The sequence below is a fragment of the Salmo salar genome, chromosome ssa20, assembly GCF_905237065.1.
Source record: "Salmo salar chromosome ssa20, Ssal_v3.1, whole genome shotgun sequence".
Lineage (NCBI taxonomy): Eukaryota > Metazoa > Chordata > Actinopteri > Salmoniformes > Salmonidae > Salmo > Salmo salar.
Window position 1 is genome coordinate 29890773 of NC_059461.1, and position 71725 is coordinate 29962497.

Below are 71725 nucleotides of genomic sequence, written 5' to 3' on the forward strand. Positions count from 1 at the left end.
AGTCTAGTGTGTGTGCTGATGTGCCTACCATCTCCAGGTGACCTCCAGCTGACCTCCAAGTGACCCCTCCCCAGGTCAGTGATGACACACACCAGCAGTGTCCAGCCCACCCTCTCACCTGCCAGGTGCACTGGTGGGGCCAGGGAGGCCAACACATCACCATGTACTAGGACTGTGGTAGGATGGAGGGGGAGAAGGAGAGGAGAAAACTACTGTAAGTCACTGTGGGTATGGGCATGATAAAAAGAGAAGGATGAAGAGAGTGAGAGTGAGCTGTAACACAGTCTCTAATGGTCTCAGGCTCTACCAGTCCTTCCTTAATTTGTTACTCAATATATTTACATCATCATTTAAGCTATTGAGAACAAAAAACAGTAGTTGATTATGCATGAGGATACTAAAGATCACTCTTGAGAGCAGCAAAAGGTGTGCTGGCAAATGACCTAGTGGCCTTGTGGATGGAATATTATTTATATTTTTCAGAATTTCATAATTCTTTTTAAATGCCGAAAATCCAGTGTTTCTATGTCAAACAGTTTCTTTATATTTCAGTTTTCTGTGATGTATATAAAGTGTAATATTGGGATGAAAACTCAAAATGTAATACATTTCAACTCTCTATCTGACATGGTACAGGTGTCTTCTTTTTTAAAGCCCATAACCATGTGTGTGAGGTGTATACTTTTGTTTGAAAGTAGATTTGTTTAAGACTACCAAGAATCACTCTGTGTGACCCTGATTTAGCCCAGTGCAGTAAAAGGTTAAAGACTATTAGTTAGTTAGGTAGTCAGGCAGTTTTTACTCACCAATCCAAAGGTAGAGAATAGTGAGGCAGAGGAGAATCCTATGTCGTTCTTTCATGTCTGTGGTAGGTCTATGTTACGGATGAGCATCCTCCTCTATGGAGCCGTTATGCATGCATGTGAAAGTGTGTGAGAGAGAACATGAGTTGGGAGAGTGTTTGAGTGAGTGAGTGTGAGTTCTTTTGTTTGTCAGTAGCGTTCTACAGGGTGGAGACATTTCACAGCAGTGCATGAGGGGGATTATCAGCCCATAGTCATGTGATCTCACCCGCCACGGAATCTCCCCAGAGATTGAGAGGGAGATTGAGAGAAAGACAACGAGAGACGGACAGCGAGCGAGACCATTTCACCTCTGCTCTTTCACAGTGTCATTTTAACTGTATCAAGTCGTGTGTCTTGATAAAGTGTCTATAGTTCAGAAGTCCATAGGATCTTAATGTAGTGTACAACAGGGAGTTCTCTGATTGAGTCTTCTACTGTGTGAGTAGGCCAGTAGTCTACCAGTAGTAGATCAGTAGTAAACAGGTAACCACAGAAGACACCTGGAGCTCTGGGCTGTTAGATCTGAGGTAAGAGTCTGATCATATCAATCATCCCCAGAGTACACCTGCACATATAACCGCAAGCACACACACACACACAAACACATCTCATGCTCTACAGAAGCCTGGTGTTCTGGAACAAAAGAGCATCACTTCATGAACCCCATGGTACTGTCAGGAGGCTAGTTTAGCACTGTGGATGAGATACATGGAAAGTATGTTGTCTTGCAGCGTGTGTATACAGGAGAGATGGTGGGGTTGGATATAGTACGTTAGTCTCCAGTATGTAGTGTGAGTTCTTGTGGAGGTCATGTGGATTAACCACCTGTTTTCCCCTGCTGACAGGCTAAATACGGGCACAGGTACAGTATATATATATGTGATATATATATATATATATATATATATATATACACTGCTCAAAAAAACTGCTCAAAAAAATAAAGGGAACACTTAAACAACACATCCTAGATCTGAATGAAAGAAATAATCTTATTAAATACTTTTTTCTTTACATAGTTGAATGTGCTGACAACAAAATCACACAAAAATAATCAATGGAAATCCAATTTATCAACCCATGGAGGTCTGGATTTGGAGTCACACTCAAAATTAAAGTGGAAAACCACACTACAGGCTGATCCAACTTTAATGTAATGTCCTTAAAACAAGTCAAAATGAGGCTCAGTAGTGTGTGTGGCCTCCACGTGCCTGTATGACCTCCCTACAACGCCTGGGCATGCTCCTGATGAGGTGGCGGATGGTCTCCTGAGGGATCTCCTCCCAGACCTGGACTAAAGCATCCGCCAACTCCTGGACAGTCTGTGCTGCAACGTGGCGTTGGTGGATGGAGCGAGACATGATGTCCCAGATGTGCTCAATTGGATTCAGGTCTGGGGAATGGGCGGGCCAGTCCATAGCATCAATGCCTTCCTCTTGCAGGAACTGCTGACACACTCCAGCCACATGAGGTCTAGCATTGTCTTGCATTAGGAGGAACCCAGGGCCAACCGCACCAGCATATGGTCTCAGAAGGGGTCTGAGGATCTCATCTCGGTAACTAATGGCAGTCAGGCTACCTCTGGCGAGCACATGGAGGGCTGTACGGCCCCCCAAAGAAATGCCACCCCACACCATGACTGACCCACCGCCAAACCGGTCATGCTGGAGGATGTTGCAGGCAGCAGAACGTTCTCCACGGCGTCTCCAGACTCTGTCACGTCTGTCACAGGTGCTCAGTGTGAACCTGCTTTCATCTGTGAAGAGCACAGGGCGCCAGTGGCGAATTTGCCAATCTTGGTGTTCTCTGGCAAATGCCAAACGTCCTGCACGGTGTTGGGCTGTAAGCACAACCCCCACCTGTGGACGTCGGGCCCTCATACCACCCTCATGGAGTCTGTTTCTGACCGTTTAAGCAGACACATGCACATTTGTGGCCTGCTGGAGGTCATTTTGCAGGGCTCTGGCAGTGCTCCTCCTGCTCCTCCTTGCACAAAGGCGGAGGTAGCGGTCCTGCTGCTGGGTTGTTGCCCTCCTACGGCCTCCTCCACGTCTCCTGATGTACTGGCCTGTCTCCTGGTAGCGCCTCCATGCTCTGGACACTACGCTGACAGACACAGCAAACCTTCTTGCCACAGCTCGCATTGATGTGCCATCCTGGATGAGCTGCACTACCTGAGCCACTTGTGTGGGTTGTAGACTCCGTCTCATGCTACCACTAGAGTGAAAGCACCGCCAGCATTCAAAAGTGACCAAAACATCAGCCAGGAAGCATAGGAACTGAGAAGTGGTCTATGGTCTCCACCTGCAGAACCACTCCTTTATTGGGGGTGTCTTGCTTATTGCCTATAATTTCCACCTGTTGTCTATTCCATTTGCACAACAGCATGTGAAATTTATTGTCAATCAGTGTTGCTTCCTAAGTGGACAGTTTTATTTCACAGAAGTGTGATTGACTTGGAGTTACATTGTGTTGTTTAAGTGTTCCCTTTAGTTTTTTGAGCAGTGTATATATATATATATATATATATATATATATATATATATATATATATATATATACTGCTAAAAAAAAATATATATATATATATATATACAGTACCAGTCAAAAGTTTGGACACACCTACTCATTCAAGGGTTTTTTCTTTATTTTTACTACATTGTAGAATAATAGTGAAGACATCAAAACTGTGAAATAACACATATGGAATCATGTAGTAACCCAAAAAGTGCTAAACAAATCAAATTATATTTATATTTGAGATTCTTCAAAGTAGCCACCCTTTGCCTTGATGACAGCTTTGCGCACTCATGGCATTCTCTCAACCAGCTTCATGAGGTAGTCACCTGGAATGCATTTGTTGTTAATTTGTGAAATTTCTTTCCTTCTTAATGTGTTTGAGCCAATCAGTTGTGTTGTGACAAGATAGGGTTGGTATACAGAAGAAAGCCCTATTTGGTAAAAGACGCTAATCAGTTGTGTTGTGACAAGGTAGGGTTGGTATACAGAAGATAGCACTATTTGGTAAAAGACCAAGTCCATATTATGGCAAGAACAGCTCAAATAAGAAAAGAGAAACGATATTCCATCATTACTTTAAGACATGACAAGCTGTAAAGAAACCACTACTAAAGGACACCAATAAGAAGAAGAGACTTGCTTGGGCCAAGAAACATGAGCAATGGACATTAGACCAGTGGAAATCTGTCCTTTGGCATGATGAGTCCAAATTTGAGATTTTTGGTTCCAACCGCCGTGTCTTTGTGAGACGCAGAGTAGGTGAAAGGATGATCAGCTACAATAGTCATTTACAACATTTACAATGTCTACACTGTATTTCTGATCAATTTGATGTTATTTTAATGGACTTCCATCAAAAACAAGGACATTTCTAAGTGACCCCAAACTTTTGAACGGTAATGTGTGTAAAGTCCGTAAATTCCGGACTATAAGCCGCAACTTTTTTCCCGAGCTTTGAACTTCGCGGCTTAAACAATGACGCGGCTAATATATGGATTTTTCCCGCTTTCAAATTTGTGGGTCCTGACAGCGTGGAGCATTGTCAAAAAATCCACTATCATCAACGGGTTTCAAAAGGCTGGACTGCTGCGTGTTGAAGAGGGCTCAGCGGGGGATTTGCCTCCGGATGAAAGTGACGAGAGCAACAATGAAAACGATCCAATATCGGATGAAGCAATTCTGAGGCTATTCAACTCCGACACATTTATTTTTGTTACAAGCCGTGTTTCGTTAAAGCCTATTTATTTTTGTTACAAGCCGTGTTTCGTTAAAGCCTATTTATTTTTGTTACAAGCCGTGTTTCGTTAAAGCCTATTTATTTTTGTTACAAGCCGTGTTTCGTTAAAGCCTGTGTAAAGTTCATTTGTTTCAATGTACCGGTAGGCACCTGCGGCTTATAGACATGTGCGGCTTATTTATGTTCAAAAAATAAAATAAATTTTAATTCAGTGGGTGCGGCTTATATTCAGGTGCGCTTAATAGTCCAGAAATTACGGTATATATATATAGTCCTAACATCAGCCTGAAAATTACGAAGAAATACACATACAAGTTTGTTTTACTATCCTTGCTGGGATCAAACAATTGATTCCCATTCAAAATCCTATTTCCCTAACTCTAACCCAACCCTAATCCTAACTCCTTAACCTAAACATAATCCCTAACCTTAATTGTAACCCTAAACCTAAAATAGCCTTTTTCCTTGCGGGGATCGTCAAAATGTCCCCGCTTGTCCAAATGTTCCTTGCTTTACTATCCTTGTGAGGACTTCTGGTCCCCACAAGGATAGTAAAACCACACACACACACACTCACACTCACACACTCACTCACTCACTCACTCACTCACTCACTCACTCACTCACACACACCTTCTGTACTCGCGATAGAATATGGGGGCGGGAGCATGAAAGAGAAAATGAAAGCAGAGTCAAAGAGCAAGGGAAGGATGATGAAGCTAACATGAGGTAAACGAATACAAACATGGAATTAACCTCCATTCTAGACCTCCCCCAACTCAGGAAACAACTGGGGTGCTAAGGCAACATGATTACTGCTCTATTGTGATAGTGCTGAACTTACTAATGTTAAAACAAAGTTATTTTGCTGTTTTGCAGGGCATGATTCTGTGTGTGGAGTGAGTTTGCGCAGAGATGGGCAGTATTTCTGTTACATGTATTTGAAATATGTATTTCAATTACTTTTAAGAATTTTGTAATTTGTATTACACTGGGCTGAACTACACTCCAATGTATTTTGTTAAAAGATACTTTCAAGAGCTGTATTTTGTATTTTCAAAATGCCATTTTTGTTCACCATTTGGTGGCCCCCTTTCACCCTACATTGGTATCAGAAGTCTGATGGCACTATGGTGTGATGAGAGCGTCCGCTAAATGAACTAACTATAAATGTACATATATTTAAAAATGAACAATTGCAAAGCATGCTGAGTATTATTCTACTGAGCTCCGCCCCGAACAAAGCCAATAATTAATACCTAGTGTATTTTGCAGTTCATTTTGGTTTGTTCATTTTCACATATACACTTACATTTTGGCCATTTAGCAGACACTCTTATCCAGAGTGACTTACTATTTACAGTCAGTGCATTTAACTAAGGTAGATAAACAACAACATATCACAGTCATAGCAAGAATACCTTTCTGTAACCTTTACTGAGAATGTTGTTGCTGTTTGGGCCGGCTACTTGCAAATGTATTTCTGTATTTTAAAATAGAAAATACATGTATTTGAATTAAATACATTAAAAATACTTGTATTTTGTAGTTTATTTTGATACATTCATCTTTATGGTATTTTGTGCTTTAATTTTGTAATTGTATTTGGTCATTTTTGCCCATCGGTGAGTGTGCATTTGTGTGTGTCTATCCCAGTTTGAACTCAGTAGCCGTACCAGATTACAATGAAAGCCCTGGACAGCTATAGTGTAACTCTTCAACCAACTATCTCTTCCACTCACCATGTTATTTGTTGACATGTAACACACTGGGCTTGCTGTCTGGGCTGTAAGCGTGTGTATCATAGCATAGAATAGATAGTAACCTTTAACGACCTGACCAAAATGTGAGTTGTTCAGCTTCTTGGATTTATAAAATCAGACAGAATCAATACAACATATTAACACCTCACTGTGTGAGATCCTAGATGAGATTCACTGTTGCTGTTTTTAAATAACAATAACATAGCTTCTTCTTCTGTCTTCAGGTTCGAGAAAGAGCTGCTGAATATTTCAAGTCAATTCTCCTGGCCTGTTGCTGTAAGCTTAGACTACACTCCTCCTGAAGTCTAATGATTAACAGATATCTACGTTCTGAAAACAAACGGAATGCCAGTACACCATTTGCTGCCCTTGAGTGATCTTTAGTATCCTTATCTTTACAGTAGTCAGCCAACAACTTTTCCACCATAATGTTCTGGGTCAGGTTCTTGTTTCTGGCCCTCCTGTCTCTGGCTGGTGTGACCCAGACCTCCTCTAGCCCAACCCAGGCCTCTGAGCCCCCTAACCCTACTGAGGAGCAGCCTCCCTTGAATACGGGAAGCCTCTCATTCCCTTGGAGCCACCTCCGTCTTCCGGAGTACATTGTTCCGCTCCACTATCACCTCCTGCTCCACCCTAACCTCACCATACTCAGCTACATCGGTACAGTCAGAATAGAGCTCCAGGTTCAGAACAATACCAACTGGGTGGTGCTGCACAGCAAGGGGCTTCGTATCACTACAGCAACTGTGCTGGACCAGAACCTGGCTCACCTGTCAGACCAGGTAAGCTACTCCCTTAGCACTAAACTATCATGCCCAGTTTCTAACAACGTTCCCACTTCTGCCTTCTCTGACAACTCTGTCTAATGACTACCATGTGTGTGTTCCTGTTCGTGTGTGTGTTCCTGTTCGTGTGTGTGTTCCTGTTCGTGTGTGTGTTCCTGTTCGTGTGTGTGTTCCTGTTCGTGTGTGTGTTCCTGTTCGTGTGTGTGTTCCTGTTCGTGTGTGTGTTCCTGTTCGTGTGTGTGTTCCTGTTCGTGTGTGTGTTCCTGTTCGTGTGTGTCCTCAGGTTCTCCCTGTTCTCCACAACCCTACCCATGAGCAGGTTGCCATATTCTCTCCCAGAGCGCTCACTGGTGGGCAGAAGTACTTCCTGTTTCTGGAGTTTGGGGCAGATCTAGGAGAGGGCTTCTATGGCTTCTACAGGAGCACCTACAGAACCAGCACCGGAGAGACACGGTACGGAATGTGTGTACTTGTTTGCGTGTGTGTATATATGTGTGTGTAAGGTATACTAAATGTACACGGGCTCTGTGTAGGCTACCTCACTCTCCATCTCCATGTGGGGGAGAAAGGCTGACACTCCTCATATAAACACAGAAACTACTTGTGGAGAGACATCACATGAAACTCCTTGTATTTTCTCTTTCTCTCCCGCCATTCCACCATCCCTCCTATCTCCCCTACCTCTATCTCTCCAGGACCCTGGCCTCCACTCATTTTGAGCCCACCAGTGCTCGGATGGCGTTTCCCTGTTTTGATGAGCCTAGTATCAAGGCTAATTACTCTATCAGTATCAGGAGGAGCCCAGCACACACCGCTCTGTCCAACATGCCTGTAGTGAGTAAACACACACACACACCATGGTGGAGATGTAAGACAACATGGTGGCAGGCAGATCATAGTGTGTTAGTGTACAGTGCCTTCAGAAAATATTCACACCACTTGACTTTTCCCACATTTTGTGTTACAGCCTGAATTTAAAATAGATTAAATTGAGTTTTTTTTAATTGGCCTACACACAATACCCCAAAATGTCAAAGTGGAATTATGTATTTCGACATTTTTACAAATGTACTACAAATGAAAAGCTGAAACGTTTGAGTCAATAGGTATTCAACCCTTTTTTTATGGCAAGCCTAAATAAGTTCAGGTGTAAAAATGTGCTTAACAAGTCCCATAATAATTTACATGGACTCTGTGTTCAATAATACTGTTTAATATTATTTTTTAATGACTACCTCACCTATAATTATCTGTAAGGTCCCTCAGTTGAGCAGTGTATTTCAAACATAGATTCAACCACAAAGACCAAGAAGGTTTTCCAATGCCTCACGAAGAAGGGCACCTATTGATATATGGGTCAGATATTGAATATCCCTTTGAGCATGGTGAAGTTATTCATTATACTTTGGATGGTGTATCAATACACACAGTCACTACACAGATACAGGTGTCCTTCCTAACTCAGTTGCTGGAGAGGAAGGAAACCGCTCAGGGATTTCATCATGAGGCCATTGGTGACTTTAAAACAGTTACAGAGTTTAATGGCTGTGATAGGAGAAAACTGAGGATGGATCATTATCATTGTAGTTACTTCACAATACTAACCTAAATTACAGAGTGAAAAGAAGGAAGTATGCACAATATAAATGTATTCCAAAACATGCATCCTGTTTGCAACAAGACACTAATGACTTAAATGTAAATGTAAATGTAAAGTAATACTGCAAAAAATGTGGCAAAGCAATTCACTTTTTATCCTGAATTCCAAGTGTTATGTTTGGGGCAAATCCAATACTACACATTACTGAGTACCACTCTCCATATTTTCAAGCATAATGGTGGCTGCATCATGTTATGAGTATGCTTGTAATCATTAAGGACTGCAGAGTTTTTCAAGACAAAAAATAAATGGAATGGAGCTAAGCACAGGCAAAATCCTAGAGGAAAACCTGGTTCAGTCTGCTTTCCACCAGACACTGGGAGATTCATTTACCTTTCAGCAGGACAATAACCTAAAACACAAGGCCAAATCTACACTGGAGTTGCTTACAAGAAGACAGATAATGTTCCAGAGAGGCCAGGTTACAGTTTTAACATAAATCAGCTTGAAAATCAATGGCAAGACTTGAAAATGGTTGTCTATAAATGATCAACAACCAATTTGACAGAGCTTGAAGAATTTTTTAAAGAATAATGGGCAAATATTGTACAATCCAGGTGAGCAAAGCTCTTAGAGACTTACCCAGAAAGACTCACAGCTGTAATCACTGCCAAAGGTGATTCTAACATGTATTAACTCAGCGGTGTGAATACTTATGTAAATGAGATATTTCTGTATTTCATTTGAAATAAATTAGCAAACATTTCTAAAAACATGTTTTCACTTTATGGGGTATTGTGTGTAGACGGGTGAGAAAGAAATTCATTAATCAATTTTGAATTCAGGCTGTATCACAACAAAATGTGGAATAAGTTAAGGGGTATGAATACTTTCTGAAGGCACTGAACATTACAATGTGTGTGTGTTTTCCCTCTAGGAGCAGACAGAGGTCCTGGATGATGGACTAATGGAGGATCGTTTTGCTGTGAGTGTGAGGATGAGCTCCTATCTGGTGGCCTTCATCGTGTGTGACTTCAGATCTGTCAGCGCAACAACTGCCTCAGGGGTCAAGGTAGGTATGACTGGGGGCAGGGGTCAAGGTAGGTATGACTGGGGGCAGGGGTCAAGGTAGGTATGACTGGGGGCAGGGGTCAAGGTAGGTAGGACTGGGGGCAGGGGTCAAGGTAGGTAGGACTGGGGGCAGGGGTCAAGGTAGGTAGGACTGGGGGCAGGGGTCAAGGTAGGTATGACTGGGGGCAGGGGTCAAGGTAGGTTTGACTGGGGGCAGGGGTCAAGGTAGGTATGACTGGGGGCAGGGGTCAAGGTAGGTATGACTGGGGGCAGGGGTCAAGGTAGGTAGACTATCGGCAGGGGTCAAGGTAGGTATGACTGGGGGCAGGGGTGTGTATGTGGGTGTGTGTACATGTATGTACGTGCAGTGTGTGTGTGTGTGTGTGTGTGTGTGTGTGTGTGTGTGTGTGTGTGTGTGTGTGTGTGTGTGTGTGTGTGTATGTGTATGTGTGTGATTTCAGAACATGATGTTAATAATGTTTCAGGTTTCTGTCTATGCTGCTCCAGAAAAATGGCAGCAGACCCATTACGCTCTGAAGGCTGCAGTCAAACTACTGGAGTTCTACGAGAAATACTTCAACATCAGCTACCCACTACCTAAACAAGGTAACTAAATATATCAACATCAACTACCCACTACCTAAACAAGGTACTGAAATATATCAATATCAACTGCCCACTACCTAAACAAGGTACTGAAATATATCAATATCAACTGCCCACTACCTAAACAAGGTACTGAAATATATCAATATCGACTACCCACTACCTAAACAAGGTACTGAGATATATCAATATCAACTACCCACTACCTAAACAAGGTACTGAAATATATCAATATCAACTACCCACTACCTAAACAAGGTACTGAAATATATCAATATCAACTACCCACTACCTAAACAAGGTACTGAAATATATCAATATCAACTACCCACTACCTAAACAAGGCAACTATACTGAACAAAAATATAAACGCAAAATGTAAAGTGTTGGTCCGATGTTTCATGAGCTGAAATAAAATATCCTATAAATGTTCCATATGCACAAAAAAATTTCATGGCAAGTATATTCATTTGAACCAGTTTGCTGCAGCAGGAAAATAATTGTACAGCAACAGGAAATGGGAATTATTATGTGGATTATAATTAATGTACAATTTGGTAGGGGTTGATACATTTTTCGTAAGGGAAAATCAAGTCAGACATTTTTAAACTGCAAATACTACAAGTTCTCCTGCAACAGGGTGATCAAATTAAGATCCTACATCTGTATCTATTATTTTGAATGCTAGACAGTGAATAAAATTATTTAATATATTATATAGATCAATAAAAACAAAGAAGGCTATTATTTTTACTAGTATAATGTGTGTTTCTCAGTTTTATGTCATTGGTGTTATCACATTGAACGTAACTGATTACAAAGATATCAAGTTCCACATTTCAAGTTTTATTAATCGTATGTAAGGCGAACACATGGTTTACACCGTCCAACAACATGCTTACTTGCAGGTTCCTTGTCTACAATGCAACAACAATAAGAAATAATAAAATATAAGAATATGAACATAAAGTAAATGGCTCAGTAGAATATATAAATATTTCAGCATCACTATAATACAGGAAGGCAGTATTTAGCAATCTAATAAGAGTATGGTAGCAGTTGTGATGTGTATCATGAATGAGTGTGTGTGTGTGTGTGTGTGTGTGTGTGTGTGTGTGTGTGTGTGTGTGTGTGTGTGTGTGTGTGTGTGTGTGTGTGTGTGTGTGTGTGTGTGTGTGTGTGTGTGTGTGTGTGTGGATGAGTGTGTGTGTGTGGATGAGTGTGTGTGTGTGGATGAGTGTGTGTGTGTGGATGAGTGTGTGGATGAGTGTATATCTGGATGAGTGTATGCGTGAATAAGTGCAAATATACAAGGGCTTTGAGCATTTTCTCCAGTGGCAAACAGTTATTGGGGGAGGGATATTAAAAAAATGGATTAGCTAATCACACCCTTTTAGTATATCATCAATTTGAGACTTCCATCCCTCTGATAAGTTAGTGTGTGTAAATCTGAAGTGTCACTTGGTATTAGTCAATTGAAATGAAGTGGAAATAACATTGTAAGCAAAATGATTAATCACATCACTTTAGTAAATGTCTTTTAAAGGTTTGATGACCTTAGATTTGAGCATTTAAGGCCTGCATTTCAGAAAATCCTAATTTATCTAAAATGTCTCATTGGTGTTACCATCATTGATCTTACAACTCCTACTGGTGTCACAATGTTATCATAATGGTACACATTATTTAAAGTCATTAAGCTATCATATTGGTTATTTTAGAATGGGAAGATGTACCCAAATACATTTAAATACAAATCTAGAAAAATGAAGTAACATTTTTCCAAAATGCCTTGCCCAAAGGCCACCGTAATTCAAGAACAACACAGTTGCTTAAACAAGACAATCATTCTTAAGTTACTGCCTGCCTCCCCCTCCAGACCTGGTTGCTATCCCAGACTTTCAGTCCGGAGCAATGGAGAACTGGGGTCTGATCACCTTCAGAGAGACCAGCCTGCTCTACGACCCCACCACCTCCTCAGCCTCTGATAGGCTCTGGGTTACCAAGGTGATCGCCCATGAGCTCGCCCACCAGGTAAGAGTCAGACAGGTTACGTTCACAGTGTAGAACAGGAAGTAGCCAGTCATGGCAATGATTTTGATTTTATATGATATGACTACAATGACATGAAGAGGGATTAACAGTGATGGCATGAACCTCTGGATTCTTCAGGAAGTTTACCTGCACTAGAAGACAAATGGAACTCCTCTCTTCTCTTGACATCTCTCATTGTCTGTCCTCGCCTGCCTGCCTGCCTGCCTGCCTGCCTGCCTGCCTGCCTGCCTGTCTGTCTGTCTGTCTGTCTGTCTGTCTGTCTGTCTGTCTGTCTGTCTGTCTGTCTGTCTGTCTGTCTGTCTGCCTGTCAGTGGTTTGGGAACCTGGTGACCATGGAGTGGTGGAACGACATCTGGCTGAATGAGGGCTTCGCCACGTACATGGAGTACATCTCAGTGGACACCACATACCCCAAACTCAGAGTGGTATGATCCTGTTACTCACTTGTTGTACACATCCCTAGCCCGAGTTCACAATATGAATGTTTCAAATGATCTAGACATGTCCCTGAGGGAAATTCCTGTTGAAACTGTGCCTTTTTTAATCTCTTAGGAGGACTATCTTCTGGACACCTGCTTTGTTGCGATTGGTCGAGACTCTCTAAACTCCTCCCGCCCCATCTCCAGTGTAGCTGAAAGCCCTACACAGATTAAAGAGATGTTCGACACAGTATCCTACAATAAGGTAGAAAATCACGCATACACACAAGCACACGTTTTCCATTTCATAGCTTTCATCAACCCTGTCTTTACTTCAAGTGAGGGAGTAAGGATTCATGTCTAAAGTATTTGATCAGGCCCCCAGTGTTGATGTACTTTGTTGTTTGTTCCACCAGGGGGCATGTGTCCTGCACATGCTAAGACACTACCTGACTGACCAAGTGTTCCAGAGTGGAATCATGCGTTACCTTCGCAGGTACAGCTACAGCAACGCTCGCAACCAGGACCTGTGGGACAGCCTGGCAAACGTTCGTAGATCAATCAAATGATACATCATTTTTTGATCCCTGCAGGTTGCTTTAGTGTGAAAATGTGAACTGCTGTGTTGTTGTTCTCAGACATGTCCAGAAGAGGAGTTCACCTCTGGAGGACACTGCTACAGCAACAGCCAGGCAGCTAAGAACGCAGTAAACACACCTCTCTTTACATAACAGTACATTACATTACAAGACCAACAGTCTGACCATTACAAACAGGTACTCTGTAAACGTCTCACCACTGATTTAACTGTGTGATGTTTACCTGTGGGTGTGGTTTTGATGTGTGTGTGTCAGTACCTGTACGCTGGGGAGCACCTGGACCTGACGACCATGATGAACACCTGGACGCTGCAGACAGGTGTGCCCTTGGTAACGGTTGCTAGACAGGGGTCTCGTCTGGTGCTGAAACAGGAGAGGTTCCTGAGGACCACACATCCGTCTGATCCAGCATGGCCCAGCCTGCAGCAGGGGTAAACATACACACACACACTCTCACTCTGATGGTCAGGTGTTGTGAGGTCATATTCCTGCACCTCATCCCTCCCCTCTCTGATCTCTGTGTGTTAGGTACCTGTGGCACATCCCTCTGACATACAGGACTGACACCTCAACTAGCATTCACAGACACCTCATGACTACACTCACAGGTAAGACACCTACTGAGCACACTCACAGGTAGGACACCTACTGACCACACTCACAGGTAGGACACCTACTGACCACACTCACAAGTAGGACACCTACTGACCACACTCACAGTTCGGACACCTACTGACCACACTCACAGTTCGGACACCTACTGACCACACTCACAGGTAGGACACCTACTGACCACACTCACAGGTAGGACACCTACTGACCACACTCACAGTTAGGACACCTACTGACCACACTCACAGGTAGGACACCTACTGACCACACTCACAGGTAGGACACCTACTGACCACACTCACAGGTAGGACACCTACTGACCACACTCACAGGTAGGACACCTACTGACCACACTCACAGGTAGGACACCTACTGACCACACTCACAGGTAGGACACCTACTGACCACACTCACAGTTAGGACACCTACTGACCACACTCACAGGTAGGACACCTACTGACCACACTCACAGGTAGGACACCTACTGACCACACTCACAGGTAGGACACCTACTGACCACACTCACAGGGAAGATAATTGCTTTCTCTCTCCTCAGTGTGGAGCTTGCTGTGGAGTTGATTGACTGGTTGTTTCACTAAATGATTGATTGCTGTGTCTCTTCTCTCCTCAGACAGTGTGGAGGTGGGGGAGGAGGTGGGCTGGGTGAAGGTGAATGTGGACATGGCTGGTTATTACCTGGTCCACTACGATGGTTCAGGCTGGGACGACTTGATACAACTACTGAAGAACAACCACACAGCTCTCAGCTTCATGGACAGAACACACCTCATACACAATGCCTTCCAACTCACCACGTAAGAGACCTGTGTGTGTGTGTGTGTGTGTGTGTGTGTGTGTGTGTGTGTGTGTGTGTGTGTGTGTGTGTGTGTGTGTGTGTGTGTGTGTGTGTGTGTGTGTGTGTCCATGCGATTATGTGAATAGACAACACAAACACTCTTTTGTTTCTGACATCATCTCTCTATAATATTTCTATAGAGCAGGTCGGCTGTCACTCGATAAAGCCTTGGACCTTATTGGCTACCTGCGATCAGAGAGTCACACTGTGCCCCTCCTCCAAGGGTTGGCCTACCTGGAAGCCTTCTACAGGATGGTGGAGAGGATGGACATACCTGACGTCACACAAAACCTCAGTGTAGGCCACATACACAAACACATAGAACAGTAAATACATCTCAAACATTCTGCTTCAATTACATGAAGTTTCAGTTGGGTATGTGTGTGTGTGGTCTGATGTCTTCTCTGTGTGTGGTCTGATGTCCTCTCTGTGTGTGGTCTGATGTCCTCTCTGTGTGTGGTCTGATGTCCTCTCTGTGTGTGGTCTGATGTCCTCTCTATGTGTGGTCTGATGTCCTCTCTGTGTGTGGTCTGATGTCCTCTCTGTGTGTGGTCTGATGTCCTCTCTGTGTGTGGTCTGATGTCCTCTCTGTGTGTGGTCTGATGTCCTCTCTGTGTGTGGTCTGATGTCCTCTCTGTGTGTGGTCTGATGTCCTCTCTGTGTGTGGCCTGATGTCCTCTCTGTGTCGGGTCTGATGTCCTCTCTGTGTGTGGTCTGATGTCCTCTGTGTGTGGCCTGATGTCCTCTCTGTGTGTGGTCTGATGTCCTCTCTGTGTGTGGTCTGATGTCCTCTCTGTGTGTGGTCTGATGTCCTCTCTGTGTGTGGTCTGATGTCCTCTCTGTGTGTGGTCTGATGTCCTCTCTGTGTGTGGTCTGATGTCCTCTCTGTGTGTGGCCTGATGTCCTCTCTGTGTCGGGTCTGATGTCCTCTCTGTGTGTGGTCTGATGTCCTCTCTGTGTGTGGTCTGATGTCCTCTGTGTGTGGCCTGATGTCCTCTCTGTGTGGGGTCTGATGTCCTCTCTGTGTGTGGTCTGATGTCCTCTCTGTGTGTGGTCTGATGTCCTCTCTGTGTGTGGTCTGATGTCCTCTTTGTGTGTGGTCTGATGTCCTCTCTGTGTGTGGTCTGATGTCCTCTCTGTGTGTGGCCTGATGTCCTCTCTGTGTGTGGTCTGATGTCCTCTCTGTGTGTGGTCTGATATCCTCTCTGTGTGTGGTCTGATGTCCTCTCTGTGTGTGGTCTTATGTCCTCTCTGTGTGTGGTCTTATGTCCTCTCTGTGTGTGGTCTGATGTCCTCTCTGTGTGTGGTCTGATGTCCTCTCTGTGTGTGGTCTGATGTCCTCTCTGTGTGTGGTCTGATGTCCTCTCTGTGTGTGGTCTGATGTCCTCTCTGTGTGTGGTCTGATGTCCTCTCTGTGTGTGGTCTGATGTCCTCTCTGTGTGTGGTCTGATGTCCTCTCTGTGTGTGGTCTGATGTCCTCTCTGTGTGTGGTCTGATGTCCTCTCTGTGTGTGGCCTGATGTCCTCTCTGTGTCGGGTCTGATGTCCTCTCTGTGTGTGGTCTGATGTCCTCTCTGTGTGTGGTCTGATGTCCTCTGTGTGTGGCCTGATGTCCTCTCTGTGTGTGGTCTGATGTCCTCTCTGTGTGTGGTCTGATGTCCTCTCTGTGTGTGGTCTGATGTCCTCTCTGTGTGTGGTCTGATGTCCTCTCTGTGTGTGGTCTGATGTCCTCTCTGTGTGTGGTCTGATGTCCTCTCTGTGTGTGGCCTGATGTCCTCTCTGTGTCGGGTCTGATGTCCTCTCTGTGTGTGGTCTGATGTCCTCTCTGTGTGTGGTCTGATGTCCTCTGTGTGTGGCCTGATGTCCTCTCTGTGTGGGGTCTGATGTCCTCTCTGTGTGTGGTCTGATGTCCTCTCTGTGTGTGGTCTGATGTCCTCTCTGTGTGTGGTCTGATGTCCTCTCTGTGTGTGGTCTGATGTCCTCTCTGTGTGTGGTCTGATGTCCTCTCTGTGTGTGGCCTGATGTCCTCTCTGTGTGTGGTCTGATGTCCTCTCTGTGTGTGGTCTGATATCCTCTCTGTGTGTGGTCTGATGTCCTCTCTGTGTGTGGTCTTATGTCCTCTCTGTGTGTGGTCTTATGTCCTCTCTGTGTGTGGTCTGATGTCCTCTCTGTGTGTGGTCTGATGTCCTCTCTGTGTGTGGTCTGATATCCTCTCTGTGTGTGGTCTGATGTCCTCTCTGTGTGTGGTCTTATGTCCTCTGTGTGTGGTCTGATGTCCTCTGTGTGTGGTCTGATGTCCTCTCTGTGTGTGGTCTGATGTCCTCTGTGTGTGGTCTGATGTCCTCTGTGTGTGGTCTGATGTCCTCTCTGTGTGTGGTCTGATGTCCTCTGTGTGTGGTCTGATGTCCTCTGTGTGTGGTCTGATGTCCTCTGTGTGTGGTCTGATGTCCTCTCTGTGTGTGGTCTGATGTCCTCTCTGTGTGTGGTCTGATGTCCTCTCTGTGTGTGGTCTGATGTCCTCTCTGTGTGTGGTCTTATGTCCTCTCTGTGTGTGGTCTGATGTCCTCTCTATGTGTGTTTTCTGCAGACGTACATCCTGTGGTATTTCCGTGGTGTGATTGACCGTCAGACGTGGAGCGACAAGGGCTCTGTGTCTGAGAGGCGGCTGAGGTCGGAGCTCCTCTCTCTGGCCTGCCATCTAGGAGACCTCCCCTGTCTGGAGCAGGCCCAGCGCAGCTTCACACACTGGCTGGACTCCAACAGCACACTCAGGTCTGTCTTGTTTACTGTCTGTCAGCTATCTGAGAGAGTAGTTACATCCCATGGACAGCAACATACAGTACTTTGTTCAATCCCTGACCCAATCAAAGGTGCAAACTTTTCCTGACTGCAGAAGTAAACCATGTCCTGTCTGTGCCTCTCCCTCCACCAGCCTGCCTGCAGATGTAACAGAGACAGTGTTTTCAGTAGGGGCCCAGGAGGACAGTGGCTGGGCGTCTCTCCTCCACATATACACTCTCTCCCTCTCAGAGACACACAAACACAAGATCCTCTCTGCCCTGGCCAGCAGCAGAGACACAAACAAACTACACAGGTACGTATAGTCTTCTATACTCTGTCAATTCAATTCAATATATGACCTTACATTCTGTGTGTGTGTGTGTGTGTGTGTGTGTGTGTGTGTGTGTGTGTGTGTGTGTGTGTGTGTGTGTGTGTGTGTGTGTGTGTGTGTGTACCCCAGGTTGTTGGAGCTGGGTCTAGAGGGGGAGGTGATCCGTACCCAGGACCTGGACTCCCTCATCGTCATGGTAGCCAGGAACCCCAGGGGACATCATCTGGCCTGGAGCTACGTCCAGAAATACTGGAGCACCCTGGTGGACAAGTAGGTGGTAGAGAGGGAGAGGGAGGGGGCTGGGAGAGAGGGGATGGAAGAGACAGGCACAGGGAGAGGGAGAGGGAGAGAGAAACTAACACTCAGGAGGAGAGATAGGTGGAGTCTATCCCTGTGGTAGAGAATGAGAGAGGGAAAGGGAGAAAGATGAACTGATAAACTGGCACTGGTGAAAAAGTAGGTATTAGTCGACCAGCAGTCCCATAGCCTGGGTGCTTTAGCCAACCTGTGATGTTTCCTCTTGTTTCTACCCTGCAGGTTCCAGTTGGGATCGTTCTCTATTAGAAACATCATCATCGGCACCACAGGCCAGTTCTTCTCAACAGAGGAACTCACTGAGGTGAGATTATTGATCTGTTAGTGGCAATATCATTCTCAACAACTAGACCCTGACCCTGGAAATGTATTGTATCAGTAGCAATGTACGAGCGAGGGTGTGTGTGTCCCAAAGCCCACGGCCATGCTTACCAAGAATGTGTGTGTTCCCTAGGTGCGTGTATTCTTTGAGTCGATCCATGAGCAGGCGTCTCAGCTGAGAGTCACTCAGGTTGCCATGGACAACATCCAGAAGAACATCCTTTGGATGCAAAGAAACCTGGGAACTCTGAGGAGCTGGCTGAACCAACACATAGACTGAAGAGAGAAAGGGGGGGGGGAGAGGGGTGGGGAGAGAGAGAGAGAGAGAGCAATAGAAAATGAGCTTGGAGTTTTTTAAAGCTTAATTAGAGCTTTGATTTTTAATTATGAATATTTGGGGGATAATTGAGTGTATATACTTTGGTCATGTTTTTCAGTTTACATCAGGGATTTGGAAATGTTTTTGTTGAATTTGGTTAAGATGTTTGATAATAAAATGTTGTGAAAGTATTATTTGAAGAGCAGTAAGTAGGCCAGGATCATGTTGAATTACACAGAGTAAGAGCAAATTAAATACAAACAAAAAAAACATTTTTAGCTGTGACTGTAGGAGTGGTCTGAAAATGCTAAAACATCACAGGACAGAATGAAGCTTGGCCTCTGCATGGCCTCACACACACTACAACTTCACAGCCACTAGTGGGAACAGATGATAATTTAGTGTGAAACAGATGTGTGTAAACATATTGCGACGTACACATACAGATCTGCTATCTTAATTTGATCACTGTTATCAGCAGAACATTTTAATGTGCAGCAGAAAATGCAAATTGTAGTGTATTCAAGGTTTAAAAAGGCTTCTAAAGTTAGCAATTTCCACTTTAAAACGTCAGACTTGATTTCCCCTATCAAAACATTTATCAACCCCTACAAAAATGTCCATTAATTATAATCCACATATTAATTCACATTTCGTGTTGCTGCATGATTATTGTCCTGCTGTCAGAAGCAGGGTAAAACTAAGATCTGTATCTATGTTGAGAGTAGGTTTAGTTGGTTTCCAGAAGACAGACATATCTTTCACCTATAGTGTTTGCAAGTTGGTTGAATCATATCAAATAAAATGTTATTCGTCACATGCTTTGGAAACAACAGGTGTATACTAAATGCTTACTTACGGGCCCTTCCCAAACATTGTAAGAGAGAGAGAAAATAGAGAAATATTAGAAAAGTAATAACACGTAATAATAAAAGTAACAATAAATACACAATGAGTAACGATAACATGGCTATATACACGGGGTACCAGTACTGAGTGTATCTGTAGGCGGACAAGGTAATTGAGGTAGATATGTACAGTCATGGCCAAAAGTTTTGAGAATGACACAAATATTAATTTTCACAAAGTCTGCTGCCTCAGTTTGTATGATGGCAATTTGCATATACTCCAGAATGTTATGAAGAGTGATCAGATGAATTGCAATTAATTGCAAAGTCCCTCTTTGTCATGCAAATGAACTGAATCCCCCAAAAACATTTCCACTGCATTTAAGCCCTGCCACAAAAGGACCAGCTGACATCAAGTCAGTGATTCTCTCGTTAACACAGGTGTGAGTGTTGATGAGGACAAGGCTGGAGATCACTCTGTCATGCTGATTGAGTTCGAATAACAGACTGGAAGCTTCAAAAGGAGGGTGGTGCATGGAATCATTGTTCTTCCTCTGTCAACCATGGTTACCTGCAAGGAAACATGTGCTGTCATCATTGCTTTGCATAAAAAAGGCTTCACAGGCAAGGATATTGCTGCCAGGAAGATTGCACCTAAATCAACCGTTTATCGGATCATCAAGAACTTCAAGGAGAGCGGTTCAATTGTTGTGAAGAAGGCTTCAGGGCGCCCAAGAAAGTCCAGCAAGCGCCAGGACCGTCTCCTAAAGTTGATTCAGCTGCGGGATCGGGGCACCACCAGTACAGAGCTTGTTTAGGAATGGCAGGAGGCAGGTGTGAGTGCATCTGCACGCACAGTGAGGCGAAGACTTGTGGAGGATGGCCTGGTGTCAAGAAGGGCAGCAAAGAAGCCACTTCTCTCCAGGAAAAACATCAGGGACAGACTGATATTCTGCAAAAGGTACAGGGATTGGACTGCTGAGGACTGGGGTAAAGTCATTTTCTCTGATGAATCCCCTTTGCGATTGTTTGGGGCATCCGGAAAAAAGCTTGTCCGGAGAAGACAAGGTGAGCGCTACCATCAGTCCTGTGTCATGCCAACAGTAAAGCATCCTGAGACCATTCATGTGTAGGGTTGCTTCTCAGCCAAAGGAGTGGGCTCACTCACAATTTTGCCTAAGAACACAGCCATGAATAAAGAATGGTACCAACACGTCCTCCGAAAGCAACTTCTCCCAACCATCCAGGAACAGTTTGGTGATGAACAAAGCCTTTTCCAGCATGATTGAGCACCTTGCCATAAGGCAAAAGTGATAACTAAGTGGCTCGGGGAACAAAACATTAATATTTTGGGTCCATGGCCAGGAAACTCCCCAGACCTTAATCCCATTGAGAACTTGTGGTCAATCCTCAAGAGGCGGGTGGAAACCCACAAATTCTGACAAACTCCAAGCATTGATTATACAAGAATGTGCTGCCATCAGTCAGGATGTGGCCCAGAAGTTAATTGATATCATGCCAGGGCGGATTGCAGAGGTCTTGAAAAAGAAGGGTCAACACTGCAAATATTGACTTTGCACCAACTTCATGTAATTGTCAATAAAAGCCTTTCACACTTATGAAATGCTTGTAATTATACTTCAGTATTCCATAGTAACATCTGACAAAAATATCTGAAGACAATGAAGCAGAAAACTTTGTGAAAATTAATATTTGTAACATTCTCAAAACTTTTGGCCATGACTGTACTTATAACTAGGAATAAAGTGATTAGAAAACAGGATAGATGATAAACAGTAGCAGCAGCATATGTGATGAGTCAAGAAAGTTGCAATAAGGGTCAATGCAGATAGTCCAGGCAGTTATTTGGTTAATTATTTAACTAACAATCTTATGGCTTGGGTGTAGAATATGTTCAGGGTCCTGTTGGTTCCAGACGTGCATCGGTACTGCTTGCCGTGACGTAGCAGAGAGAACAGTCTATGACTTGGGTGGCTGGAGTCTTTGACAATTTTTAGGGCATTCCACTGACGCCGCCTGGTATAGAGTTCCAGGTTGACAGAGAGCTCGACCCCAGTGAAGTACTGGGCCATACACACTAACCTCTGTAGCGCCTTGCAGTCGGATGCTGAGCAGTTGCCATACCAAGTTGTGATGCAGCTAGTCAAAATGCTCTCAATGGTGCTTCTGTAGAACTTTTTGAGGATCTGAGGGACCATGCCAAATCTTTTCAGTCTCCTGAGGGGGAAGAGGTATTGTTGTGCCATCTTTACGACTGTGTTGGTGTGTGTGGACCATGATAGATCCTTAGTGATGTAGACACTGAGGAATTTGACGCTCTCGACCTGCTCCACTACAGCCCCGTTGATGTGAATGGATGCGTGCCTGGCACTCTGTTTCCTGTAGTCCACGATCAGCTCCTTTGTCATGCTGACGTTAAGGGAGAGGTTGTTGTTCTGGCACCACACTGCCAGGTCTCTGACCTCCTCCCTGTTGGCTGTCTCATCGTTGTCACTGATCAGGTCTACCACCATTGTGTCATCAGCAAACTTAATGATAGTGTTGGAGTCATGCATGGCCACACAGTCGTGTGTGATCAGGGAGTACAGTATGGGACTAAGCACGCATCCTTGAGGGGCCCACGTCTTGAGGGTCAGCCTGGTGGATCTGTTGTTGCCTTCCCTCACCGCCTGGGGGCGGCCTGTCAGGAAGTCCACGATCCAGTTGCAGAGGGAGGTGTTCAGTCCCAGTGTCCTTAGCTTAGTGATGAGCTTGGAGGGCACTATGGTGTTGAACCCTGAGCTGTAGTCAATGAACAGCATTCTCACATAGGTCTTCCTCTTGTCCAGGTGGGAGAGGGCAGTGTAGAGTGCAATAAATATTGCGTCATCTGTGGATCTGGATCTGTTGGGGCGGTATATGAATTGGAGTGGGTACAGTGTGCCTGGGATGATGCTGTTGATGTGAGCCATTACCAGCCTTCACAAGCATTTTAAGGCTAAAGATGTGAGTGCTACAGAGCGATAGTCATTTAGACAGGTTACCTTTGTGTTCTTGGGCAGAATGGGTCAGGGAGAGGTTGAAAATGTCAGTGAAGACACTTGCCAGCTGGTCCGCGCCTGCTCTGAGTCCGCATCCTGGTAATCCGTCTGGCCCTGCGGCCTTGTGAATGTTAACCTGTTTAAAGGTCTTACTCACATTGGCTACGGAGAGCATGATGACACAGTCATCAGGGATCAGGGATGGAGGATGGAGGGACAGGCGATGAGAACCTCATAATCTCTTCTGTGTTGTCGTGGCAATAGCCAGGAAACCAGTGGATGGGCCTGAAAAATATGAAAAAGCTGTTGGAGCAGTACAGCCAAAGATTGTGGATAAATGAAGATGTCCCACTCAGACCGTTTACTATTGAATAAAAAGCAGTTCCAGTCTGCTTAATGGGGTGGCTCTCCCATAGGCACCAATGCATTAGCAGCTGGGTCTGGTCTGCTTAGTGGATGTCTCACTTTCTCTTCCGTCTCTGGTCGCAGCTTTCTCACGCTGCTAAAACAACTTCCTGAAATCAGACACACAGTTGCAGGGCAGGAGCACTACCTACAGTGCTCTAGCAATTCAAATATCTTGGCTACACTGACCAATAATGAACTTCCAAGCAAATGCACATTTGCAGATGCATACATATGTAATGTTTCTGAAGTGCTGTGACACGCTAAACTGTGTGTGGTGACTGACTGTTAGCAATCTCTTGTTATAAAACTGATTGTTAGGATCCTCGATGCTGATTGGACAAGCAGCGTTCTTAGCCGTGCTGTATTGGCCTTTATAGGCACACTATGCCTGCTAACAGTTCCATCTCATAAATTATCACTGCGTCTCATTTTGCTGTCCAAATCATCTCTTTTATTTATCTCAAGTCACACATTATTTTCATTAAGGACAGGGAAGTAGCCAAAGCTCAGTCACATGCTGGCTTTGGGCCATGGGGACATCGTCTTACTGCATGTGACTCCTGACCTCCTGTACTGTGTGTGTGTGTGTGTGAATGTGTGAGTGAGTGAGAGAGAGAGGAGAGAGAGAGAGAAGAGAGAGAGAGAGAGAGAGAGAGAGAGAGAGAGAGAGAGAGAGAGAGAGAGAGAGAGAGAGAGAGAGAGAGAGAGAGAGAGAGAGAGAGAGAGAGAGAGACAGCCCCCCCCCCGACACATGCAACTCAGAATGCTGAGTGTATGGATTCCTCTCCTAATGGACTAGTAGCCACAGAGACGGTCAGGGTCCTACACAGAGGTCGAACTGTCTTTCAATGCTTATATGAGTATATTACTGACCCGTCTGTCTGTATCACTATTGGTTTGAGACATCACAATCAAGTTTTTTCCCCTGAGATTTGTGAAAGAATCTTCCCATTTGACACGTACACGAATAGATGTTTGCATGTAGAATAGAGTTTTTTTGTTATTCATAAAATACAGCAAGGGTTCTGACTTTTCCTTACGAGCCTCCGCTATGCACTATGGAAAAAGAAGGAACAGCATGTCAGAAATCAGCTCAATGTAATTGAAGAATCCATAGACTCTAACCACTTCTAGGAAAATTGGAAAACACTAAACAAACAACAACACGAAGACTTATCTATCCAAAACGCACATGTATGGATAAACCACTTCTCCAATCTTTTTTGACCCTATATCAAAGAACAAACAGCAAAAACATATACATGATCAAATTCAAATCTTAGAATCAACTATGAAAGACTACCAGAACCCACTGGATTCTCCAATTACATTGAATCCTCTGGGTATTTATACCTGTGTTTTCTGTCTGTGTGGGTCAGTTCTCCTTGCTTGTCAAGTTTAACAGCGTTTGTCCTGTCAGCTCCTGTTTTTTCCCGGCCTCTTTTTCTCACCCTCCTGGTTTTTGACCCTTGCCTGTCCTGACCCCACCCGCCTGACCACTCTGCCTGTCCCTGAGCCTGCCTGCCGTCCTGTACCTTTACTCCACCTCTGGATTACTGAACTCTGCCTGCCCCTGAGCCTGCCTGCCGTCCTGTACCTTTACTCCACCTCTGGATTATCGACCCCTGCCTGACCCTGAGCCTGCCTGCCATCCTGTACCTTTACTCCACCTCTGGATTACTGAACTCTGCCTGTCCCTGAGCCTGCCTGCCGTCCTGTACCTTTACTCCACCTCTGGATTACTGAACTCTGCCTGCCCCTGAGCCTGCCTGCCATCCTGTACCTTTACTCCACCTCTGGATTACTGAACTCTGCCTGCCCCTGAGCCTGCCTGCCATCCTGTACCTTTACTCCACCTCTGGATTACTGAACTCTGCCTGTCCCTGAGCCTGCCTGCCATCCTGTACCTTTACTCCACCTCTGGATTACTGAACTCTGCCTGTCCCTGAGCCTGCCTGCCATCCTGTACCTTTACTCCACCTCTGGATTACTGAACTCTGCCTGACCCTGAGCCTGCCTGCCATCCTGTACCTTTACTCCACCTCTGGATTACTGAACTCTGCCTGTCCCTGAGCCTGCCTGCCGTCCTGTACCTTTACTCCACCTCTGGATTACTGAACTCTGCCTGTCCCTGAGCCTGCCTGCCGTCCTGTACCTTTACTCCACCTCTGGATTACTGAACTCTGCCTGTCCCTGAGCCTGCCTGCCGTCCTGTACCTTTACTCCACCTCTGGATTACTGACCTCTGCCTGCCATCCTGTACCTTTACTCCACCTCTGGATTACTGAACTCTGCCTGCCCCTGAGCCTGCCTGCCATCCTGTACCTTTACTCCACCTCTGGATTACTGAACTCTGCCTGACCCTGAGCCTGCCTGCCATCCTGTACCTTTACTCCACCTCTGGATTACTGAACTCTGCCTGCCCCTGAGCCTGCCTGCCATCCTGTACCTTTACTCCACCTCTGGATTACTGAACTCTGCCTGACCCTGAGCCTGCCTGCCATCCTGTACCTTTACTCCACCTCTGGATTACTGAACTCTGCCTGACCCTGAGCCTGCCTGCCATCCTGTACCTTTACTCCACCTCTGGATTATCGAACCCTGCCTGACCCTGAGCCTGCCTGCCATCCTGTACCTTTACTCCACCTCTGGATTACTGAACTCTGCCTGACCCTGAGCCTGCCTGCCGTCCTGTACCTTTACTCCACCTCTGGATTACTGAACTCTGCCTGACCCTGAGCCTGCCTGCCATCCTGTACCTTTACTCCACCTCTGGATTACTGAACTCTGCCTGACCCTGAGCCTGCCTGCCATCCTGTACCTTTACTCCACCTCTGGATTACTGAACTCTGCCTGTCCCTGAGCCTGCCTGCCGTCCTGTACCTTTACTCCACCTCTGGATTACTGAACACTGCCTGACCCTGAGCCTGCCTGCCATCCTGTACCTTAGCTCCACCTCTGGATTATCGACCCCTGCCTGCCTTGACCTGTCATTTGCCTGCCCCTGTTGTTACAATACACATTGTTGCTTCACACAGTCTGCACTTGGGTCTTACCTTGATTCCTGATAATGGCCTGTGGAAAGAAATGTGTGTGTTTTTTGCCAATTTTAACTGCACACATGTTGTTTGTGTACATGGATTTTATGTAGTTTGTTTTTCCCCCAACACCACTTTCCACCAATTTGTATAGCAGACCCTCATGCCAAATTGAGTCGAAGGCTTTTTGAAATCTATAAAGCATGAGAATAATTTGCTTTTGTTTTGGTTTGTTTGTCAATTAGTGTCTACAGGGTGAATATGTGGTCTGTCATACAGTAATTTGGTAAAAAGCAAAGAATTCACAAAATTCCCAAAAAGGTTCAGTTGCCAGGACCACAAATACAAATTCCATCTAGACACCGTTGCCCTAGAGCACACGAGAACTATACATACCTCATCCTAAACATCAGCACCAGAGGTAACTTCCACAAAGCTGTGAACAATCTGAGAGAAAAGGCAAGAAGGGTGTTCTATGCCATCGAAAGGAACATAAAATTCTAAATATCAATTAGGATCTTGCTAAAAATACTTGAGTCAGTTATAGACCCCATTGCCCTTTATGGTTGTGAGGTCTGGGGTCCGCTCACCAACGAAGAATTCACAAAACACCAAATTGAGACTCTGTATGCAGAATTCTGCAAAAATATCCTCCGTGTAGAACGTAAAACACCAAATTATGCATGCAGAGCAGAACTAGGCCGATACCCGCTAATGATCAAAATCCAGAAAAGAGCAGTTCAATTCTACAACCACCTAAAGGAAAGCGATTCCCAAACATTCCATAACAAAGCCATCACCTACAGAGAGAGGAGCCTGGAGAAGAGTCCCCTAAGCAAGCTGGTCCTGGGGCTCTGTTCATAAACACAAACAGACCCCACAGAGCCCCAGGACAGCAACACAATTAGACCCAACCAAATCATGAGAAAACAAAAAGATAATTACTTGACACATTGGAAAGAATTAACAAAAAAGCAGAGCAAACTAGAATGCTATTTGGCCCTAAACAGAGAGCACATAGTGGCAGATTACCTTACCATTGTGACTGACCCAAACTTAAGGAAAGCTTTGACTATGTACAGACTCAGTGAGCATAGCCTTGCTATTGAGAAAGGCCTCCGTAGGCAGACCTGTCTCTCAAGAGAAGACAGGAAATGCGCATGATCAAAACATATTGATACAACAGTAGCTAAGATGGGGAGAAGTCTGTTCATAATAAAACCCAGCTCTACCTTCTTACCAGCACTATCAACAAAAACAGGCTCTAGTTTTGTCACACCTGGACCACTGTTCAGTTGTGTGGTCAGGTGCCACAAAGTTTTGGGCTCAGAACAGGGCAACACGGCTGGCCCTTGGATGTACACAGAGCACAAACATTAATAATATGCATGTCAATCTCTCCTGGCTCAAAGTGGAGGAGAGATTGACTTCATCACTACTTGTATTTACGAGAGATATTGATATGTTTAAAGCACCGAGCTGTCTGTTTAAACGACTAGCACACAGCTCAGACACCCATACATACCCCACAAGACATGCCACCAGAGGTCTCTTCACAGTCCCCAAGTCCAGAACACACTATGGGAGACGCACAGTACTACATAGAGTCATGACTAAATGGAACTATATTCCACATCAGGTAACTGATGCAGTAGAATCAGATTTAAAAAACAGATAAAAATACACCTTATGGAACAGCGGGGACTGTGAAGCAACGCAAACATAGGCACAGACACATGCATACACACACATGATAACATACGCACTATACACACACGTACACATTAATTTGGTGTTGAAGATATGTGGTAGTGGAGTTTGGGCCTGATGGCACACACTTAGTGCATTGTGAAATGTTCTATGAATGTATTGTAATGTTTTTAAAATTGTATAACTGCATAAATTTTGCCGGACCCCAGGAAGAGTAGTTGCTGCCTTGGGGATCCATAATAAACACAAATACACTGCCCACAAAATGAGGTGGAAACTGAGCTGCACTTCCTAACCTCCTGCCAAATGTATGACCATAATAGAGACACATATTTCCCTCAGATTACACAGACCCACAAAGAATTCCAAAACAAATTAAATGTTGATAAACTCCCATTTCTTTTGGGTGAAATACAACAGTGTGCCATCACAGCAGCAAGATTTGTGACCTGTTGCCACAAGAAAAGGGCAACCACTGAAGAACAGACACCATTGTAAATACAACCCATATTTATGTTTATTTATTTTCCCTTTTTTACTTTAACTATTTGCACTTCGTTACAACACTGTACATAGACTTAATATGACATTTGAAATGTCTTTATTTGTTTGGAACTTTTCTGAGTGTAATGTTTACTGTAATTTTTTTACATTTAGTTTTTACTTTTGTTTCACTTGCTTTGGCAATGTGAACATGTTTCCCATGCCAATAAAGCCCCTTAAATTGAAATTGAGAGAGAAAGATAGCAATTATAGATGTACTTTCCTCATGCCATGAATTATTATACATTTTTATTTAACTAGGCAAGTCAGTTAGGAAACAAACTTTTATTTACAATGACGGCCTAACCCGGCCAAAGCTGGGTCAATAATGCACCGACCTATTGGACTCCCAATAACGGCCAGATATAATACAGCCTGTATTTGAACCAGGGACTGTAGTGACACCTCGTGCACTGAGATGCATTGCCTTAGACCACCGCGCCACTCAGGAGCCCTAGAATATGCCTTGCCATCTCCAGACAACTCCGATATAAAGTGTTTTTGCTCAAAGCTGTCAGTACACTCGTAAGAACTTAAGCATTACGAGACTTATATTCGATCAAATAAACCTCACGTATGAAATAAGTCAATGTTTTCTTGTTGACCAAATTCGACACTCTCATTGACCTCCATACAAAACTCCCTTGCTTGGTGGGCGAAACAACGCTACCTGCTGGAGGGAGACAGATTTCCCGTCGAGTTGGGCCTCTCTTCCCTACAGTCATTGTCGGGCGGAGACGAAGGAAGGAAGGAAGTAAGCAGTTATTTAAATGCATGGCGAATAGTTTGGTGACAGAATATCGTTTGGATGATTGATCATATTTAATTCATTTGATCGCACACGCTAATAACAAACCGTGTGTGTGGCAGCTAGCTAGCCAAGTTAGCCCACAGACTGCAGCTACACAGTGGACTGATCCGGGCTGACCTGCGGCGTGCTGTTATTATCAGTGAAGTGAGGACAGCTCGGCTCTTTCAGATATCTTGTCATGGAGGACCCATTTGACAGTGGTAAGGAATAATGATGACGCTACCTAGCTGCTCCCCATACTTTCCAGCCAGCCACAATTTCTGTAGTAACGTTAGTTAGTTAGTTAGCTAACTAGCATTTTAGCTTGCGGACGGTTACCTACATAACGTTCCAAGTCAACAAGTGTCAGGCTCTTGATAGCCAGGCAGCAGTTTTGGTACGAACTAATCAGCATTCATACACTTGTAATGATGGGTACGTTAGCTGATAGAAACATGGATAGCTACGCCTGGCCTTGGAATACAGCTAAATTAAAATAGCCAGTGTATCTCTGACAGAGTTTGCCTGAGTAGACTGTGATCTGTAGCTTTAGTTCTCAGTGTGACATTCACTTGGGGACATTCCCCAGTCGGGCTGAGGTCAGGGTAACTTTTGACTCTTTTCAGCCGTGGGCCTATTTTATTTAACCCATTAAAGCAGTGTTACTCACTATTTTTTGTAAGGGGGCTACTTGGGGTTGAGACAATCATTCAGAGGGCTGCATACGTCTTTAATTTGTTGTACTTCTAATTCCAATATTATCAATTGAGAGCAATAGAGCACATGTACATATATACATACACACACCAAATGGGCAACATCACATGTATAAGACCCATATGTTGGATGACTGAAAATGTCCCTTCTGCTCCTTGACTGAATTCATTCTAAATGTATAGTCTGTTGCCATCCTTGTGAGGCAAACCAGGTGTGCATTGGCCAGTCTGTTTTTCTGTTTTTATTTCACAATATTCATTGTTGAAAATGTTGCTTCACATGAATAAGTGCTGACAAAAATGGTCACCCTTTGCACACACTGCTTCAGAAGTGGATACTATGAGTCTGACACAAGGCTCCAGAAACATCTGATCTTAGTTCACCTTGCTTTGTCATTTGCCTGCAGCTCCACTATCTCACTCTCTAGTCCAGCACGGTCAGGACAGAGGGCTGTGATGACACTATCTCACTCTCTAGTCCAGCACGGTCAGGACAGAGGGCTGTGATGACTGGGGTCAGAGATGACACTATCTCACTCTCTAGTCCAGCACGGTCAGGACAGAGGGCTGTGATGACTGGGTCAGAGATGACACTATCTCACTCTCTAGTCCAGCACGGTCAGGACAGAGGGCTGTGATGACTGGGTCAGAGATGACACTATCTCACTCTCTAGTCCAGCACGGTCAGGACAGAGGGCTGTGATGACACTATCTCACTCTCTAGTCCAGCACGGTCAGGACAGAGGGCTGTGATGACTGGGTCAGAGATGACACTATCTCACTCTCTAGTCCAGCACGGTCAGGACAGAGGGCTGTGATGACTGGGGTCAGAGATGACACTATCTCACTCTCTAGTCCAGCACAGTCAGGACAGAGGGCTGTGATGACACTATCTCACTCTCTAGTCCAGCACAGTCAGGACAGAGAGCTGTGATGACACTATCTCACTCTCTAGTCCAGCACGGTCAGGACAGAGGGCTGTGATGACTGGGGTCAGAGATGACACTATCTCACTCTCTAGTCCAGCACGGTCAGGACAGAGGGCTGAGATGACACTATCTCACTCTCTAGTCCAGCACGGTCAGGACAGAGGGCTGTGATGACTGGGTCAGAGATGACACTGGCACACGAAAGGGGTTCTCAATGAAGTTATCCTTGAATCTTGACTCCAACTCTTCCAACACATGCACCAATGCATCATAGCTAAAATGTTTTAGTATGTCTGGGTTGGATGTGGTGACTGGGAAATTAAGAAATAGTCTTGTCAGGTATGAACCGTGTGGTGATTTTATTTTGAAATGCTGTGACCACACGCAGCATTTTGCCTGGAGTTTTAGCTTTCCCTTGGAGTTGGGGATTCATTGTTCAGGTGAAGTCAGTTCAAAAAGCCAGCTTTAATATCCACTGTGGATCATCCAGCTCGGGCTCCTCTCTGCCCTTGCTTGCAACAAATTCACGGATTTGAGGAAAAATCTTTCCAAAACTCTGCCACCAGACAGCCATATCACCTCATTGTAAAATATCATGTCGCAGTAGTCTGTCTGGTTTTCCTCTAGCAACTGGCAGAAGTGCCGGTGATTCGGTGCCCTCGCAATAATAATGTTCACCACGCGCACGACTTGCTGCATCAAATTCTGTACGTCACAGTACGTCACACTTTGAGTTTAGCCACAAGTTCTTCCTGATGAATGAAACATAACAAATTCGGGAATATCCTCTCTCTTGCAGAGTTGCAGTCCCTTAATTTGCTTTAAAATAGCCTCCTTGTTTGTGAAATCAGCATACAATATTTAGGCTGAGGCCAAAAAACATTATTTTACATTGCCGTGTCTGTGAAGGCCGCCTTGTTTCTTGCGAGTATCCTAGCAATCTCATATGTTGCCTCTGTCATTTTCTCTGCAACAGTGTTAGATCTGTTTATTTGTTTTTGTCCTTTGAGTAGCGCTATTTTGTTGTTTCTGAGGTTGCTTTGTGGCAGATATGTTTTGTCGTGGTGTGACTGGAAATGTCGCTCTAAATTTGCTCGTTTAAAACAATTGACTGCCTTCTGGCAAATAAGACAAAGTGAGCTAGTCCCACCATGCTGTACAAAAAAAATTGTCTGTCCATTTCTCTTGGAACTTTCTGTGTTCTTGAATCGATCGTATCCTTCGTTTAGCCACCGGAGCCACATTAGCTAGCTACATTTCCTCGCCATCATCTTCCTGATTTTCCGGTGGTTGTTTGTTCAAAGCTGTCACGTTGTTCTTCAGCTCTTCCCCCTCATTTTCATTGTCAATAGATTTACATGTATTTTTTACAATCGATCCATGTCGACCAGAGTGCAAAATTAGCTAGTAACAAACTGATATGTCAGTCGCTGTAGCTGAGCAGTCGCGTCCATTTCAGCCTTTCTGCTAAACATCTCCGCTATAACGCCATCTATTTGCTGTCCAGGGAACAATAGATATATCTAATGAAGTGATTCAGTACTGCATTAAATAGTACCCGTCTCAACGTCAACAGTGAAGAGGCGGCTCTGGGATGCTGGCCTTCCAGTCCAATGTCTGTGTTCTTTTGCCCATCGTAATCTTTTCTTTTTATTGGCCAGTGTGAGATATCGCTTTTTCCTTGTAACTCTGCCTAGAAGGCCAGCATCCCGGAGTCGCCTCTTCACTGTTGACGTTGAGACTGGTGTTTTGCGGGTACTATTTAATGAAGCTTCCCGTTGAGGACTTGTGAGGCGTCTGTTTCTCAAACTAGACACTCTAATGTACTTGTCCTCTTGCTCAGTTATGCACCGGGGCCTCCCACTCCTCTTTCTGTTCTGGTTAGAGACAGTTTCCGCTGTTCTGTGAAGGGAGTAGTACACAGCGTTGTACGAGATCTTCAGTTTCTTGGCAATTTCTCGCATGAAATTGCCTTCATTTCTCAGAACAAGAATAGACTGACGAGTTTCAGAAGAAAGGTCTTTGTTTCTGGCCATTTTGAGCCTGTAATCGACTCCACAAATGCTGATGCTCCAGATACACAACTAGTCTAAATAAGGCCAGTTGTTTTGCTTCTTTAATCAGTACGACAGTTTTCAGCTGTGTTAACATAATTGCAAAAGGGTTTCTAATGATCAATTAGCCTTTTAAAATAATAAACTTGGATTAGCTAACACAACATGCCATTGGAACACAGGAGTGATGGTTGTTGATAATGGGTCTCTGTACGCCTATGTAGATATCCATAAAAAATCTGCTGTTTCCAGCCACAATAGTCATTTACAACATTAACAATGTCTACACTGTATTTCTGATCAATTTGATGTTATTTTAATGGACAAAAAATGAGCTTTTATTTAAAAAACAAGGACCTTTCTAAGTGACCCCAAACTTTTGACCGGTAGTGTATGTCAGCTACTAATACTTAAAATTTTTTTTAAATAGGCCCTATTATATTTCAAAATTCTAATCATATTCGTGAGCCTATAATTGTAACTTTGTAGGCTGCATATCCTGTACCAGCATCACATGTTCTCTCCCAGCATCATGGTCTGAACGAGGTGCGTAATTCCAGTTCGTAATACAGAACAATACAGTAAAGTAGTATAGTCCAGACTAAAAAAGATTAGCCTCCTGGAACTTGTTTAATTTATTAGCTACATCTATGGGCTTTAATGTTTTTCTGTTGTGCGTAATGTGTGGTAGCCTATATATCATAAAATATATTCGATAACGGCACAATCGCTTGGGCTCATAAAATGTATTTAATGTAGGGATCATAAAATGTATTTAATGTAGGGATCAAAAAGGTCTTTAATGAATTGCTCAGGTAGCATCAGACTTGAATTTTCATGCCGATCAAAGCTCTAATGAAATCCAGACATGTTTATATGCTTTAGAATGACACTAACGATTTTGGCCAGAAATCCTGGGTGAAAGGGGATTTATTCTCGGGATGGATGGAACATTTGTAAAATACCAGGAAAATATTAAACCCTACTACTCAGGAAAGTGAGGAAACACAACTTAGAGTTTTGGACTGGATGTGTTTTATTCTTCCAGTCGTCATCAGAGGGCCGTTGTATGTGTGCATGTATTAACCAGCGTTCTAAAATATGTTTTACTCTTGTGGATTTCTATTCCTTTGCTACTACTGCTATCACTCACTGATAACAACAAAATGCAAATAATTCCAGTAGTCTGGTCTTTCTGGTTCCTCTCCTGTGTGTAGGTGAAAATAGCATTTTTGGGCAAGAGATCTTAATCTTTGGCCCAAAAAATACTTCTGACTCGCCTCATGGGCCAGTGCCTTTCTCAGACCTTAGTGTCTATCCCTGCGAAATGTAATAGACATTTGGTGTTAGTTGCAGGTGGAAATGTTACATGTATCTCCTGTAAATAACAACAATCATTCATAAAATGAGTCAGAATTGGATATGTAGCTCACAGTTTTGTGCTACTCAAAGATGCTGTCTCCTCTTGTTCTGGTTACTCAGGCCAGCCTAGGCCAAGCTGTGTGTAGTGTTATTTACAGTCTGTGACTGCTTTAGCGTAGTGCATTTGTTTATCTGTTCTAAAAGCACATCGAGCTGTTGGAGACACGCCGAGCCTTGTGCAACATACACACTAACAACTGCAAGTGACACACCCAAGAAGGCAGGCTACGTTATGTCACAGTTGAGTTTATCCTACACAACTCAATCATTTTATTTTCCTCTTAACTCACTCAACTGGTTACTTGTTCAGGCCTGTACATTTGATTGGGCTCCTTATCCCGTCTGTGTGTGTGTGTGTGTGTGTGTGTGTGTGTGTGTGTGTGTTTAATCTGATAAGGACCAGAAGGTTCTTTCTGTAGGCTCAGTAGCACTGACTGTACTCTCCTGCTCTGTGCTGTCTGCTTTATTACAGCAAATAAAGGACTTCTGTCTTTTCGGATTAGAACACACAGACACTCACACACACTACTAGTCAATAGACACAGCCATCTTTCTCTGTGGGGGGGCGTTTTCATTAAAGCTTAATTGACTATTTGAAAAATATTCCAAGTATGTTATTTCGTTAGCCTAGCCTGCCGCAATTCAGAATGCACAAGGCCTACGTGAAAAGCCTAACTGATGGGGGAATCCTGTCCTGGACATTGTGAGTGCACTGTAGGCCTATGTATGGAGCTGAAATGTCCAGAGGTTATGCCTTGTTCAGCTGACAGACAGTCAGGTTGTTTTCACTCAAACACAGCTTCACCTACTTGGCCTTATATGCCCTGCACTGGCCTCAAACTTCAGGTCTGCATGTCTCTAGCTAAGTGCTGTAGGCTATAGGATAAACATATATGTCTGTGGCTCTGAGTCTGTGTATGTTTGGTGAAAACAGTAAAAGTGTGGTGAGCTGCTGCTGACACTTTCCATTTCACTGCAGCTTCCGCTACAGCCCTTGCTGTTGCAGCTTCAGCTAGAGCTCTTGTGGTTTCAGTTTCCGCTACAGCCCTTGCTGTTTCAGCTTCCGCTACAGCCCTTGCTGTTTCAGTTTGAGGTGTCGTCATTTTAGTCTGAATAACATATACAACATTTATAGAACAGCCTCATTTGACACTAATACTAGTTGTTCTAACATGGCATTAGGTCTATCGGGTTGGTGTGAGTCTAATAAGGTTGCTATGGTTCTTTTGATCTGGGTATTTTTACATGGGCCTATTATTCAGCTCCATATTATTAGGAGCAAGACTGGCTGCAGTGCTGCAGACCACATGACCTCTGAATCAGGACTCTGTCTGCTGCAGGAAGGGATAGGGGAAACTGATGGCTTCATTTAGCTTTCTCTTGTTCACTTAGTGTAGGCAGCTAGGCCCTACCAACACGCACGCTTTCTCACAATGGAAAACACAATGCAACGAACGTACTTGGTGTATGAGATGGCTTTGTTCTAGCTCTTCACTTAGCCTACACGGTACACCCACTATTCACAGACACACGCTGGGACTTCAGAATACTTGGTCTTATTACAGGAGAGAATGGGACATTTTATACAGTTTCACAACTGCTGTTATTATTGAATTAGAGAGAGTTGAGCGTTTGTCTGTAGAGCCACATGGGATAATCAATAGAAATGGAGCCACACACACACACACACACATTTTATTGAACGTGTGTGTGTGTGTGTGTATTAACCTTTTTGTTTGTTTGTGTGTGTAACCAGAGCGAGCGTCCCTGCCCAGGAATATGATAGAGAACAGTATGTTTGAGGAGGAACCTGACGTGGTGGACCTGGCTAAAGACTCTGCAGCCTTCCCGGTAATTACATACTATACAGCACTGACATTAACCCATCCACCCATCAGTTGTCCCGTCTCTTCTAACTGTTGGACTTTTTCCAGATGGTCATATTGTCCCCCCTCTTCCACCTCCCTCCTCCAGGCGTTGGAACCAGATGAGGTGGTCTACGAGCCCCGTAGCTCCCGTCTGCTGGTGCGAGGTCTGGGAGAGAACGACCTGGACGATGAGGAGGAGGACTATGAGTCGTCAGCCCGCCTACTGGGCATGTCCTTCATGAACAGAAGCTCCACCCACAATCCTAGCTCCTCCCCTTACAACAGACAGGCTCCACCCAGGTCCTTTTTACTTTTCAAATCCAATCAAACTTTATTTAAAGTGAATTTAAACATCCCAGTACACTTTACAGTAAATTAAAAACAATAATATAAACAATACTAAAGATAAATATTATATTTATAGATTCGTAAATACTGTTTTTTGGTTTTTGACCAGGTCATGTTCCTGCCCCTCGGCTCGTATGCTGGTGGTGGGCGTGTTCATTTTGGTACTGGTCGCATCCATGGCGATGGTTCTCTACTTCCTGCCTGGCTGTACCTTCACTAAGGTAGGGGTGTGTGTGTTGGAGTGTCGGGGGTTTATGTATGTGAAAAGTGTGTGGCTCCTGCATTGGCCTCCACAGGTACGGGAAGTGGTACCAGTGCCAAAGGGAAAGATGGTGTGTGTATACAGTTGAAGTCGGAAGTTTACATACACCTTAGCCAAATACATTTAAACTCAGTTTTCACAATTCCTGACATTTAATCCTAGTAAACAATCCCTGTCTTAGGTCAGTTAGGATCACCACTTTATTTTAAGAATGTGAAATGTCAGAATAATAGTAGAGAGAATTATTTCTTTCAGCTTTTATTTCTTTCATCACATTCTCAGTGGGTCAGAAGTTTACATACACATTCCACAAGCTTCCCACAATAAGTTGGGTGAATTTTGTCCCATTCCACCTGACAGAGCTGGTGTAACTGAGTCAGGTTTGTAGGCCTCCTTGCTCGCACATGCTTTTTCAGTTCTGCCCACAAATTTTCTATGGGATTGAGGTCAGGGCTTTGTGATGGCCACTCCAATACCTTGACTTTGTTGTCCTTAAGCCATTTTGCCACAACTTTGGAAGTATGTTTGGGGTCAATGTCCATTTGGAAGACCCATTTGCGACCAAGCTTTAACTTCCTGACTGATGTCTTGAGATGTTGCTTCAATATATCCACATAATTTTCCTCCCTCATGACGCCATCTATTTTGTGAAGTGCACCAGTTCCTCCTGCAGCAAAGCACCCCAACAACATGATGCTGCCACCCCCGTGCTTCACGGTTGTGATGGTGTTCTTCGGGTTCCAAGCCTCCCCCTTTTTCCTCCAAACATAACGATGGTCATTATGGCCAAACAGTTCTATTTTTGTTTCATCAGACCAGAGGACATTTCTCCAAAAAGAACGATCTTTGTCCCCATGTGCAGTTCAAACAGTCTGGCTTTTTTATGGCGATTTTTAAAGCTGTGGCTTCTTCCTTGCTGTGCGGCCTTTCAGGTTATGTCGATATAGGACTCGTTTTACTGTGGATATAGATTATTTTCTACTTGTTTCATCCAGCATCTTCACAAGGTCCTTTGCTGCTGTTCTGGGATTGATTTGCACTTTTCGCACCAAAGTACGTTCATCTCTAGGAGACAGAATGCGTCCCCTTCCTGAGCGGTATGATGGCTGGTGGTGCCATGGTGTTTATACTTGCGTACTATTGTACAGATGAACGTTGGTACCTTCAGGCATTTGGAAATTGCTCCCAAGGATGAACCAAACTTGCGAGGTCTACAATTTTTTTTCTGAGGTCTTGGCTGATTTATTTTGATTTTCCCATGATGTCAAGCAAAGAGGCACTGAGTTTGAAGGTAGGCCTTGAAATACATCCACAGGTACACCTCCAATTGACTCAAATGACGTCAATTAGCCTATCAGAAGCTTCTAAAGCCATGATATCATTTTCTGGAGTTTTCCAAGCTGTTTAAAGGCACAGTCAACTTAGTGTATGTAAACTTCTGACCCACAGGAATTGTGATACAGTGAATTATAAGTGAAATAATCTGTCTGTAAACAATTGTTGGAAAAATGACTTGTGTCATGCAGAAGGTAGATGTCCTAACCGACTTGCCAAAACTATAGTTTGTTAACAAGAAATGTGTGGAGTGGTCGAAAAACAAGTTTTAATGACTCCAACCTAAGTGTATGTAAACTTCCGACTTCAACTGTATATACAGTGCCTTCAGAAAGTATTCATACATCTTGACTTATTCCACATTTTGTTGTGTTACTGCCTGAATTTAAAATGCATTAAATTGCCTCATACCTCTGCACATTGATCTGGTACTGGTGCTCCCTGTATATAGCTCCACATTGATCTGGTACTGGTACTCCCTGTATATAGCTCCACATTGATCTGGTACTGGTACTCCCTGTATATAGCTCCACATTGATCTGGTACTGGTACTCCCTGTATATAGCTCCACATTGATCTGGTACTGGTACTCCCTGTATATAGCTCCACATTGATCTGGTACTGGTACTCCCTGTATATAGCTCCACATTGATCTGGTACTGGTACTCCCTGTATATAGCTCCACATTGATCTGGTACTGGTACTCCCTGTATATAGCTCCACATTGATCTGGTACTGGTACTCCCTGTATATAGCTCCACATTGATCTGGTACTGGTACTCCCTGTATATAGCTCCACATTGATCTGGTACTGGTACTCCCTGTATATAGCTCCACATTGATCTGGTACTGGTACTCCCTGTATATAGCTCCACATTGATCTGGTACTGGTACTCCCTGTATATAGCTCCACATTGATCTGGTACTGGTACTCCCTGTATATAGCTCCACATTGATCTGGTACTGGTACTCCCTGTATATAGCTCCACATTGATCTGGTACTGGTACTCCCTGTATATAGCTGCACATTGATCTGGTACTGGTATTCCCTGTATATAGCTCCACATTGATCTGGTACTGGTACTCCCTGTATATAGCTCCACATTGATCTGGTACTGGTACTCCCTGTATATAGCTCCACATTGATCTGGTACTGGTACTCCCTGTATATAGCTCCACATTGATCTGGTACTGGTACTCCCTGTATATAGCTCCACATTGATCTGGTACTGGTACTCCCTGTATATAGCTCCACATTGATCTGGTACTGGTACTCCCTGTATATAGCTCCACATTGATCTGGTACTGGTACTCCCTGTATATAGCTCCACATTGATCTGGTACTGGTACTCCCTGTATATAGCTCCACATTGATCTGGTACTGGTACTCCCTGTATATAGCTCCACATTGATCTGGTACTGGTACTCCCTGTATATAGCTCCACATTGATCTGGTAATGGTACTCCCTGTATATAGCTCCACATTGATCTGGTAATTGTACTCCCTGTATATAGCTCCACATTGATCTGGTAATTGTACTCCCTGTATATAGCTCCACATTGATCTGGTACTGGTACTCCCTGTATATAGCTCCACATTGATCTGGTACTGGTACTCCCTGTATATAGCTCCACATTGATCTGGTACTGGTACTCCCTGTATATAGCTCCACATTGATCTGGTACTGGTACTCCCTGTATATAGCTCCACATTGATCTGGTACTGGTACTCCCTGTATATAGCTCCACATTGATCTGGTACTGGTACTCCCTGTATATAGCTCCATTCTTGTGTATTTTTGTGTTAGTTACTATTTTATTTTGGATTATTTTTGCATTGTTGGGAAATGTTCGTAAGCAAGCATTTCATTGTCAAGTCTACACCAGTTGTATTCGGCGCATGTGATAAATATAATTTGATTTCTAACATATATTATTTCTCACGCATCTACTCACAAATGAAATACAGACATCACATTTCCCTAAGTATTTACTCCACTGAGTTAATACATGATAGAATCATCTTTGGCTGTGATTACAGCTGTGAGTCTTTCTGGGTAAGTCTCTAAGAGCTTTGCACACCTGGATTGTACATTATTTTCAAATTATTCAAACTCTGTTTTAGGTTATTGTCCTGCTGAAAGGTGAATTTGTCTCCCAGTGTCTGTTGGAAAGCAGACTGAACCAGGTTTTTCTTTAAGATTGTGCCTGTGCTCAATTCTGTTTATTTTTATCCCCAAAAAACTTCCTAGTACTTGCCGATGACAAGCATACCCATAACAAGATGCAGCCACCACCATGCTTGAAAATATGAAGAGTGGTACTCAGTGATGTGTAGGAATTGCCCCAAACATAATGCTTTGTATTCTGGACATGAAGTTACTTTCTTTGCCACGTTTTTGCACTTTTATTTTTGTGCCTTAGGATGCATGTTTTAGAATATTTTTATTCTATTCAGGCTTCCTTCTTTTCACTCTGTAATTCAGGTTAGTATTGTGGAGTAACTACAAAGTTAATGATCCATCCTCAGTTTTCTCCGATCACAGCCAGTAAACACTGTACCTGTTTATAAAGTCACCATTGGTCTCATGGTGAAATCATTGGTCTCATGGTTTCCTTTCTCTCTGGCAACTGAGTTAGGAAGGACACCTGTATCTGTGTAGTGACTGGGTGTAATGTACACCATCCAAAGTGTAATTATTAACTTCACCATGCTCAAAGGGATATTCAATGTCTGCTTCTTTTTATTTTACCCATCTACCAGTAGGTGCCCTTTGCGAGGCATTGGACATCCTCCCCGGTCTTTGTAGTTGAATCTGTTTTTGAAATTCACTGTTCGACTGAGGGACCTTACAGATCATTGTATGTGTGGATACAGAGATGAGGTAGTCATTCAACAATCATGTTAAACACTATTTCACACAGAATGAGTCCATGAATCTTATTATGTGACTTGCTAAGCACGTTTACTCCCGAACTTATTTAGACTTGCCATTGTTGAATACTTATTGACTCAAAACATTTCAGCTTTAATTTTTAATTAATTTGTAAAAATGTTGAAAAACATAATTTCACTTTGACATTCTGGGGTATTGTGGCTGTAACACAACAAAATCAAGGTGTGTGAATACTTTGTGAAGTAACTGTGTATATTCACTGTGTTGATCCTCTTTCTCCCCAGGCTGGCTGTGGTAAGGCTAACTCCTCCACTCCTATGGAGCCATCCTATCCTAACAGCACCAATGGGGAGCTGTTTCCCTGGAATGAGCTCCGACTCCCAGCCAGTGTACGGCCTGTGAACTATGATCTCTCCTTGACCCCTAACCTGACTTCCATGACCTTCACTGGCCGCACTGTCATCAACATGACAATACTACACAACACCAAGCACGTAGTTCTGCACAGCTCTGAACTCATTATCACCAAGGCAACCTTCCAGGTAACCTATGATCAGCCATGCCATTGCTATTTGCTCGAAATTAATATGAAGAGAATGTGTAACTGTCAGACTAGCTTCCCCTGTGAAGATAAATTGTTTTACCTCAATAATGATGTTTTCCCAAGATAGTTATGTTTTCCCTTGCTCAATAATGTTTTATTAGATGATGTTTTACCTTATTAAATGCTGTTTTTACTATAACCCTTCCAGGTTGGAGAGGGTAAGAGTGTTGAGGTGAAGGTGTTGGAGTATAAACCATGGCAGCAGATAGCTGTCAGCTTCCCAGAGGATCTGAAGGTAGGCCAGGTGTGTGTGTTAACGTTGGACTACGCAGCCAGCCTCTCACACACCTATGACGGCTTCTATAACAGCTCCTACAATGACAAGACTGGAGCCAAGAGGTAAGCAAAATTATTTTAAAAAACGATTTACTAAAGTTTGCTCTGAAAATAACATCTTAACTCAGGGTGAATGCAGTGAGATGCATTGTGTAATAGTGTGTAAACCTGACAATGTTTGTTGACGTAGTAAACTACAGCTCCTCGCTCTCTGTGTGTGACTTTGGCCACCCTCTCCTCAGGGTCCTAGCTGCCACCCAGTTTGAGCCCCAGGCGGCCAGGAAGGCCTTCCCTTGTTTTGACGAGCCAGCCTTTAAAGCCACTTTCCTGGTCAGGATCACAAGGGAGCCTGGATACATCACTCTGTCCAACATGCCCCAGGTACTGTGTGTGTGTGTGTGTGTGTGTGTGTGTGTGTGTGTGTGTGTGTGTGTGCGCTCGAGAGTTTGCCTGCACCAGTGTGTGTTTAAGTGGTAAACATGCATCAATACATTACAAAATCAGATACGAGATGTGTTGATATCAAGTGATTACTGGAGACACTTGACATGAAGAATGCCAGTGATTAAGTAATCTGTTAATATAGCTGTTGTTGTGTTCCCCAGGCTAAGACGACCACATTACCCAGCGGCCTATTGGAGGATGAGTTTGAGCAGACTGCTGTTAATATGAGCACCTACCTGGTGGCCTTCATCGTAGCCAACTTCACCAGCATCACTAGAAACGTCTCCAATACACTGGTACGTACAGAATCTCTGCCTCACAATCTAGTCATACTATTTCTATGGCCTGCAAAACACTGGAATGCAACTGTCTACTCTGTGCCTATCCCCCTATTTTGGGATCTATTGTATTTATTCCATTTCTATGGTGTGTGTGTGTTCTAGGTGTCAGTGTACTCTGTGCCAGAGAAGAAGGAACACACACACTATGCTCTGGACACAGCCTCCAAGCTGCTGCACTTCTACAACACCTTCTTTAAAATCAACTACCCTCTGAGGAAACTAGGTGAGAGGTGACACAGAAACACACAGACACTCAGCCCTCACACAATAAACTCATTGATTAGGGATTTTTCTTTTAAGTCAATTTTAGATTAAGGCTGTAATGTAACAAAATGTGGAAAAAGTCAAGGGTTCTGAATACTTTCTGAATGCACTGTAGTATGAAGGCCAGAAGATTCATTTTGAAAATGTGTGAGAGAAAAGTGTAATGTTTTCGATAATGAGACACAAAATATGCCTTGGTATTTACCCCTCTACCTTTCCGTCCGTCCCTCTCTCTCTACTCTTCCTTCCTTCTCTCCACCTCCTCCAGACCTGGTTGCTATCCCAGACTTTCTGGCGGGAGCGATGGAGAACTGGGGTCTGATCACCTTTAGAGAGACCAGCCTGCTGGTGGGAAACCAGTCCTCTCCTCTTGACAAACAACTCATCGCTAACGTCGTAGCCCACGAGCTCGCTCACCAGGTGTGTGTTTGTCTGGTGTGTGTGTGTGTGTAGGCTACTACAAGGTGATGGAACATATGTGTATGTATCTCAGTCTTAATGCTGTTTTGATGTTTGGTTAGAAAGCGCTGCTGTTTTATGCAGTTGCTATAACAGTGCTGTAATGCTCATTATGATAGTGTTATAAAGCGGTCATAAAACTGTTCTAATTCCGCTGTGATGTTGTGTGTCAGTGGTTTGGGAACCTGGTGACGATGCGTTGGTGGAATGATCTGTGGCTGAACGAAGGCTTCGCCACCTACTGGCAGTACATGTCCCTAATGACAGAGTTCCCACAGCTGGACCTAGTAAGCAGCACCACGTCACACATGCAGGTTCTGTGTAGGTTTAGATAACAGTGGATTGATGATCTGTCTTCCGTCTCCAGGGCAATGTGTTCCTGGGGGTACGCTTTAAGGCTATGGCCAAAGATTCTCTGAACTCCTCCCACCCAGTGTCAGTGTCGTCCCAGGTGACCACACCTGAGCAGGTGTCTGAGATGTTTGACTCTGTCACCTATGAGAAGGTACAGTCTCGAGCTTTACTCACAAATGTGCTTAAAAGTTAATTGATTAGTAGAGTGAAGGATATTGGTGCTGTAGTGTCTGTCTGTCCGTGTGTGTCTGTAGGGTGCTTCCCTCCTGCTGATGTTGAACACCACTCTGCCAGACGGTCAGTTCAAGGAAGGACTCATGAAATACCTGGATACCTACAGAGGCTCTAACACTGTTACTGAAGACCTCTGGAACAGTCTCACCCAGGTAGCTGTGGTCTGTCTGAGACACTCTTTTTCCGTTTCCTGATGAGTTATTTTCACAGGTTCCTTATTTTGCGGCTGTAAAATCTGGCGCCATATCCTTCCTCTTTTCACAACGGTCACCCTGTCTGTTCTTTACGTGGGGGTGTCTTGTCTGTTGTATTACGTGGGGGTGTCTTGTCTGTTGTATTACGTGGGGGTGTCTTGTCTGTTGTATTACGTGGGGGTGTCTTGTCTGTTGTGTTTCGTGGGGGTGTCTTGTCTGTTGTGTTACGTGGGGGTGTCTTGTCTGTTGTGTTAAGTGGGGGTGTCTTGTCTGTTGTGTTAAGTGGGGGTGTCTTGTCTGTTGTGTTAAGTGGGGGTGTCTTGTCTGTTGTATTAAGTGGGGGTGTCTTGTCTGTTGTATTACGTGGGGGTGTCTTGTCTGTTGTATTAAGTGGGGGTGTCTTGTCTGTTGTATTAAGTGGGGGTGTCTTGTCTGTTGTATTAAGTGGGGGTGTCTTGTCTGTTGTGTTACGTGGGGGTGTCTTGTCTGTTGTGTTACGTGGGGGTGTCTTGTCTGTTGTGTTACGTGGGGGTGTCTTGTCTGTTGTGTTAAGTGGGGGTGTCTTGTCTGTTGTGTTAAGTGGGGGTGTCTTGTCTGTTGTGTTAAGTGGGGGTGTCTTGTCTGTTGTGTTAAGTGGGGGTGTCTTGTCTGTTGTGTTAAGTGGGGGTGTCTTGTCTGTTGTGTTAAGTGGGGTGTCTTGTCTGTTGTGTTAAGTGGGGGTGTCTTGTCTGTTGTGTTAAGTGGGGGTGTCTTGTCTGTTGTGTTAAGTGGGGGTGTCTTGTCTGTTGTGTTAAGTGGGGGTGTCTTGTCTGTTGTGTTAAGTGGGGGTGTCTTGTCTGTTGTGTTTCGTGGGGGTGTCTTGTCTGTTGTATTACGTGGGGGTGTCTTGTCTGTTGTATTACGTGGGGGTGTCTTGTCTGTTGTATTAAGTGGGGGTGTCTTGTCTGTTGTATTAAGTGGGGGTGTCTTGTCTGTTGTATTAAGTGGGGGTGTCTTGTCTGTTGTATTACGTGGGGGTGTCTTGTCTGTTGTGTTAAGTGGGGGTGTCTTGTCTGTTGTGTTAAGTGGGGGTGTCTTGTCTGTTGTGTTAAGTGGGGGTGTCTTGTCTGTTGTGTTACGTTGGGGTGTCTTGTCTGTTGTGTTACGTGGGGGTGTCTTGTCTGTTGTGTTACGTGGGGGTGTCTTGTCTGTTGTGTTACGTGGGGGTGTCTTGTCTGTTGTGTTAAGTGGGGGTGTCTTGTCTGTTGTGTTAAGTGGGGGTGTCTTGTCTGTTGTATTAAGTGGGGGTGTCTTGTCTGTTGTATTAGTACTACTGATGTTGATACTCCATCTCTCTCCCATGGTGATGAGTAGTCAAATGAGTAGATTCTTTGTATTTATTATTGATGATTGTTGGTTCTGGATGCTCCAGGCCCAGGTGCTTCCCCAGCAGGAGAATGTGTCAGACATGATGAGAACATGGACGCTGCAAAAAGGCTTCCCATTAGTCACTGTTAGCCGCAAGGGTGGTCACGTGACGCTCACACAGGAACACTTCCTGCTCTCCGCAGACAACACCACACACACCTCTAGGTGAGACATGCACACACACACACACACACACACACACACACACACACACACACACACACACACACACACACTCACACATACACACACTCTCACACATACACACACTCTCTCACACATACACACACACTCTCACACATACACACACACACTCTCTCACACATACACACTCTCACACATACACACACACGCTCTCACACATTCACGCACACACTCTCTCTCACACACACTCTCTCTCTCTCACACACACACATTCACACCAACCTTTCTTTGTGTTCTCCTCAGCCTGTGGCATATCCCCGTGACGTATGTGAATGACAGCTGTAGCTCTGCCCCTTCCTGCAGACAGATCTTCATGCTGAGAAATAAGACAGGTAAATAATAAGACAGGAAAATAATAAGACCGGTAAAACTCTGTACATTCAGCTCTGTAGTTGTCAGTGAGCTTGACTAACTTCATTAATTGTCCAATTCAGGACAAGCAAGCCTTTATGATTTTAATTGCTTGTGATATATACAGTGCATTCGGAAAGTATTCAGACCCCTTGACTTTTTCCACATTTTGTTACGTTACTGTTTATTGTTTTTTTCCCCTCGTCAAGCTACACACAATACACCATAATGACAAAGCAAAAACAAAATTGTTGCCAATTTATAAAAAAATAAAAAAATGAAATATCATATTTGCATAAGTATTCAGACCCTTTACTCAGTACTTTGTTGAAGCACCTTTGGCAGCGATTACAGCATTGAGTCTTGGGTATGACGCTACAAGCTTAGAACACCTATATTTGGGGAGTTTCTCCCATTCTTCTCTGCATATTCTCTCAAGCTCTGTCAGGTTGAATGGGGAGCGTTGCTGCACAGCTATTTTCAGGTCTCTCCAGAGATGTTAGATCTGGTTCAAGTCCGGGCTCTGGCTGGGCCACTCAAGGACATTCAGAGACTTGTCCCGAAGCCACTCCTGCATTGTCTTGGTTGTGTGCTTAGGGTTGTTGTCTTGTTGGAAGATGAACCTTCACTCCAGTCTGAGGTCCTAAGAGCTCTGGAGCGGTTTTCATCAAGGATCTCTCAGTACTTTGCTCCGTTCATCTTTGCCTCGATCCTGACAAGTCTGCCAGTCCCTGCCACTGAAAAATATCCCCACACCATGATGCTGCCACCACCATGCTTCACCATTGGGATGGTGCCAGGTTTCCTCCAGACGTGACGTATGGCATCAAGGGCGAAGAGTTCAATCTTGGTTTCATCAGACCAGAGAATCTTGTTTCTCATTGTCTGAGAGTCTTTAGGTGCCTTTTGGTAAACTCCAAGTGGGCTGTCGTGCCTTTTACTGAGGAGTGGCTTCCATCTAGCCACTCTACCATAAAGGCCTGATTGTTGGAGTGCTGCAGAGATGGTTGTCCTTCTGGAAGGTTTTCGCATCTCCGCAGAGGAACTCTAGAGCTCTGTCAGCGTGACCATCAGGTTCATGGTCACCTCCTTGACCAAGGCCCTTCTCCCCGGATTTCTCAGTTTGGCTGGACGGCCAGCTCTAGGAAGAGACTTGGTGGTTCCAAACATCTTCAATTTAAGAATGTTTTCGCTTTGTCATTATGGGGTATTGTGTGTAGACTGCTGAGGATTTAATAAAACATGTAATAATCCATTTTAGAATAAGGCTTAACGTAACAAAATGTGTAAAAAGTCAAGGGGTCTGAATACTTTCCGAAGGCCCTGTATATAGTAGCCTGCTGGTTGTATGCGCTGAGGTTCTAGGTAAAAGCATAACCATGTGTCTAAGTGCATTATGTGTTTCCACTTAGCGACTCTGAATGTGTCGGACAGTGTGAAGTGGCTGAAGTTGAACTACATGAACACGGGCTTCTATATAGTTCACTATGGAGACGAGGGCTGGACCACTCTCATAGACGCTCTTAAGACTGATATCAACACACTCACAGCCCACGACCGCGCTTCACTCATACACAACATCTTCTCCCTGTCCAGGTCAGTGTGTGTTTGTGCTGCGGCATAGTACGCTAATGATAATAGTAGCTGGGAGATGGATGTCTGTCTCTCAGAAAGACTCAATTCATTATTTTTTTTATGTGGTCGATGCTGTAAAAAATAATGTTCTCAGTCAACCTACCTGGTAAAATAAGGTTAGAACTAGATTATACATAGATTCATCTATTTTTAACCTCATTTTACCAGGTAGGATGACTGAGAACACATTATTTTTAACAGCAATGACCACTTTAAAAAATATATATATAATAATTGGAGGCCTGTCTTAATACTCTGCCTGGACTTGTACGATTGCGTGAATGTCTGTATTTTTGCTCCACAGACAACAGACACAAATAGACAGAATTCATTCAGATCTATTGTCTATTTTTCTCTCCCCCTCATCAGGCTGGGTCGTGTATCCTTCCGTCAAGTTTTAAATTTGTTGGACTATGCCACCAATGAGACTGAGACTGCTCCTCTGACAGAGGCCCTATCACAGCTCAGCTCTGTCTACAGACTACTGGACAAGAGACAGGAGCAAACACTGGTGGCCCGCATGAAGGTAAATGCATGCATACATACACACATACACACTAGATTGTCAGGTACCTTGTTTTGGAGCCTAGTCCCACCATTTGGGACACACTGACTGTGCTTTCACTTTGTAATGTGTGTTTCAGGCGTACATTTGGGGTCATTTTGGCCAGCTGATGGACAGTCAGGACTGGGGAGAGGAGGAGAGTGTGTCCAGACAGGAGCTGAGGTCAGCCCTGCTAGAGATGGCCTGTAGTCTGGGACGGCAGAACTGTACTGACCAGGCCACGGCCCTCTACGACCAGTGGACCAACTCCAACCAAACCAAACAGTAGGTACACACACCAATTGACTTTAGAGTTTATATATAAGAATATATACTTTTGCTGGTTTAAAAAATATATATACTTTTAGATTTGTTGGCCGCCATGGTCTTCATCAGTAGTAAAGCTAGATATCTATTCTATAGTGATCTTGTGGTGCTCTGTCTCCTCCAGGATCCCAGGTGATCTGCAGCGAGTGGTGTTCTCTGTAGCAGCCCAGTCTAACCTCGGATGGCTTTCTCTCATGGAGGCCTACAGTTCCACCACGTATGACTCTGAGAAACGCAAGATACTGCAGGCCCTGGCCTCCACACAGGACCCACAAAGCATCGTATGGTAAGGGAGAGTGTGGGTCCACAGTACTTAATCAATCAATTTACAGACAGATTAACTGGCCAACTAACCTCTACCCAGAGTTTGTGCAGAGAGACATACAGCTGTACTCAAGCTGATCTTCCCCCTGAAGCTAGGACAGAAGAGTCCCTTCCCATCTTCCTGAAAACATCTGAAACCCTACCTCTTCAAGGAGTATTTTAAATACCCTCCCCCCTCTTCTCGCACCCCCTCCTCATGCCCGAGGCTTTCGTGAACTAACATTCGCACTTCACTTTTTGCCCCCTTACTAGATCTGACTTTGCTGATAGCTACTTTATTGGGGAAAAAGTGCACTTACTATGACTGAGATATGTGGTTGTCCCACCTAGCTATCTTAGGATGAATGGACTAACTATGTCGCTCTGGATAAGAGTGTCTGCTAAATGACTAAAATGTCAGATGTGCCCAAGCTGTGCCCAGATATGTTTGTAGAGGCTTATGGTGTGTGTCTCTGCATCACTCTAAACACTTCCTCCTTCAGGATTCTGAGCACAGGGCTCGAGGGAGGGATTATCCAGACCCAGGAGCTGCCATTGGTCATCAGCACCATGAGCGACGGCTTCGCTGGCCACTTGTTCGTTTGGGACTTTGTCAAAGAGAACTGGGACAAGATCATAGAGAAGTGAGTGCCACCTTATGAATAAGATCAATTATACACTGAGTGTACAAAACATTAAAAACACCTGCTCGTTCCATGACAGATTGACCAGGTGAAAGCTATGATCCCTTTTTAATGTCACTTGTTAAATCCACTTCAATACGTGTAGATGAAGGGGAGGAGACAGGTTAAAGAAGGATTTTTAAGCCTTGAGACATGGATTGTGTATGTGTGCCATTTAAGAGGGTGAATGGGCAAGACAAAATATTTAAGCGTCTTTGAACGGGGTTTGGTAGTAGGTGCCAGGCACCGGTTTGTGGCAAGAACTGCTACGCTGCTGGGGTTTTCACGCTCAACAGTTTCCTGTGTGTATCAAGAATGGTCCACCACCCAAAGGACATCCATCCGAGTACACACAACTGTGGGAAGCATTGGAGTCAACATGGGCCAGCATCCCTGTGGAACGCTTCCGACACCTTGTAGAGTCCATGTCCTGACTAATGTAGGCTGTTCTGAGGGCAAAAAGGGGTGCAACTCAATATTAGGAAGGTGTTCCTATGTTTGGTATAGTAGGTGCACATTTACATACTTACAGCATCAACCTACAGAACAATGGACCCAAAAACAATAGTTTCCCAATTGATATCAGTGGGCCTGTTTCGAATTGGCTGTTTTGGAGCCTAGCCTATTTTGATTGGCTCTTGTGGATCCTGGCCTGTTCCGATTGGCTCTTGTGGAGAAGTGGCCTGTTTCTATTGGCTGTTGTGAAGAAATGGCCTGTTTTTGATTTTATGTGTGTGTGTGTGTGTGTGTGTGTAGGTTCCCAGTGGGGTCCTATCCCATCCAAAGCATCATCAAGTCCACCACCTCCCAGTTCTCCACTCAGACACACCTGGAGGAGGTGAGCTTACACCTCAGAACCATGCCGACTCTATATCATGTGTATCAGATACCTAGTGCGTGTTGGTCTTCTCTCATGTCAACTGTGTGTGTGTAGGTCCAGGGTTTCTTCTCCAGTCTGAAGGAGCGGGGCTCTCAGATGCGTAGCGTCCAGGAGGCTTTAGAGACCATCAGACTGAACCAGCTCTGGATGGACAGGAACCTCCCAACACTCAGAATCTGGCTCTAACATGGCCGCTTGGCAACTGTCGCTCCCAGCAACCTGCTCCGGGGGCCATGTTGGCATGGCAACAGGAGTGTTTGCACTATAGTAGGGCTTGTGTCTCAAATGACATCATATTCCCCATATAGTGACTACTTTATTTTTCACTATGGTCAAGAGTAGTTCACTATATAGGGAACAGGGTGTCCTATGAGTTGTAGTAGCCAGCTCAGGGTTGCTCTAGAGATTGTATCTGACCCCGTATCAGTCGGACTCTAACTCCTCTCTCTCTATGCTGTCGACCAAACCTTCACACCACTTTCATCACAACAGCATGCCTGGACACACAGCAGAGTGTCTTTTCTTTCAAACTCAACGTGCTTCACATTGTATGGAGGCAACTCACCCCTTCCACCACCCCCTAGTGCACATATGTGTAGCATCCACCTGAGAAAGAAGGACAAGGAATACAGGAAGAGAACATGCTGTGTAATCAGCGCTGGCAACATGTCATCAATATGCGTCACCTGTGAAACTCTCATTGCTCAGTGAATAATTGTGCTCTTTCAGGCCCCAGCCCCGACTCCAGCCTCCACATGACTGTCCTACTGTCTGGGGGAAGAGGGGGAGATGGGAGAATGTCTGTTGAAGGCCAGAGTAAGGCTACAGAGCTGACACACAATACAAAGGGGTTAGGTGACCGTGTACAGTAGGCACGCTCAGCAGGCTACAGCCAGAACGTGTATATGTTGAAGGAAAATACCTTACTGTTTAGATCAGTGGTGTCCCCCCCAAAAAATGTGGGACTAAAAATGACTAAAACCAAATTGAAACTGTGTAAAAATGCTAATGGCGCTATATTTCTACCGTTTATTGACTGTCCAGCTCGCTAATAATCACCGAAATGAAAACTAGACAGTCAGGGAGCATCAAAAATGATCAAAATGATGGATAGAGGACAAGTTTTTTTTTTGCCGATTTTGGAACTTTTTAAATATATTTGTTTTTAAAGACTGAATGCGGCTCTCAGGGCAAAATGAGTTTGAGACCCCTGGTTTAGATGTTCCCAAAGTTAAACTCTACCACATTTCCACCACTGTGGGTCTGTTAGACCTCAAGAAGTGTTTTGGTCTGTTGGTATAAACCAGGGGACAACGTTTGGTTTGGCCTGCAAGGACCACTAGGACCACTTTTTTTAGGAAGTCAGTCGGGTTCACAACTTACTGTTAGGAGATAGCATAGTAGAATACACAACGTAGAATACATTTGGTAGTGCATCAGTAGTTTTCCTCTTGTTATGTCAGTCACTGACAGTCAATCAGTTAGCCCATGTCAGCTAACATCGATTGCTAGGTAAGTTAGTCTAGCCAGCTATCTAAACCTTGCAGTAATCATGGCCGAATTACTGACTGGGAACCCAAGGCACGTGCCCAGGGGCCCTGACCTCCAGGGGGCCCTCCATTTGATTTGTTAATCATTCTCGCGGATATCATAGGAACATGGCATAAGCCATAGCAAAATGTGTAGAACTGCAGGGAATTAGCATTAAACGTGGAAAAATGTCTCACCATCCCATGGAAGAATGTGTACAATCACATGTAATTAGTCATGTGAAATTGCTGAAAATCTGCTTTAAAATATTGGTAATCAGAATGTGTTGTTAGGTGTCAAGTTATATGGCTACGATTTGATTCATGTTTCAAGATCCTAAAAAGCTATTGTTTACCTTTTTTATATTTCTAAATAAATGATTTCTTTGTTCGGCCCGCAGCTCATCACTCAGATTATATTTTGGTACACCAAGCCCAAAAGTTTGAGCACCCCTGGTGTAAACGTTGTTGGGTGAACTAAACCCCCCAGCACTTCTGTTGACGTAACTTTCATTGTTACATTTTGACAGTTAATGTCATACTGGAACCATTGTTAGATAAACAGGAATGTAACTGGCCTGCTGTCTAGCTTTATTCAGATTGAAGGAGTATAGTTAAGACCGCTTTTCCACTTTTCCTTTGCGTACGAGGCAATCTGTGTACAGATATTTCACTCTCTCGCAATGCTTGTGAAGATGTAATTATTGTGTAAATGCTACTGCTATCCTTACGTTGCTTTTTGCTCATGTTTTCTGTGCTTGCAGATTTTTTAGTTCGTTTTTGATGTTTGGTTTTGGTTGTATATTCGGTGTGTACAGTGTGATGCCTCAGACGTAAGAGTCCTGGTCAAAGGCTTTTAATGGTTTTGTTTTTAAAAATGATGAGCAACAATCGCGGTGGGCTTGGAATACACTGACAATTCTGCAAAGAAGAACAATGTATACTGATGAATGTGGGGTCACTTCAAGGGCTCAGGATCTTATATGAAACACAGCTAACAGTAGATCCTTATTAGGGTTGGGTGGCTGCATCATGGTTCTTTTCAATCTAAGTGGTGGTAATAATGAAATCAACAACTTCTTTAAAAATACCAATGTATGTTTTTAAAGTACAGGGTTGCCTGATTTTGTTTCTGTCTTTTCCATTTAAGGAGTTGAGTGAGTGACCTAAGAGCGTTGTGTCTGTAGACCTGGGTAGTGCAGTTTTAGCTGTGTCTGTAGTCCAACAGTCTTCTGTCATTGGTTAGCCTAGCTTAGTGGGCTAGGTTACGTTGTCTCACTATGTGCGATCTCTATGGTACTCCGTTGTCTATGGTAGCCCTGTTGTTTTTTTACTCTGTGTGGAAGATGATTGTATCAGCCTCCCGTCTGACTCTGGGTAGAAGTTCCCTGTAGGAACAGATCTAGGATCAGTTACACAACATTCAGACCTTAACCAAATATAAAACTGACCTTGGATCAGTGTCTAGGCCACAGTTAATTGGGGAGGACGGGCTTGTGGTAATGGCTGGAGCAGAATAATGGTATCAAATGCATCAAACACAGCTTCCATTCCAATTCCTTCATACCAACAATTATTTTGAGCCGTCCTCCTCAGCAGCCTCCACTGGTCTAGGGGTAACTACCTCCTCTCTGCTGCAGCAGCATTGGCTCAAATGTTGGCAACCACTGAATGTCCTGAAGGAGCTCTTCTATTACATAACAACATGACAAATGAATATCTGAGCTTCTACTGTTGCTTCTCTTCTAATCTAAAGCCTCAGATGTCTGTAGCCATGTCTCCTGTTTGGTACTGTCTCAATCTGAAGGAGGGTTTACTTCTCACTTTGAATGTTGTGATGTCATGTTGAAAACATTGGAACAGCCAGGTCATATTGGCCGTTATGATATGTCTATTATGAAATCTATCTTTGGTGCAGAATTGTCAGTGTATTCCTATGCCAAGCCCACCGCGAATGTTGCTCATCATTTTAAACTGTTTTGCACTGGGGTTGAATGATGCTGAATATTGTCAGGCTCTTCATGTCATGAAAAAAAGACGAATAAAATGTTTTTTCTGGACTTTCGCTGTTCTGTATTTGTGTACTAAGCGTGGTTTGTGTTCAGCAGTAAAAGTGTTCGCTTGAGGCTTATCCAAATGTACTGCCTATCTAGGGAGTTTTTCCTAGCCACCGTGCTTCTACACCTGCATTGCTTGCTGTTTTGGGGTTTTAGGCTGGGTTTCTGTACAGCACTTTGTGACATCAGCTGATGTAAGAAGGGCTTTATAAATACATTTGATTGATATAAAGGTAATGTAGAGTATACAGAGCTAGCACAGATATAACAATGAGACAGATGTTTCACTGGACGAATAACTGAAGCATCCGTTTGGGGTTTCCACTACGAAATATGGTAGTGAGAGGAAGCCCATTGGCCGGCAGTGGGAGAAGATGGAACGAGATGGATTTTGGCCAACTTTCTGCACATTTTGTCATCAATGAAACATTTGATCTCAATACGGTTTTCTGCTCCCAAAACTAAAATCTGTGCCGAACAGAGTTGATAAAGATTTGTAGACTTTACCCTTTGCCAAAGTTTATAAAAAATGTGTTGTTTAGGAGTTCAAATATTGCACAATTAGTTATTGCACAATCGCACGTGTCAGAGTAGACGTTCCCTAACGGAAATATGCAAATATATGCTAGAACGCTCCAAAAGGATCTTGCTAGCTTATGCTTGGCTATAACCATCTTGCTTGTTCTGCCCACTATGACTCATTTGTCCCATTGGTAATGACAGGCTGTGGTCTATCTTAGTTATAAAAAACTTTGGAGCTGGTGTTCTGTTATTGGATTGTGAATGGTTAATTGCACAACTAGACCACCAGAGGATGCTCTTTCCCTCTCCCAGTGAGGCCTTGCAGTCCGCAGCCTTGTTCCTCATATATCTATGGATGAGGGCACATTTTAATACAACACAGATATATTGTATGAAAACACAACCTTAAACTATTTCTTTCATGTTTGTGCACCAATCAACTCCTGTCATACACTGGCTATGGGACTGTAAGATTCTCTCGCACGGAAATACACTGAACAAAAATATTAACGCAACAAGTAAAGTGTTGGTCCTGTGTTTCATGAGCTGAAATAAAAGATCCCAGATATTATCAGTATGCACAAAAAGCTTATTTCCATACAAGTGTAAAGGAATGAATAAGAATATGTACATACATATATGGATGAGCGATGGAAAAGCCATGGACCAAAAGAGAAAAGCAAACTTATTGGAAGACGAGATCACGGTGATGGTAGAGGAGATAGAAGACAGGCAACACGTATTATTCGGTTGACAAACAAAGCCAAACAGGTAGCTTGGGAGTGTTTCCGCTGCAGTGAACGAGGTGGGGCAGCAAGACAGAACTGTGCATGATGTGAAAAGAAATGGTCTGACCTTAAACTGCAAGGGGAAAAAGAATATCCATACATAACCGCAGCACTAAGGCAACGGGAGGGGGGCCTGGCACGCCGGAGCTCTCCCAAATGGACCAGCGCATTGGGGAAAGCGCATACACCGGCACATGCTCCGACAGCGACAGTGAATGTTTAAAAAAAGGTGAGTTATTTCTATTTTGTTTTTTATTTTTCATATGGTTTAATCCCAACTTTTTAGCAGTAACATTGGAAACGGTGAAGTTGGTGCGCAAAACCTCCTCGACTGCATGACTGGATCACGGTAAGTAATTAAGAGAATGTGAAACTTGGTTGTCAGTAACTTAATATACAAGACAGGCACTGATTTATTTTATTCACATAGAAACGTGGGAAGCTGCGTTGCAGCCCGTGCGCCGGGTGAGGGTGCCCCCCGCCCTACACTACAGTTTGCATGTTGACTGCCTCAGTCCTGCAAACCCAGAACGAGTTTAACACATTGGTTAAGCAGATTGTGACTGAACTCTGAAAAATACGCAGGGTTTTGACTCATTTACATGATGCAATTATTGAATGTTTTCCGCAACATGAAGAAAAAAAAACGGAAAAAAAACGATGCTTTGTATATTGTCCTTACCACCAATCTCTATGAGCTGCAGCCTCCTCACTGCATCAGCCGGGGCAGGTGCTCCATTGGGTGGTGGGTTAGGAGGCTCTTGTGGGTCCATTCTAATCTCTGCATCCATTTCAATACCATGCCTCAAGGCTATGTTGTGGAGCACACCACATGTCAGTATTATGCGTGTCACCTTTGATTGGGGAGGGAAACCATTCATTCTTAAAACAGGCCAACATTTTACATTTAGGTTTGAAATTGTACACCAATGTTCTTGTCAAACAAACTTGCACTACAGTTACTGAGATGTCCCCTTGAATTTTGTTCATTTTGTTGCAATGCTAGTAGAAATGATAGAAATCAGTTGATTCCATTCGTTTACACGAGCATTGCTACAAAATGAACATCTCAGTAACCGTAGGGCCAAATTAAAAACAGTTTTCAGTTACAAAAAAGGGATTGACATTAAATGTATTTTAAAAAAAATCTAATTTAGATCTTTTTAAATATACTTAAGTATATTTATCACAGTCCTACTTAAATATATTAAAATATATTAATGAAGTATGATTTAAGTATATTTAAATATTATTTGTTTTTCGCTTGGGAGAGTTAGATATACATACTGTATAATACCATACGCCTGAGTTACCTACCGTACCTGAGTGCTAGTTACCTGAGTTTTGGGCATTTTGCAGAAGTAATAAACAATATGATTTACATTTTACATTTAAGACATTTAGCAGACGCTCTTATCCACAGCGACTTACAAATTGGTGCATTCACCTTATAATATCCAGTGGAACAACCACTTTACAATAGTGCATCTAAATCTTTTAAGGGGGGGGGTTAGAAGGATTACTTTATCCTATCCCAGGTATTCCTTAAAGAGGTGGGGTTTCAGGTGTCTCCGGAAGGTGGTGATTGACTCCGCTGTCCTGGCGTCGTGAGGGAGCTTGTTCCACCATTGGGGTGCCAGAGCAGGGAACAGTTTTGACTGGGCTGAGCGGGAACTGTGCTTCCTCAGAGGTAGGGAGGCGAGCAGGCCAGAGGTGGATGAACGCAGTGCCCTTGTTTGGGTGTAGGCCCTGATCAGAGCCTGAAGGTACGGAGGTGCCGTTCCCCTCACAGCTCCGTAGGCAAGCACCATGGTCTTGTAGCGGATGCGAGCTTCAACTGGAAGCCAGTGGAGAGAGCGGAGGAGCGGGGTGACGTGAGAGAACTTGGGAAGGTTGAACACCAGCGGCTGCGGCGTTCTGGATGAGTTGTAGGGGTTTAGTGGCACAGGCAGGGAGCCCAGCCAACAGCGAGTTGCAGTAATCCAGGCGGGAGATGACAAGTGCCTGGATTAGGACCTGCGCCGCTTCCTGTGTGAGGCAGGGTCGTACTCTGCGAATGTTGCAGAGCATGAACCTACAGGATCGGGTCACCGCCTTGATGTTAGTGGAGAACGACAGGGTGTTGTCCAGGGTCACGCCGAGGCTCTTAGCACTCTGGGAGGAGGACACAAGGGAGTTGTCAACCGTGATGGCGAGATCATGGAACGGGCAGTCCTTCCCCGGGAGGAAGAGCAGCTCCGTCTTGCCGAGGTTCAGCTTGAGGTGGTGATCCGTCATCCACACTGATATGTCTGCCAGACATGCAGAGATGCGGTTCGCCACCTGGTTGTCAGAAGGGGGAAAGGAGAAGATTAATTGTGTGTCGTCTGCATAGCAATGATAGGAGAGACCATGTGAGGATATGACAGAGCCAAGAGACTTGGTGTATAGCGAGAATAGGAGAGGGCCTAGAACAGAGCCCTGGGGGACACCAGTGGTGAGAGCACGTGGTGCGGAGACAGATTCTCGCCACGCCACCTGGTAGGAGCGACCTGTCAGGTAGGACGCAATACAAGCGTGGGCCGCGCCGGAGATGCCCAGCTCGGAGAGGGTGGAGAGGAGGATCTGATGGTTCACAGTATCAAAGGCAGCAGATAGGTCTAGAAGGATGAGAGCAGAGGGGAGAGAGTTAGCTTTAGCAGTGCGGAGAGCCTCCGTGACACAGAGAAAAGCAGTCTCAGTTGAATGCCCAGTCTTGAAACCTGACTGATTAGGATCAAGAAGGTCATTCTGAGAGAGATAGCAAGAGAGCTGGCCTAGGACGGCACGTTCAAGAGTTTGGGAGAGAAAAGAAAGAAGGGATACTGGTCTGTAGTTGTTGACATCAGAGGGATCGAGTGTAGGTTTTTTCAGAAGGGGTGCAACTCTCGCTCTCTTGAAGACAGAAGGGACGTAGCCAGCGGTCAAGGATGAGTTGATGAGCGAGGTGAGGTAGGGGAGAAGGTCTCCGGAAATGGTCTGGAGAAGAGAGGAGGGGATAGGGTCAAGTGGGCAGGTTGTTGGGCAGCCGGCCGTCACAAGACGCGAGATTTCATCTGGAGAGAGAGGGGAGAAAGAGGTCAAAGCACAGGGTAGGGCAGTGTGAGCAGGACCAGCGGTGTCGTTTGACTTAGCAAACGAGGATCGGATGTCGTCAACCTTCTTTTCAAAATGGTTGACGAAGAGAGGGAGGAGGGGGGGGAGGAGGATTCAGGAGGGAGGAGAAGGTAGCAAAGAGCTTCCTAGGGTTAGAGGCAGATGCTTGGAATTTAGAGTGGTAGAAAGTGGCTTTAGCAGCAGAGACAGAAGAGGAAAATGTAGAGAGGAGGGAGTGAAAGGATGCCAGGTCCGCAGGGAGGCGAGTTTTCCTCCATTTCCGCTCGGCTGCCCGGAGCCCTGTTCTGTGAGCTCGCAGTGAGTCGTCAAGCCACGGAGCAGGAGGGGAGGACCGAGCCGGCCTGGAGGATAGGGGACAGAGAAAATCAAAGGAAGCAGAGAGGGAGGAGAGGAGGGTTGAGGAGGCAGAATCAGGAGATAGGTTGGAGAAGGTTTGAGCAGAGGGAAGAGATGATAGGATGGAAGAGGAGAGAGTAGCGGGAGAGAGAGAGCGAAGGTTGGGACGGCGCAATACCATCCGAGTAGGGGCAGAGTGAGAAGTGTTGGATGAGAGCGAGAGGGAAAACGATACAAGGTAGTGGTCAGAGACTTGGAGGGGAGTTGCAATGAGATTAGTGGAAGAACAGCATCTAGTAAAGATGAGGTCAAGCGTATTGCCTGCCTTGTGAGTAGGGGGGGGAGGTGAGAGGGTGAGGTCAAAAGAGGAGAGGAGTGGAAAGAAGGAGGCAGAGAGGAATGAGTCAAAGGTAGACGTGGGGAGGTTAAAGTCACCCAGAACTGTGAGAGGTGAGCCATCCTCAGGAAAGGAACTTATCAAGGCGTCAAGCTCATTGATGAACTCTCCAAGGGAACCTGGAGGGCGATAAATGATAAGGATGTTAAGCTTGAAAGGGCTGGTAACTGTGACAGCATGGAATTCAAATGAGGAGATAGACAGATGGGTCAGGGGAGAAAGAGAGAATGTCCACTTGGGAGAGATGAGGATTCCAGTGCCACCACCCCGCTGGCTCGATGCTCTAGGGGTATGCGAGAACACGTGGTCAGACGAGGAGAGAGCAGTAGGAGTAGCAGTGTTATCTGTGGTAATCCATGTTTCCGTCAGCGCCAGGAAGTCTAGGGACTGGAGGGTAGCATAGGCTGAGATGAACTCAGCCTTGTTGTCCGCAGACCGGCAGTTCCAGAGGCTGCCGGAGATCTGGAACTCCACGTGGATCGTGCGCGCTGGGACCACCAGGTTAGAGTGGCATCGGCCACGCGGTGTGGAGCGTTTGTATGGCCTGTGTAGAGGGGAGAGAACAGGGATAGACAGACACATAGTTGACAAGCTACAGAAGAGGCTACGCTAATGCAAAGGAGATTGGAATGACAAGTGGACTACACGTCTCGAATGTTCAGAAAGTTAAGCTTACATTGCAAAAATCTTATTGACTAAAAATGACGAAAATGATACAGTACTGCTGGCTGGTGGAGTAGGCTAGCTAGCAGTGGCTGCGTTGTTGACTTTGAACGTGTAGTTGGCTAGGTAACCTCGATAGTTTCAGTACTACACCTTGTCATGATACAAAAGCAACTTTGTAGCTAGCGAACATAACACTAATCAAGACGTTCCTTTGTAATGTATTTAGTTTCTACAATGCTGCTCGTCGGTAATAGTTGGCTGGGTTTGGAAAAATGGCGTCGCTGGGGACGGAAATAGCTGGCTAGCTAACCTCGATAATTACTAAACTACACAATTATCAAGCTATGACAAAGACAACTATGTAGCTAGCTAGCTAACACTGCACTAGTCAAATCGTTCCGTTGTAAAGTATTAGTATCTACAGCGCTGCTAGTCGGTAACGGTTGGCTAGCTAGCAGTGGGTTAATGATGACTAGGTGTGTTGACTAAGTCTGGCGTCGCGTCGCGTCGCGGCTGGCTAGCTAGCCTCGATAATTACTCTAAACTACACAATTATCTTAGATGCAAAGACAACTATGTAGCTTGCTAACTAACACTAACACTACACTAATCAAGTCGTTCCGTTGTAATGTAATAGTTTCTACAGTGCTGCTAGTCGGTAGAAGTTGGCTGGTTGGCTAGCTAGCAGTGTTGACTAGCTAGCTAGCAGTGATGACTACGTTAGGAGGACGAAGATAGCTAACCTCGATAATTACTCTAAACTACACAATTATCTTTGATACAAAGACGGCTATGTAGCTAGCTAAGAAAAATTGCTCAGATCAAACAAATCAAACCGTTGTAATGTAATGAAGTGTAATATTACCTGTGGAGCGAAGCGTAGTGCGAATGCTCGCTCCAAACCGGAAGCATGATAAGTTACATACAGAATGTATAATGTTAAAACAAACACTACAGACACACACATTTGTCCTTCATCACCTGAGTCACTACTTCGACATAAAGTCAGCAAAAGAAGAAATTTCCTCTCACTGTCAACTGTTTATTTTCAGCAAACTTAACGTGTGTAAATATTTGTATGATCATAACAAGATTCAACAACTGAGACATAAACTGAACAAGTTCCACAGACATGTGACTAACAGAAATGGAATAATGTGTCCCTGAACAAAGGGGGTGTCAAAATCAAAAGTAACAGTCAGTGTCTGGTGTGGCCACCAGCTGCATTAAGTACTGCAGTGCATCTCCTCCTCATGGACTGCACCAGATTTGCTAGTTCTTGCTGTGAGATGTTACCCCACTCTTCCACCAAGGCACCTGCAAGTTCCCAGACATTTCTGGGGGGAATGGCTCTAGCCCTCACCCTGCAATCCAACAAGTCCCAGACATGCTCAATGGGTTTGAGATCCGGGCTCTTCGCTGGCCATGGCAGAACACTGACATTCCTGTCTTGCAGGAAATCACACACAGAAGAGCAGTATGGCTGGTGGCATTGTCATGCTGGATGGTCATGTCTGGATGAGCCTGCAGGAAGGGTACCACATGAGGGAGGAGGATGTCTTCCCTGTAACACACAGCGTTGAGATTGCCTGCAATGACAACAAGCTCAGTTCGATGATTTTGTGACACACCGCCCCAGACCATGACGGACCCTCCACCTCCAAATCGATCCCGCTCCAGAGTACAGGCCTCGGTGTAACGTTCATTCCTTTGACAATAAAGGCGAATCCGACCATCACCCCTGGTGAGACAAAACCGCGACTCTTCAGTGAAGAGCACTTTTTGCCAGTCCTGTCTGGTCCAGCGATGGTGGGTTTGTGCCCATAAGCGACGTTGTCTCCGGTGATGTCCGGTGAGGACCAGCCTTACAACAGGCCTACAAGCCCTCAGTCCAGCCTTTCTCAGCCTATTGCGGACAGTCTGAGCACTGATGGAGGGATTGTGTGTTCCTGGTATAACTCGGGCAGTTGTTGCCATCCTGTACCTGTCCCGCAGGTGTGATGTTCGGATGTACCAATCCTGTGCAGGTGTTGTTACACGTGGTCTGCCACTGCGAGGACGATCAGCTGTCCGTCCTGTTTCCCTGTAGCGCTGTCTTAGGTGTCTCACAGTACGGACATTGCAATTTATTGCCCTGGCCACATCTGCAGTCCTCATGCCTCCTTGCAGCATGCCTAAGGCATGTTCACACAGATGAGCAGGGACCCTGGGCATCTTTCTTTTGGTGTTTTTCAGAGTCAGAAGAAATGCCTCTTTAGTGTCCTAAGTTTTCATAGCTGTGATCTTAATTGCCTACTGTCTGTAAGCTGTTAGTGTCTTAACGACCGTTCCACAGGTGCATGTTAATTCATTGTTTATGGTCCATTGAACAAGCATGGGAAACAGTGTTTAAACCCTTTACAATGAAGATCTGTGAAGTTACTTGGATTTTCACTAATTATCTTTGAAAGACAGGGTCCTGAAAAAGGGATGTTTCTTTTTCTGCTGAGTTTATGTACTCTACATCTCATAGTAAAACATCTGGAGACTGTTGTTGAGTTACCCAGCAGCTCCTGCTCCTTCACCCTCCACTTTTCCTCATCTCTCTTCTTCTCTTCTCTCTCTCTCCTTTAATTGGTCATATGACACACAGACAAGAGGTACACGGTGGGCATTGTAGTGTGAACTCACCACAGGTGATAACCAATAGGTGAGAGCGTAGAACATGCTTCCGATAGCAACTCATACCATGCCCAAACCGGATGCAAATTGATTTTGTCCCCCCACACCAGACGTGATCACGACATGCAGGTTGAAATATCAAAGCAAACTCTGAACCAATTATATTAATTTGGGGACAGGTCGAAAAGCAATAAACATTTATGGCCATTTAGCTAGCTAGCTTGCAGTTGCTAGCTAATTTATCCTATTTAGCTAGCTAACTTGCTGTTGCTAGCTAATTTGTCCTGGGATATAAACATTAAGTTGTTATTTTACCAGAAATGCACAAGATCCTCTACTCCGACAATTAATACATACATGAAATGGTCAGCCGAATCGTTTCTAGTCATCTCTCCTTCTTCCAGACCTTTTCTTCTTTGGACTTTATATGGCGATTGGCAACTAACTTTCATAATAAGGTGCATTACCACAACCGACCTCAGTTCATCTTTCAATCACCCACGTGGGTATAACCAATGAGCAGCTGGCACATGGGCATATGCTTCTAAAAGCCAATGAGGAGATGGGAGAGGCAGGACTTGCATCGCGTTCTGCATCGCAAATAGAAGCAACTTCTATTTTAGCACTTGGCAACACAGACGCTCGTTGGCACTCGCGAGCAGTGTGGGTGCTATGATTGAATAACATGTATGTTTATTTTGCACGCAACGCAAGTGGTGTGGTCAGCATGTCAGGCTAGAACACAGTTATAACCCCAAAGTAGATAGCATCAAATGGAGCCAGCAGGGCCAGACTTACAGGAAGAGAACACACACCTGGATTCATTCTGCTGAACCATACTGTACAGAACACTATTCAAATACCTAATCTGGAACACTTTTGTAGTACTGTGGACATTGGTTGGCTAACTCAGTCAACTAAGAGCAAACTCTGTTGAAGTGCTGTGCAGATCCCCAGCCTCAATTCAAGTACATTCATGTTGTATGTAGTCTGATGTGTGTGTGGGTGCTTACCTGAGACCATGCCAACTGCAGATCCGATGGTAGCGTGAGCACAGGTGATGGGAGAGGAAATTAAGAAAGCTATCATGAAGATTCCTCCTGCACAGGGGTTATCACACACATACACCTGGCCTATACCTACTGGCACTGCTGTGAACAGCTGAGGAGAGAGACAGAGCTGAGATCGTGTGTGTGTGTGTGTGTGTGTGTGTGTGTGTGTGTGTGTGTGTGTGTGTGTGAGAGTGAGAGAGAGAGAGAGAGAGAGTGTGTGAGAGAGAGAGAGAGAGAGTGAGAGAGAGTGTGAGAGAGTGAGTGAGTGTGTGAGAGAGAGTGAGAGTGAGAGAGAGAGAGAGAGAGAGAGAGAGAGAGACTGGGCCAGAAAAGGGAATCTGCTCAGGTACAAAATGTGTCCCTTCCAGATAGATGGAATTCCCAGAGGTACTACCTGCATGACTCGGCCTGGAAGTTTCTAGAATATACCTGCACACGCACACAACTTCCTGAACACAGTCACACAACCAAACACACCAGGCCTTGACACACCAGAAAGAAACAGTATACACACGCACTCACTTTCTCTCTCTCACACACGCATACACACACTGCTCTGTCTCTTACCTTAGCAAAGTCGACCTCTGTCCAGGTGATGTTGGCTGGTTCCATCCGCGGCTGGATGAGGACTTGGGGGAGGTGGTGGTTGTAGTGTCCAGTAGCCACCATGTGGAGACACCAGGATGTTGAAGGGAAGAGTGAACACTGGCAGGTCCCAACAACTGTTAAAACCTCTTACATCTAGGCGTTCCGCTAGCGGAACCCCGTTATCTCAAATCATATGTCAAGTGTAAGCATAGCTGGGACGTTTATGCAAGATGTGTGTGTGTCTGTCTGTCTGTCTGTCTGTGTGTGTTACAAGGCTCATTATAAAATGTATGTCATTTTATAATGAGTCAAACAAGGCTGATACAGATCAGATATGTTTCTTCTTTTACCCTGTCATCCTGTTATTAGTGGAAGTGACAAGGTAGAAAGTCATTAATGTCATTTGACCCGATGATGTGATAAATAGAGGCAGACATACAGTAAAAGAGACAAGCATAATAGTCTGTCATTTTGTCACGACTTCCGCCGAAGACGGTCCCTCTCCTTGTTCGGGTTGCGGTCGACGTCACCGGCCTTCTAGCCATCGCCGATCCACTTTTTATTTTCCATTTGTTTTGTCTTTGTCTTACACACCTGGTTTCAATCCCCCAATTACTTGTTCATTATTTAACCCTCTGTTCCCCCATGTTTGTTTGTGAGTAATTGTTTGTCTTGTATACGGTCCGTTATTGTAGTGTATTTGTGATTACTTGATTAAATACGTTGATTACTCATATCTGCTGTCCTGCGCCTGACTCTCTACACCAGCTACACAGGCCGATTACACATTTGGACGCCATGATGAGATAAAAGTCCCTTTGACCAGATGACGATCTAAGTGCGCCAGAGAGCCACCTTTTCCTGGTAATGAAAAGAGGGCATTCTTCTAATGCTCGATTCACGTCCAAAACCACATGAGAGGGTGGATATCAGGTCATCTGACGGGGTATCTGGTGGCACTATCTACACATTAAGATCATCATCTGGTCCAAATTACATTTATCACTTTCTACCTTCTCTACCCCACTTTCACAGATGACGGGATGAGAGGGGAAAAGAATCTCCTGTTCACCCTAACAATGACAGGAGGTGAATAGAGATGTCATGATCTGTGATGCGGGTTCTAGTGTCATACATCTGCTGTCCCACCAAATAGTCTGTATTCGTCTGTTCGATTCTATTCTGAGGCAATTCTCTTCTTCTGACGTTGTCTTCCACCTATCACAGTGTTACACGGAGATCGGCCCATGTATCTCTCTCACACTGAGGGCCGCTGAGAGGGTCCGTTTGACTTCAGCTGTTGAACTACAGTATAGAATAAGATCCAGTGAGCAGCTCCGTTTATAGTATTTTATTTTACCCAGAATTCACTAGTGTCTATGTTTTGTTTTTACCATCTCTTTAAGTAATTTTTAATTATTGTTTCTATTGTATTTTATTTTATTTTATTCTAGATTTTACTTTTATTTGAATAAAATACTTCAACTGCACAGCTGTATAATGTTGGATTTGATTGTATTAATTTATAAGGAATGGCCTGAATGGAATGTGGCTAGAGTAGTGTGTGTGCACGGTATGTTATGGCTCTCTCCATTGTCTGTGCTATTTTTCAGACTGATCATCCTCCCAAGCTCAATAAATACCCAGGAACAACGTGAAAACAAACAAACAAACAAACAAACAAACACACACACACTGAGGAGTGGATGTTGTCAATCTCCTTTTCACAGTTGTTGACAAATTGGTCCACAGAGAGGGAGGTGAGAGGAGGTGGAAGATAAAGGAGGGATGAGAAGATGGAAAAGAGTTTCCTAGGGTTACAGGCAGAAGCTTGGAATTTAGAGTGATAGAAAGTGGCTTTAGCAGCAGATAAAGAGGAAGAGAAGGTAGAGAGGAGGGAGTGGAAGGATGATCGGTCCTCAGGAAGTTTAGTTTTCCTCCATTTTCGCTCAGCTACCCGCAGCCCCGCTCTGTAAGCTCGCAATGAGTCCGAGCCATGGAGCAGGAGGGGAGGGTCGAGCCGGCTGGGAGCAAAGAGGACAGTGCGAGTGATAGGATGCAGAAAGAGAGGAGACTAGGGTTGAAGAGGCAGAATCAGGAGACATGAAGGAGAAGGATTTAGTAGAAGGGAAGGGAGAAAGAGAGCGAAGATTGCGACGGTGCATGACCATGTGGGTAGGGGCTGAGTGGCTAGGGTTGGAGAAAATAGAGACCGAAAAGGAAACAAAGTAGTGATCAAAGACCTGGGGGGGTTGCAGTGAGATTAGTAGTCGAACAACCTCTAGTAAAGATGAGGTCAAGCGTATTGCCTGCCTTGTGAATGGGAGAGGACTGGGAAAGGGTGAGGTCAAAAGAGGCAAGGAGTGGAAAGAGAGAGTTGGAAAGAAATGAATCAAAGCAGACATCTGGAGGTTGAAGTCGCCAAGTACGAAGAGCAGTGAGCCATCGTCAGGAAATGAGCTTATCAAGGTGTCAAGCTCATTGATGTACTCTGGTGGGTGATAGATGACAACAATGTTAAGCTTTAGTGGACAGGGGACAGTGACAGCATGGAATTCAAATGAGGAGATATACAGGTGAGAGTGAGAATATTTGGGGTTAGTGTTAGAGGCATGGCTGTTTTGTTCACTCCAGTCTAGTGTAGTCTGGGTAGGAGTGATGCTGGCCTCTGCTGTACTGACAGGTGACTGGCATGTTACACAACACTACCAGTTGTCTTCTGTGCTCTCTGTCCTGTTGTAGAATCCTCCACAACTCATCTATCTCTCTATGTCAGGCACTGACACAGGAACAGCCTGTAAACAAACAAAAAAGCCCATTCACAGATTCACAGATTCGCACACAAATACGGACACGTGCAAGCACGCGCACACACACACACACACACACGCACACACACAGATATAGAGCCATGGGGAACCACAGAAGAAAGCACCCAAAAATGTGTGTGTGTTTATCTGGGAGTCCCGCAACAGTCTATGGAACCTGATACTTCATGACTTCCAATCACAGGAATGTGACTTTCCTTCTCCTGGAGAGAGACTCTGGCCTGACGCCCAATCACATCCGTGTGTGTGTGTGTGTGTGTGTGTGTGTGTGTGTGTGTGTGTGTGTGTGTGTGTGTGTGTGTGTGTGTGTGTGTGTGTGTGTCAACATTTTTCTAACTGGAAACACTTGATAAAATACTACAGTTTACTATAGAATACTACAGTACTTACTATGTAATTATGTAGTAAGCTGTTGTATACTGTAGAATTCTATACTACACACTGTAGTATCCCTCAATCATGTGAAGTACTTACTATCACATTTTGTAGTATACTGAAGAATACTAGGGTCAATTCAACAGAATACTGCAGACCCCAAAAACACTACAGTAAATACTACGTCTGCAAAAACACTATAGTAATTACTATAGTAATACTTGAGTATTTCATTTGCATATACCCTGCCCATTCCCCTCACTCGTATCCCATTTTGGGCCACTCATAAGTGAGAAACCTACATGCCAAGTATAGACCACATACTGTGTTCTCTACAGGTTATAGAAAAGAGTAGAAGTTCTGAACTCTCTGTTTAGACCGCAGTCCTACATACAGGTTATGGACATTTGCACTTTTAGTATATGCCTAGTAGGCTTCCTCAAGGAAAAAGCTCCCACTTCTAAGTCAAAGATAATAAAACATAAATACTAAATACTACAGTAATATCAACAAAAACGCTACAGTAAAAACACTACAGTAAATACTACAGTGTAATACAGTCCGGAGAATCACTGAAGTAATTACTGTAGTATATACTGCAGTTTGCTTTACAACATAATTAATACTATAGTAAACTGTAAATACTATACTGTACTACAGTAATGTCTGCAACACTACAGTAAATACTACTGTATTCACTGTAGTGTTTTTGCAGTCATTAGTCTTCACACTACAGTGAATACTTCAGTAAAGTCCGCAAAAACACTACTGTGAATACTATAGTATTTATACCATAGTATACTGTAGTATTTTGTCATGTGGGTGAAACATTTATGCACACAAACACACACATACAACTACAGAGAGAGCATTGATATAAACTGATGACCAGAGAAAGAGAGAGAAAGAGAGAGAGTGAGAGAACCTGAGCCTACGCCTTCACTATGGTGAATCACTAAAACATTACAGAAATACACTACGGAAAAAGAAGGAACAGCACGTCAGAAATCAGCTCAATGTAATTGAAGAATCCATAGAATCTAATCACTTCTGGGTTAGATTCTAACCCTTCTGGGTTAGATTTGAACACACTAAACAAACAACACGAAGAGTTATCTATCCAAAATGAAGATGTATGGGAAAACCACTTCTCCAATCTTTTTGGCTCTATAACAAAGATCAAAAACTTATACAAATAAATAAATGAATACAAATCTTAGAATCAACTATTAAAGACTACCAGAACGCACTGGATTCTCCAATTACATTGAATGAAATACAGGACAAAATACAAACTCTCCAACCCAAAAAGGCCTGTGGTGTTAATGGTATCCTAAATGAAATTATAAAATATACAGACCACAAATTGGCTATACTTAAACTTTTTAACATTATCCTCAGCTCTGGCATCTTCCATCCTTGTAAATAAGAATTTGTTCTTAACTGGTTTGCCTAGTTAAATAAAGGTTAAATACAAAAGATAAAAACCAAGGACTGATCACCCCAATCCATAAAAGTGGAGACAAATTTGACCCCAATAACTACCGTGGGATAAGTGTCAACAGCAACCATGGGAACATCCTCTGTATTATCATTAGCAGCAAACTCATACATTTCCTCAGTGAAAACAATGTACTGGCTTTTTACCAAATTACCATACAACCGACCATGTATTCAACCTGCTCACCCTAATTGACCAATAACCAAACCAAAACAAAGGGAAAGTCTTCTTATGCTTTATTGATTTCAAAAAAGCTTTTGACTCAATTTGGCAAGAGGGTCTGCTATACAAATTGATGAATAGCGGAGTTGGGGGAAAAAAACATATAACATTATAGAATACATGTACACAAATATTGGGGAAAAAACACACATTTCTTTCCAAAAGGCCTTGTGGTGAGACAGGGATGCAGATTGAGCCCCACCCTGTTCAACATACAGTTGAAGTCTGAAGTTTACATACACTTAGGTTGGAGTCATTAAAACTCGTTTTTCAACCATTCCACAAATTTCTTGTTAACAAACTATAGTTTTGGCAAGTCGGTTAGGACATCTACTTTCTGCATGAAACAATTTTTCCAACAATTGTTTACAGAAAGATTACTTCACTTATAATTCACTGTATCACAATTCCTGTGGGTCAGAAGTTTACATACACTAAGTTGACTGTGCCTTTAAACAGCTTGGAAAATTCCAGAAAATGATGTCATGGCTTTAGAAGCTTCTGATAGGCTAATTGACATCATTTGAGTCAATTGGAGGTGTACCTGTGGATGTATTTCAAGGCCTACTTTCAAACTCAGTGCCTCTTTGCTTGACATCATGGGAAAATCAAAAGAAATCAGCCAAGACCTCAGAATAAAAATTGTAGACCTCCGCAAATCTGGTTCATCCTTGGGAGCAATTTCCAAATGCCTGAAGGTGCCACGTTCATATGTACAAACAATAGTACGCAAGTATAAACACCATGGGACCACGTAGCCGTCATACCGCTCAGGAAGGAGACGCGTTCTGTCTCCTAGAGATGAACGTACTTTGGTGCGAAAGGTGCAAATCAATCCCAGAACAACAGCAAAGGACCTTGTGAAGATGCTGGAGGAAACAGGTACAAAAGTATCTATATCCACAGTAAAACGAGTCCTATATCGACATAACCTGAAAGGCCGCTCAGCAAGGAAGAAGCCATTGCTCCAAAACCACCATAAAAAAGCCAGACTGCGGTTTACAACTGCACATGGGGACAAAGATCGTTATTTTTGGAGAAATGTCCTCTGGTCTGATGAAACGGGAATAGAACTATTTGGCCATAATGAACATCGTTATGGCTTGCAAGCCGAAGAACACCATCCCAACCGTGAAGCACGGCGATGGCAGCATCATGTTGTGAGGGTACGTTGCTGCAGGAGGGACTGGTGCACTCCACAAAATAGATGGCATCATGAGGGAGGAAAATTATGTGGATATATTGAAGCAACATCTCAAGACATCAGTCAGGAAGTTAAAGCTTGGTCGCAAGTAGGTCTTCCAAATGGACAAGGACCCCAAGCATACTTTCAAAGTTGGCTTAAAAAATGGCTTAAGGACAACAAAGTCAAGGTATTGGAGTGGCCATCACAAAGCCCTGACCTCAATCCCATAGACAATTTGTGGGCAGAACTGAAAAAGCGTGTGCGAGCAAGGAGGCCTACAAACCTGACTCAGTTTCGCTGGAGCTCTGTCAGGAGGAATGGGCGAACAATTACCCAACTTATTTTGGGAATCTTGTGGAAGGCTACCCAAAACGTTTGACCCAAGTTAAACAATTTAAAGGCAATGCTACCAAATACTAATTGAGTGTATGTAAACTTCTGACCCACTGGGAATGTGATGAAAGAAATAAAAGCTGAAATAAATAATTCTCTCTACTATTATTCTGACATTTCACATTCTTAAAATAAAGTGGTGATCATAACTGACCTAAGACAAGGAATGTTTACTAGGATTAAATGTCAGGAATTGTGAAAAACTGAGTTTAAATGTATTCAACTGTATATTTCAATGAATTGGCGAGGGCACTAGAACAGTCTGCAGCACCCGGCCTCACCCTACTCGAATCTGAAGTCAAATGTCCACAGTTTGCTGTTGATCTGGTGCTTCTGTCCCCAACCAAGGAGGGCCTACAGCAGCACCTATATATTTTGCACAGATTCTGTCAGACCTGGGCCCTGACAGTAAAAATAATGGTGTTCCAAAAAAGGTCCAGTTACCAGGACCACAAATACAAATTCCATCTAGACACCATGGCCCTAGAGCACACAAAAACTATACGTACCTTGGCCTAAACATCAGCGCTACAGGTAACTTCCAAAAAGCTGTGAACGATCTGAGATACAAGGCAAGAAGGGCCTTCTACACCATCAAAAAACAAGAATTCCCAAAATGAAAGGAACACCAAATTAAATGCAGAATTCTGCAAAAACATCCTCAAGGTACAACGGAAAACACCAAATAATACACGCAGAGCAATATTAGGCCGATACCCGCTAATTATCAAAATCTGGAAAA

The 71725-nt window shown here is 44.2% G+C and overlaps 2 protein-coding genes across 5 annotated transcripts; both read left to right on the plus strand.

Annotated features, from left to right (window-relative positions):
- Positions 1-5240: 5240 nt before the first annotated feature.
- LOC106580284 (endoplasmic reticulum aminopeptidase 2) lies at positions 5241-19225 on the plus strand. 2 transcript variants are annotated; one of them, XM_045703189.1, is made up of 21 exons: positions 5271-5331; positions 5482-5501; positions 6590-7147; positions 7434-7603; positions 7846-7984; positions 9688-9822; positions 10307-10427; positions 12307-12461; positions 12794-12907; positions 13035-13166; positions 13318-13449; positions 13540-13608; positions 13756-13931; positions 14029-14108; positions 14744-14927; positions 15109-15265; positions 17555-17739; positions 17900-18061; positions 18209-18349; positions 18617-18698; positions 18849-19225. In XM_045703189.1, exons 3-21 carry the CDS (start codon positions 6794-6796, stop codon positions 18993-18995), a joined length of 2835 nt encoding a protein of 944 aa, XP_045559145.1. In that variant the 5' UTR covers positions 5271-5331; positions 5482-5501; positions 6590-6793; the 3' UTR covers positions 18996-19225. The 2 variants fall into 2 exon arrangements, with proteins under 2 accessions (XP_014016590.1, XP_045559145.1); XM_014161115.2 differs by lacking the exon at positions 5482-5501 and having other exon boundaries at positions 5241-5331.
- Positions 19226-29282: 10057 nt separating this feature from the next.
- Positions 29283-54336, plus strand: LOC106580282 (leucyl and cystinyl aminopeptidase). Of its 3 annotated transcripts, XM_014161112.2 has the most exons (23): positions 29283-29376; positions 29493-29633; positions 36290-36384; positions 36508-36701; positions 36859-36970; positions 41528-41785; positions 41996-42186; positions 42366-42504; positions 42729-42863; positions 43011-43131; positions 43441-43592; positions 43805-43918; positions 43999-44136; positions 44240-44371; positions 45825-45985; positions 46268-46356; positions 47788-47971; positions 48380-48536; positions 48655-48839; positions 49006-49167; positions 49688-49828; positions 50624-50705; positions 50802-54336. In XM_014161112.2, the coding sequence occupies exons 2-23, from the start codon at positions 29612-29614 to the stop codon at positions 50931-50933; spliced, it is 3096 nt and encodes a 1031-aa protein (XP_014016587.1). In that variant the 5' UTR covers positions 29283-29376; positions 29493-29611; the 3' UTR covers positions 50934-54336. The 3 variants fall into 3 exon arrangements, with proteins under 3 accessions (XP_014016587.1, XP_014016589.1, XP_014016586.1); XM_014161111.2 differs by having other exon boundaries at positions 29296-29633; XM_014161114.2 differs by lacking the exons at positions 49688-49828; positions 50624-50705; positions 50802-54336 and having other exon boundaries at positions 29295-29633; positions 48655-48843.
- Positions 54337-71725: the final 17389 nt, after the last annotated feature.

Coding starts and splice junctions, on each gene's coding strand:
- LOC106580284 (XM_014161115.2), top strand. CDS start 6,794: ATGTTCTGGGTCAGGTTCTTGTTTCTGGCCCTCCTGTCTCTGGCTGGT. Junction 13,932..14,028: donor TGGCCCAGCCTGCAGCAGGG/GTAAACATACAC, acceptor TCTGTGTGTTAG/GTACCTGTGGCACATCCCTC. Junction 14,109..14,743: donor CCTCATGACTACACTCACAG/GTAAGACACCTA, acceptor TTCTCTCCTCAG/ACAGTGTGGAGGTGGGGGAG.
- LOC106580282 (XM_014161112.2), top strand. CDS start 29,612: ATGGAGGACCCATTTGACAGTG. Junction 49,168..49,687: donor GACCCACAAAGCATCGTATG/GTAAGGGAGAGT, acceptor TTCCTCCTTCAG/GATTCTGAGCACAGGGCTCG. Junction 49,829..50,623: donor TGGGACAAGATCATAGAGAA/GTGAGTGCCACC, acceptor GTGTGTGTGTAG/GTTCCCAGTGGGGTCCTATC.